Consider the following 72,089-nt stretch of genomic DNA (forward strand, 5'->3'; position numbering starts at 1 on the left):
GTCACGCCACCCACGAGCTTGCTCCACGACGATACCACCCCCGCCAACCATGGCTCTGGCAGAGATAACTCCTTTTTTCGCCTCGCCAATAATGTGCCCCGGCAAGCCCCTGTCTGCGCTCGCTCGTGCCGCCGCTCGCCCTGTCACCTTGCCTGCTGCGGCCTCGCTTGTAGCGCCTTCCTTCCTGTCACGCCAGTCAAGTCGCCGCCCACAATCCACCGCTTGACGCGACTAGACTATGCTCGCCTTCACGAAATCTAAATCCCGGCAAAGTCGCGCCTGCACCGACCTTGTCTCCAATGCCCAATGACCAAAGACCCTGTCTCCAAGGCTCTGTTCCACCACCCATCGCCGCTCAATCACCGCCAGGGCAGCGCACTCCATCCTTTTCTTTCCGGTATTCGTGCTGCTGAAACTCTCTTCCGCGCAGCTATAAAAAGGAGTACTAGAGCCCCCACTGGAGTTTCCTTTGCTATCGCTGTTTCACTGCCCCATACTCTGCTCGCACTTGAGCACTGCCGCTTGAGCTCTTTAGAAGTTCCCCTCTCCGCTCAAACCCGCTTCTCCCCAACCCACCAGCCGCCTGTTCCTCCGCGCTATGCCAGAGCTTTCTTGTTGTCCACAACAAGCACCGCCGCGGCCGAAGCATCATTGAACATCGCCGCCGCCCAAGCCTTAGTGCTTTAGTCTTTCCGCCCAAGTCTGTTTTCCTTCCCGACCCCAAGAGTTCACCAGTAGACCTGAAGGTAAGCTGCCGACTCCTTCCCAGTTCGCCCGACCCCTTTTTCCGTCTCGCCCAACCCTGTCTATTCGCCGACCCTTATCCACCTCACCCAAGGGCTCGGCTCTATCTCTTTCCTTAACCCAAGGGTATCTATGTAAAATATCGGGGCCTTCTCTGTGTTGAGTCTAAGGACCCCGGTACAGTTATTCCTTAAGCTTAAGGTCAGATCATAAGTTTATCCCCATCCGACCCTTTTATCCTATCTCCACCAACTGAAGTTGAACTCCCCCACCTTTCCTGTAGCTTTGCTACCAATGTCTGAGCTAAAACTTGCAAGTATGGTTGAAATAACTGTCTAAGAGCTAACTCCTGCATTTGCATTCGTGTAGAGTTACATCTCGCCGACGGCACCTACAAATTGCATCCGGCGCCTGAAGACGGAGCAGTAGCTGAGCCGCCGATCACAGAAGCCGAAGCAGAACCCGCTGAGGACCAGTTCACCTCCACCCCGCTTGAAGGCAAGCCCCGGAGCATGAACCCAACTTTCTAAACTTGCACATGCCTTCCTTCTTATGTATGTGCATTTACGTATAGGAGTTGTTTGCAACCATAGATGCATGACTTAATTCCTTTGGTCTGAACACTAGTCTGTTGGGTCGAGCAGTTGCAATGCTTAATAGGACTCGGTAAAATTTGAGTGATTTCCTGTCACTCGCGAGTTATAGAAGTTGGTTGTTTCTCTTTTTGGTTACAACTATAAGGACGATGGATGGGGCAGGGTTTTGGTGAACTCTTTTGGTGGTCGGCTGATCGCCCCGTCTATTTATTGAATCTGTTAAGGCCCGGCAGTGGTGGTGTTCGTGATCAAGTGTTTGAAAGTACTAATCTCATACCCATTAGGAAGCCTAGTACCTGATTGAACCTGGACGTGAGTGGTCGATCCACTGTCTCTAGAACGAAGTTCCCCTACGGCCGCATGTGGTGGCAAGTGTGGTCACGGAACGGCAGAGGCCGAGTCTGTGGAACCTTGCACCAAGGGAAGTGGGCCCGACATGGGTCAGGGAATTGATGGGGAAGGCTGACACAGGAAGCGACCCTCAGTGGTGCGTGGATGTCGTGAGGTTAGGTCCACCATGCATGGTTAAAGAACTCGAATCGATTCGTCTGCCTCTCACAGTTTGAGACTGCTTGATCGCTATGCTACACTGAGTAAAGAAGGAGTCTGATGATGACATGGTCTTGATGTTGAGCTTATATACATAATGTTGGATCTATGCTTGCTTAGTGTAAGTTGCCAATGTAGACTGGTTAATGAACTTAGAATCTGAGCTAAAACCTTGAAAGTAAGGACCTAACATAGTCGCTTTTGGCAAACAAAACCCCTCAGCCAAAGAGCCTCGCATGTCTAGAAGTGGTGGAGTAGCTTTCCCACCGGTCGGTTAAGTCTTGTTGAGCTTAGAAGCTCAACCTTGTTTGTGGCATCTCTTTTCAGGTGAAGTTGAAACTTCCGAGCTTGCTGCAGTTGGCACTTGGCCGCCCCAGCTTCCTCCTGGGTGGACGGTTGAGTGGGATCCTTCCTCGGACGGCAGGGAATGGGATCACTAATGTCCTGTTGGCCTCACCAGGGATATCCGACCCTGACGCTAGCTTCCGCTATGTTTTTGTCTTCCGTTGTTTCTTTCGAATCTTGTAAAACTCTGATTTCAAACCAATGTGTAATGAATTGTTAAACAAATTGTGGATCTATTGTATTCTCTGGAACCACTCACCTTCGTGTGAGCTATGCTAACTCGGTCCTGTTAAGTGGTTAAATCGGATGAAATCCGACGGATCATCGAGTTAACTTGATTAAGGCATGAGATTCGCGTGTTAAGCGACTTAACCGTGCTTTAGTTGAGTTAATCCAAGGTGTTCCGCCACACATACCCTCCCCCGGCTATCCTTGGAACGTCGTTCCCATGGTGCATCATGTGGGTGCAAGTGCGGTCACAGTACGGCAAGAGGCCGGGACTATGAAGCATTGCATGCCAAAGGAAGTTGGCCCTGACACGTGCCTAAGGGATCAACGGGGACGGCTGACAAATGAAGGGACCCTTCATGGTGCGCGGATGCCGTGAGATTAGGTTTGCCATGCATGGTTAATAAATTCGAATTGATTCATTTGCCTCACAGTTTGGGACTGCTTGATCGCTATTCTGCATTGAGTAAAGATGGAACATGATGATAATTTAATCTTGATGCTTGTTCTTTAATTGTTTGGAAACAATGCTTGCTTAGTACAAGCTGCTAATCTAGACTAGTTAATGAACTTAGAACTTAAGCTAAAATATTGAAAGTAAGGACCAACATTAGGCATTTGGCAAAAATAAACCCACATCCAAAAGCCTTGCATGTCTAGGAGTCGGTGGTGTAGTTATCATCTGTCGAGTCAGTCTTGCTGAGTGTTAGTTGCTCAGCCTTGCTGTGGCTATATTTTCAGGAAGTGCTGAGCATGAGGAAATGGTTGCCAGCCTAACTTGGCCGACCCAGCTCCCTCCGGGTTGGCCGGTTGAGTGGGTACCCACCGCAGACAGCGTGGATCGTTAAATGGATATCATGGTCGGCTTCGCCATGGTATTATGTATCATCGTATAGCTTCTGTTGTTTTTCCTTCTCTGTTGAACCTTGCAAACTTGTTTGAATTTCAAAACTTTGATGTAATAAATTGTTGAACTATGTTAATGTGATGGGAATGTTGTAATCTCTGTGCTACTCACCTTCGTGTGAGCAATGCTTCTCGATCTTGAGTAAGTGGTTTATCGGATGAAATCCGACGGACGACCAAGTTGACTTCCTTAAAGTGCATGATCGTGTGTCAGGCGACTTAAGTGCATTTTAGTCAGGTTAATTTGGGTGGTTCCACCACAAGTACACACTCCTAACCTTGGCTTGTGGTATCCCAAAGGCTCCACTTTTGGCTATTTGGATTCGAATTATGCCGGTTGCAAAGTAGATAGAAAGAGTACATCCGGAACTTGTCAATTCCTTGGTAGGTCCTTGGTATCTTGGAGTTCCAAGAAACAAAAATCTGTTGTCTTATCCACCACCGAGGCCGGGTATGTTGCAGCCGGTGCTTGTTTGCTCAACTACTATGGATGAGGCTCACCTTGAGAGACTTTGGTTGTGAGTTTAGCAAAATACCTCTCTTGTGTGACAATGAGAGTGCCATTAAACTAGCAAACAACCCCATGAATCACTCTAGAACAAAGAACATTGATATAAAATACCATTTCCTAAGAGACCATGAAGGCAAAGGTGTAGGGATACGAGGTAGGCTACACTAGCGCAAATCAAAAATTTCTACCGCGTATAACCAGGAAGAACTGCCGTATAAGGATCACGGGATTACCACTCGACGCACTACTGGTGCGGAAGATGTAGATATGCGTCGATGCAGTGAAGACAATCACGTAGTCGTACGTAGTCGTACGTAGTCGATCAACGTCACGTCCAGCAGCTCCTCAGCAGATCGTCCACGTGCAGCAAGATCGCCTCCGGTGCCGCGGCTCATCGTCGGCTCGTCGTGGCTCGTCGGCGGCTCGTCGATGGCTCGTCCAAGTGCTGCAGGCGCAACACCTCCAAGGTATCCACACGTGCAGGGAGGAAGCGTCGCAAGCCGGACTGCTAGATCCGCGAGTTGCAACAGGCGAGGGCGTGGGAGGCGCGGCAGGTGTGTTTCGCCAAAAAGGTGTGAACCCTAGGGCGCCCCCACCCCTCTATTTATAGAGGTTCCTGACGGGCCTCTGGATCCGAGGCCCATTAGTACTTCTAAACCTAATCCAACTCGGATCAGATCCGAATTGGGCTTCCAGCCCCTTAAGTGTGTGACCCTATGGGTTCGGATACGTATAGACATGGCCCGAGTACTCCTACTCGGCCCAATAGTCGGTAGCGGCCTCTAGCAAGACGTGCCAACTCCTATACGCACACGAAGATCATATCAGACGAACCATCACAACATAATATACATGCTATTCCCTTTGCCTCACGATATTTGGTCTAGCTTCAAGCCGACCGCTCTTTCTCGATCCTGTGATTCGGAATCCCTTTGTAGGTTAACTCTTAACCGTACGTAGCATGGCCATGCATTTTCGGATCCGATCACTCGAGGGGCCCAGAGATATCACTCTCAATCAGAGAGGGGCAAATCCCATCTTGATTGACCATGTCTCATAGCATGCTTCTTGACAAACCCGAAAGCTACCTTTATAACTACCCTGTTACGGCGTAGCGTTTGATAGCCCCTAAGTAGGTCGATCCACATCTAGAATACATGCGACAATCTCAGGTCTAAGGACAAAGCGTATATGTTGTTTAAAGAGAGAACTACTTCTCGTGTTGGGTCAGTCCTAGCACATGTCTCCACATGTGTCCACATTATTAGTTCAACATCTCCATGTCCATGACTTGTGAAACATAGTCATCAACTAATACATGTGCTAGTCTAATATTCATGTGTGTCCTCACATGAACTCCGACTAGGGACAACTTTAGAATAACCATACAAGTAAAGAGTTTCACATACAATTCACATAATTGCAAATCAATTCAAGTAGCCTTCAATGGATATTCAATGAACACAACATACAAATCATGGATACAAATGGAATATCATCATCTCTATGATTGCCTCTAGGGCATACCTCCAACAAAAGGAGATATCGCTCTTAGCCATGTGAGCACCGAAAAACAACTAGCCGATATCTTCACAAAGCCTCTTGATGAGCAAAGGTTTTGTGTGCTTTGAGAAGTGAACTAAATATTTTGGATTCTCATAACATAGCTTAAAATCATGTGCATGTTTGAGTGACTTAGGATAGAATGCTTTCAAATGAAAAATCTTTTTCAAAATTGAAGTGTGTTTTTACTTTGAAAAATATTTGGAGTTAACTTAGCTCTATTACTTGGATAATTGTTCTCATTGATTGTGTTTTGGTTGATCTCAAGTGATAGAGTACTCATGCTCATATATATATTACTGTCATATTTCTCCAAACCTATCCCAAATCAAATTCCACTCAAATCTAATGGCTATTAGCCGAGGGAGCGGAATCTCCGAAAATTTCCAAAAGTGTGGAATCTCCGGAACTATTTCCAAAAAATTTTGGAAGTTGCGGAATCTCTGGAACTTTTTTCGAAAAATTTCGTAACTTAACGGCCATTTACTTTTTACCTTGAGAAGTTATCAGTTCATCCTCTTCAGTTACATCACTAGCTTCTCTCTCCTCTCTCCTTCATTCCCCCTCCCCCCCCCCGCGGGCGATTTGGAGTTTCCACCGCCAAAAACCCGTGAAATCATCGAGGAAGACTCAATTCATGAGGGGGAATCACGTGGTGGTGTTGGAATTGAAGTTTGATGGCCCTCCTATTTTCTCTCCAAAGGTATCTAATGTTCATCTCGATCGATCTATCAATGTAGGTTGTTCCTTGGGGTTTCATCCAGATAGAACTCTTCCCTAGCATGAGTAGGTCTAGGATCTTCATTTTCATATCAATCCCATGACGGATTCATTGTGTATGAGATGTTAGGGTTTTGGCCTGTGAGTTATGGAATATTCCAGATAGGAGTTCCAGAAACTCCGCAAGTTGTGGAAATCTCTGAACATTTTTCCAGAATCTGAGGAGGAGGAGGAGGAAGTGTATGAGCAAGAGGATTCTGAGGAGGAACAACAGTTTGTGGTTGCTCAACAGAGGAAGGGAGGGGTGAAGGACCGGAACGGGCGACCAGAGGGGGGTGAATGGGAGTCGATTCAAATTTCTTTAATAAACCTTGGCAAAAGTCCCAAACCAATTCACAAACCTCACTTTTAGCAATATCAAGCCCCCTTAGCTATGCAAGACCTAATGGACCTAGGAATGATGCTCAGAACCAAATTAGAGGATGGCGGAAGCAAGAAAGAACCCAAACAATTGTCGGAAGAAGAGATTCGAAAAAAAAACACAAAAGTACGGAAACTTCGCAAAACTCTTCGGAAAATTCCGCAACTTCTAGAGAATCCGCACAAACCTTCGGAGAATCCGCATCTCCGGAATTTCCGAAGAATTCTTCGAAATATTCCGCACCTACGAAATTTTGCAGAAAAACCTTTGGAAAATACCGCACCTCCGGAAATTTCCGAAATATTCTTCAGAATATTCTGCAGGTCCAAAAACAGCCTTCGTGAGGAGGTTGCAAAAATCCGAAACTCAATCAAACGACCTTCAAAAATCACGAAATTTGAACAATATACTCACAACAACATACCAAAGCAATTCCAAAAGGCTCAATTCAAAAAACCAAAGACTTGATCACCAGATTCAAAGGATTTGGAGAAAAAAGCTCAAAAATACTTCATGAACTCAAACTTGAAAATGAGCCAAACAGGGTTCAAATCAAACAAGATCATAGTCATAGCTGCACATACATGTGGGGAATCTTTGCCCAAAAGATCTTCCCAAGAAGATCAAGATTTCACCCTCAATTTTGCGGATTTGTCCAAGAACACAAGAGAGGGGATTTTCGGAAAATCTCAAAATCCGAGGTGCTCATGCATGGATTTGCTAGGGGGTCATCCTAGATATTCTTGCATATGTCCTAGCACCGATTTGCTTCAAGAAAAACATCCCAAATCGTTGCTAATCGTGAAGAAAAAAAATCCCCAAAAATACCTCAAAAAACCAAAAATAATAAATTTCAGATTCAAAGAGGATGGAACAAGATGGCACGAAATTGATCTTTGGACTACTTCACCATGTCCGGTTACAAGCCAATCCTAAGCACAAACAAAGCTTGAATAACAAAAAGATCAACACAAAGATCCCTCACCTCTCTCCCCTCACACCTCTACCAAAAGCTCTCACAAACAAATAAGAATGCCACCACCAAAACAACCAAAGCGATAGCTGCCCCAACCATCCATCTCTCATATATATAGACACTTGGCTATTGCCCAGGTTGCTCTTACATAAAGCATACAACTCCAAACCCCCTAGGGGCAAAACCGTCCAATGTTTTCTTCGTTCATCGGACGGACCCGGTGCCTTCATGACTTAGCTTCGCCTCGATGCAAGCTTCGCGATGGTGCCACGCATCCTCCTACTTGACGCTTTCTAGCCACACCGGACTCATCCCCCAGTTTTGAGGCCAAAACGGTCAAACCCTCTTGCACACCCCGCAAGCGTGACTCATCTCCGGTTTTGAGGCCAAACCGGTCAAACCCTCTTGCACACCCCGCAAGGCGTGACTCAACGATGTTGACGCGTGTCCGGCCTCCGCCAAGCCTTTGACACCTCCAAGTCTTTCACTCCCTGCTCCCGAGCCACCTACTCGACTTGCCTCTATCCTGGACCGACGTTGTCTCCATCACCGTCCGTGTACTCTTACTCTTTCATGCACCATGGGGATCGCCCATGACTCCACCTGAAGTCCTCGGGTGCCTCAGTCCCAAGCCTACTCGTGTCCACCCTTCACAGCCCTAGTACATCAGCATGAACCTTTCGCTTGACCTTCACCTCATGTCATCGACCACCATGTCACATCCTACACCTGCACATCACAGGCCAAGAGACACAACACACAACATATGGTTTACACAAACACCACAACACAATGCACACAACACAGCATATCCGGTTAGCCGTTAGCATAATCATGCACATATGAAATATGAACTCGATCTGTAAAGCCTCAAATCATCTAGTTAATCACTCATCACAAATAGACCAAGGCATATCTCAACTTGGTCTCTCAATCTCCCCCTTAATAAGTGCATTAACAAAAGATGATTTGAAAGCAAAAGAGAACACATTCAAGTGCCCAAAAGCCAAGTAAAAGCAAACACAAGGCCACTTGAAATAAGAAGGGATTATGCAAGCTCCAAACAAAAAACTCACGGTTCCCAAAAAAAGGGCAAAGGCTTAACACAACCGAAGAGTCAAGCAAAAGACACAAGAGCTCCATGCATCCCAAAAACCTTCAAACACATTTCAACATTTGCCAAACGCTCATCACTATCAAATCAAGGTTCATACTAACTTGATTTCTCAATCTCCTCATTGATGAGTGTGTTGGTAACATTCAAGCACAAAGAAATGGTTTGAGAGGCAAAAGCCGAAAATCTCATCCAAGTGATCAAAAGTCAAGTAAAAACCAAGATCAAAGTCACTTGAAATGAGAAGAGCCACAAAAGCCAAGATGTGAACCAATTAGGCAAAACTCTCATCTAGGTGATCAAAAGCCACATAAAGGCAAAGATCAAAGTCACTTAGCATAAGGAGCATCACAAAGGCGAAATCAACTTGGAAGAATCTCAGTCCCCAAATACATGGGAAACGGCTCGACACAACCGAGACAAATAACACATGATCCCAATAAGAGGCAAAAAGGGCTCAACACCAATCATGTGAAGGTCCGAAACACATGATCACTCAAGAAGAGGCAGAAAGGGCTCAACACCAATCATGTGATGATCGAAAGCTCAAACCAAACGTCGGATCCTCAAGAAGATATAAAAGCTCAACACAACCGACAAAAGAGCAAAAGAGAGGACAAAACTCACAAGCTCCCCCTGACACATGCACTCCCCCTGAAAACATGCAACATTGGAATGCATGCACAAGAGCAAAAGAATGCATGCTCCCCCTTAAATGCAAAACTCCCCATTAAATGCAAGACTCCCCTTAAATGCAAACACATAGATTCACATGAGAGCACAAAATGCATGCCATGAGATGTATAACCTACCAAACTTCTCAAATATATCACAAAGCACTTAAAAAGGCTACAAGTGAGATAATGCATAAGCAGGTAGATCATAAAGAGCAATTGCATCGCCATCAAGAGGATATTATGATATAAGCAAAAAAATGAAGCAAGTTGTCAAGTTTTGCAAGTTATAAAAGTATCACCACATGAGCAAGCACCTAGTCATGAATCACTCAAGAAAGAAGTAAATTAGGCCATCAAAGCTCATACAAGGAAGATACATTCTCAACAAGAGATCATTGCAAACACCCACATATGCATCACAAGTCATGTTAAGGCTTGTTGAAATCATGTGCCTACTTCTTTTGGTAGATAGCATGTAACAACTAAGCAAGCAAGGATATCAACATTAAGCACAATAACTTGATCAATTACTAAATTTTTTTTATCATCATTTTTCATCGTTCACTTTAAACAAGTTACATGAAGTGCCTTTGCGACACAAAGAAGCCATGCTGCCCCAAGGAATGTATCATAGGCTAAACATTTGCAATGATACCTCAATCTTTGATCCAATTGAAAAGAATATGAATTCCAAGCAAAAGCTAAACATGGAACTAGCATTCAAGCAAGAGCAATGCATAAATAGGTAGCTAGTCATGGGTGATAAGCATTTCAGAATTCATTATTCAAGAGTAACATTTGATTCAGAAAGCATTTAGCTCAACATGGTTATATGACAATATTATTAAGAGCATATGCTGCACATTGCTACATAATCACCAACCAATGCACTAGCTCACAAATAGCATAAGGAAATGCTAAGGATATATAGGAGAAGCTCATCTAGTGCAAAGTGTACAAGGTGCAATATGGAACCAATGCAATGTGATGCTAAAAGAGACAGTGTTTCACTCAAATCAAGAAAGCTCATGAGGGGTCAAACCAATCTAGGAAAAGCTCCGTGGCAAAAGAAGAACCGCCAAGGATCCCAATTGAATACCATAGAAAAGATACCAATTGAAGGATCAAAAATTGATATCACTTGAAGAAAATGAAATCCAATTGAAAGATCAAATGTGATACAAATTAAAAGATCAAAAGCAGATATCAAAAACCAAAGCAAGTCCTTGGTCCAAACTCCCCCTCGAATGAAGCCGAACTCCCCCTCAACCAAAGACACCTAGCAAAGAAAAGCTAGAAAAAGAAGGGGCAAAGAAAATCTCTAACTCCAATCAAAAAGAAGAGAAAATGCAACCCAAAAACAAGGCAAGCCCAAAAGCAAGATCAAGCTCAATTCATGTCACACAATGCAATGATGATACCAATGAGAGAAATTAAAGCATTGCAACATGATTCTACATTTATGAATAAAAGATTGGGAAAGTAAACATGTCAGCAAGGTGCAAAGGAATATACAAAGATACTAACCTAAAATGATACCAAATGAACAATATGCCATACCCAATACAAAGACTAAGCTAAATCATGGCATGATGTTCATGTGGATCATCCACTAAGATATATTACAAAGCTAGCATGACAATATATACATGAAGATCACACATGCTAACATGAAAAGGTGGCTAGCCTACCATGGTATATTCACAACATGATACAAGTATAAAACATGCAAAAGAGTCCACAAGTGAGTAGTATACAAGAAAGGAAAAAACTCACTATACAAGTGTACATCCAAACAGTGTGGAGAATCATCAAGTCTTGATCACCTCAAGCAAAAGATCAAGTCCCTTTGAGCTCATGTCCTCCACCCGCATCCCCGTACCTACACATGATGGGATAAAGAAGACCGAGTCTTGGATCCCAAAGGGTTAGCAAGCATATACTTGGGAATCCAAAACTTAGTCTCACGGGTAAAAGATGCACTCAACTTATTATATGGGTTAGCATGATGCAAATGATGGTTCAAATGTGTTGATTTTGAAACACCCTTGAAACATATCTCAAAAGAGTGACTCGAGAAGAAGAACCAGTGTTACCAGTAGCAAAAAGGCAATGATGCCTTGAGATCTTAAGAGAAGAACCAACACAAGCACCATGAGAACCATATCGTGGACCAACATAAGAAAAACTGAAAGCATGGCCACAAGCATGACCTAACTCACTAGAAAAATAGTCATAAATCCCGTCAATGAAATGTGGCTTCTTACGAGGCTCACAAGTGTTCAAGCCATGAGCAGGGCTATGAACAACCAAAGGCCTGGCAGCACAAGTTCACCGCATTTGTCTTGCACGACGATAACAAAAACTCTCTTGATGCCAATCTTTCTCATAATAAGAGCAATGGTACAAAGGCCTTTTTGTAGGCACGGTCCGAGAGGACGAATCATCATTCTCATTCAAGTGAGAAGTCCCTTGGGACTTAGAGCAAGAAGCATCAACAACACCATTTGACTTGGTGCCCACATTAGATTCACATGTGCCATGGGAAAGGCTACATGGCTTTCTAAAAGCTTTGGCACGCACACATCGCTCGTGCTTGACACGGCGAAAGCAAAACTCAATGGTAGGCCCATCTTTCTTACAAAATGTGCAATGGAACTTTGGTTTGGGAGTATGAGTTCCAAAAATGCGAGAAGCACCTGTTGGGATACGAGGTAGGCTACACTAGCGCAAATCAAAATTTCTACCGCGTATAACCAGGAAGAACTGCCGTATAAGGATCACGGGATTACCACTCGACGCACTACTGGTGCGGAAGATGTAGATATGCGTCGATGCAGTGAAGACGATCACGTAGTCGTTCGTAGTCGATCAACGTAGTCGTACGTAGTCGATGACGTCCAGCAGCTCCTCAGCAGCTCGTCCACGTGCAGCAAGATCGCCTCCGGTACCGCGGCTCATCGTCGGCTCGTTGTGGCTCGTCGGCGGCTCGTCCAAGTGCTGCAGGCGCAACACCTCCAAGGTATCCACACGTGCAGGGAGGAAGCGTCGCAAGCCGGATTGCTAGATCCGCGAGTTGCAACAGGCGAGGGCGTGGGAGGCACGGTAGGTGTGTTTCGCCAAAAAGGTGTAAACCCTAGGGCGCCCCCACCCCTCTATTTATAGAGGTTCCTGATGGGCCTCTGGATCCGAGGCCCATTAGTACTTCTAAACCTAATCCAACTCGGATCAGATCCGAATTGGGCTTCCAGCCCCTTAAGTGTGTGACCCTATGGGTTCGGATACGTATAGACATGGCCCGAGTACTCCTACTCGGCCCAATAGTCGGTAGCGGCCTCTAGCAAGACGTGCCAACTCCTATACGCACACGAAGATCATATCAGACGAACCATCACAACATAATATACATGCTATTCCCTTTGCCTCACGATATTTGGTCTAGCTTCAAGCCGACCGCTCTTTCTCGATCCTGTGATTCGGAATCCCTTTGTAGGTTAACTCTTAACCGTACGTAGCATGGCCATGCATTTTCGGATCCGATCACTCGAGGGGCCCAGAGATATCACTCTCAATCAGAGAGGGGCAAATCCCATCTTGATTGACCATGTCTCATAGCATGCTTCTTGACAAACCCGAAAGCTACCTTTATAACTACCCTGTTACGGCGTAGCGTTTGATAGCCCCTAAGTAGGTCGATCCACATCTAGAATACATGCGACAATCTCAGGTCTAAGGATAAAGCGTATATGTTGTTTAAAGAGAGAACTACTTCTCGTGTTGGGTCAGTCCTAACACATGTCTCCACATGTGTCCACATTATTAGTTCAACATCTCCATGTCCATGACTTGTGAAACATAGTCATCAACTAATACATGTGCTAGTCTAATATTCATGTGTGTCCTCACATGAACTCCGACTAGGGACAACTTTAGAATAACCATACAAGTAAAGAGTTTCACATACAATTCACATAATTGCAAATCAATTCAAGTAGCCTTTAATGGATATTCAATGAACACAATATACAAAATCATGAATACAAATGGAATATCATCATCTCTATGATTGCCTCTAGGGCATACCTCCAACAGCACCCTTGCCACTTGAATTGTCTTGGGCAATACCGGAAGAAGCAACAAGCTTAGGAGTAGCTATAAAAGAGCTATCCAAAGCGCTAGCACAAGTAGTACCGTCCAAAGACTCACGCTCAACAGAAGAAGCCAACTCTAGTTCAGAAGAAGCAATTTTGGAAACACCAACATTGGAGTGACAAGAATTGCGAGAATCAAAAGACTTAGCACAAAGACTCTTGCATCTTGTGGCCAAAACCTCATTTTTCATGTTTGAGGCGATCACAAGTACCACATGAAGCATTTCTCAAATTATCCATCTCCTTTTCAATGCACTTAGCATATATGGTACGCAAGAGTTCATTTTCTTTTTCAAGGTTGGCACTCATCTCATTGTGCTCAACCAACTGGGTGCTCATATCATCACGCATTTGCTTCAAAGCTAAAACTTCACTTTCCAATTCAATGCATGATGTACAAATAAGACCGCATGAAGAAACATCATCATTCACATCAAGCAAAGCATCATGATTATCACAAGAAGTAAGGCAAGCATCATCATCAAGAACCAAAGAGCACATGCTACAAGGCACAGAATTCATTTCACAAATTTTAGCCCTAGCATGCTCAAGTTATTCAACACATGTGGTGTGAGTTAATTTTAATTCATTAATTTCAGCAGGCAAAGATTCACATGAAACACATGGTAAAGAAGCATTCAACTTCAACAAAGAAATTTCATCTCTAGCTTTGTCAAGATCATTATTTAAAGCAACACATGAATCACATGGTAGAGAGGCATTAGATTTCAACATTTAATTTTTAGATTTTAAAGTATCATAATCAATTGAGAGCTCATCAAGTAATCTTCTACGAGATTCAAGTTACTTGTCACCGAGATAAACATCTCTTTTTAGTTTTGTTGGCGCTAAAAATCGGTCGATGGCCTTCAGCATTGGACACACGACCCGGGAGAATCTGCTTAGCTCCTGTTCGTGTGGTCACCCTCGTGCGGTTCGCGCGGCGTGCCAGTCAATATGACGTGTTGATTGACAAGGAAAGAAATGTATTAAATTTCAAGGGTTTCGATCGGCTAAAATTCTGATCGGTCTCGAAAAGCGTATCAGCGAATCGACCGATTTGCTATGAAGATGACCGGCTATAGAACAGCCAACAATCACGCAGCAATTGTAAAGAATCTACTGGAGCAGACTAGACAACGCTATGAAGCAATACATGAAATAGATTTAATCGGCTGTATAATGATAAAAATAACAGTGATAAAGCCGACAACTCAAGTCTCAAGCTGGATAACTGGTGATAAAACTAAGACAATAGATAAACCTATAGTTCAAGTTAATACCGATAACTTGTGAATAAATCTAAACGAAACGACAGCGATGCGCCCGAAGTTAAAGCTTAGATATTACTCGATAAACAGAACTTACAGAATCGGCTGGAGATCATGTCGATGCAGCCCTGCCAACCCGTACGAACTCGTGAAAGAAAAAATGTATTGGCGAAGTCGCCGACTTGAAAGTAAAGTAAGATGAAAAAGTAGATTGATTGTATTGATTGATGTGTTGTTTTACAAATCTCTAAAGATGGTTATTTATAGCCTGTTACAACTGATTTCCTAACCGACTAGGATCTATCTCTAATTTTAAACGAAAACGAATATTTACAAACACAACTCGTATCGGAGTTGGTTATCATACTCCCACGGGCCAATCTTTCTCTATCTTCTTTTTCTAGCCCACCTTAAGCCCATATTGGCCCAAATGCTCTAGCCTTCCAATCGGCCAACCTCCGCCAAGTCTGTTTGCCAATTGCTCGAAACACTGTAGCGCCAATCGGCCGATTCCCAACTGTAGCACCAATTGGCCGATTCCCAATCGTAACCTTTAAATCCGCCGCATCGGCCAATCCTTCTCTCTCTTGACGCCGATCAAAACTTGTCAAAATCTGGTGTCAACACATGCCCCCCAGTTTTAGAGTAAAACATGACTTTTACTTCAAAAAATTTTTTAACCTCTTTTTCGAAACAAACGCGGAAAAAATCTCCTTCTGTTTCACGATCTTCTACCTGATGATTAAAAATCTTTTTGTCCTCGGGTTTCTCAAAAGTGGCTGTCATTGGCTCCAGAGCCAATTGCGCCATCTGCTCCTCCATCTTTGTCGTATCGTCTCGATCAGCGGGAGCCATAAACTCCATCAGCAAGATAAACACCATGCTGACGTCAGCTACCGATTCCTGATTGTCGCCTTCCTCATTGTTGTTTATTTTGGGGCGCTAGACTCGAGACCTGTCATCTTTCTTATCGACCATTTGCCTCTGCTCTTCTTGTTGCTGTTCCTATTGGCGCAGACGTTGGATCCTTCGTTTTTGGGATTTGGTAAATCCATCAGGGCACCACCTGGGGTTCACCGGTTTGGCGCGCTTCCAGTCTGGTTCTCGCCTTAGGAGGTTTTCATCTGACACCTTAGCGTTGGCCATTTCTTCGAGCCGATCGTGTGCGCTGGCTCTGCCCCCCAGTCGCTTGCGCTGGTCAATCCTGTCCCCTGGCCGATCATACTATTCAAGTCTGCCCCTTGGCTGATCATACCGGTCAACTCTGCCCCCTAGCCAACCACGCACTAAAAGGTGTTGATCCTCTTGTTTGCACCAGTTTCTGCTGATCGGTTCTGATCCTCTGTCTCTGGAGCGTGACCTCTTGAATGGGCGATCGCCGCGATATGGACCGCTGTACTCAGGACAATTATCGGCTGATGGTAACCTGAGATTATTTTCCCAACAGTGGATGAAGAACGGGCATCGCCAATGATCTTCATGTCAGCGTATCATCTCTTCGTGGTGTCTCGAACTTTCCTGCTGCCGCTGATATTTATTGAGCAAGAATTGGGAGGTGACGGGTCTACGCGATCGCTCCGATCCTTCCCCCTTGTCTTCAACCCGTCTTTTTCCTTTGACATCGTCCATCGTAGCCTGATTTCTGGGGTCCACGGCACCGCTATTCTTAGCTGATTCTAAAGTCAGCACCTTGGTTTGGAGTGCGTTCCTTCCCGTGTCAACCATGTTAGTAGGGAAAGGATGCTGATCAATCTTCATTGGCTTCGCTAGCTTTGTTGAGACTTCGAACTTGAGTCTGCCTTGCTCGATGGATGATTGTATTTGCTGTCGGAAGATTTTGCATTCGTTTGTATCGTGAGACGTGACATTGTGCCATTTGCAATACTTCATCTTCTTGAGCTGTTCGGCCGATGGGATAGTGTGGTAAGGTGAAAGCTTGATCTGCCCCTCTTGGAGAAGTAAGTCGAAAATTTTATCAGCCTTTGATGTGTCAAAACCGAACGCTTCTTGCTCTTTCTTCCTGAAAGGGCATGATATCGGATAGGGACAATGAGAACAGACGCACTCACAGAGCGTCTTGTGTGGCGGCCTTCCCACACTGGATGATGAATCTATTTACGTGCTCCACGGTTGAGGTGTCGTCCAGCCCCGAAAACTTGGTGAAGTCAGGAACCTTATACCAATGGGGAAACGGCAGTAGATCGTAGGCAGGTGGGTATGGCATCTTGTACGTATAGGTTTGTACCTTCGGCTTCAACCCGAATTGGTCTTGAATTACCTCCACTATCCTTGCTATCCAATCCACTTGCTGCTGATGAACAACTGGTTGAGGGATCGACACATGTTGATGGATTGGCGGTGGGATGGACGGGTGATGGATCAAAGCATGTGGTGGATTTTGTGGTAGCGTGGCCGGCTGAGCAGTTGACAGTTGGTGGTGTAGCGATTTAGCCGTCCCATCGTACAGCATCATCGGCGTCATGCTTCTAAGTGTTTCCATAGTGTCTGCCCCCCTGCCGATTTCTGACGAGGCTAGTTGATATTGTGGGACCGTCGGCCGAATAGCCGATTGGAATGGTGCTTGGATCGGAGAGCCTCCATAACCAGCTGATTGGTTCAGAGCAGCCGCCGTTGCTGGGCCCCCCAAGGCACTGAGTTTGAGGGTAGTGATTGCACGGAGGAACTCTGGGCAGGCTGAGGCGGCGCTTGTGATTGAAAGCATGGCGCACCGTTGTATCCTGGAGGCATTGAAGGCAATGAAGTGTTGCATCCTCCATGTTGTGTTGGTATCGGCTGAGGAGCTGAGTGAGATGTACCTGGTAAGCTTCTGACTGGAGCTACAATAGGCGGGGCATATGCTGGCCCCTGATATCCCTGAGCTACTCCGCTGACCAAGGAACTGATGACGGCATTGTAAACTGTGTTGGTCATCACTGAGGATTGGTCAATGAAAGCCTAATAAACGGACTGTTGAATCATATCAGACATCTTGCCCGAGTCCTCAGTGACGGTGATCTGGCGGGGAATTGGAAGAGGAGCTTTCTTGACGGTCTCCCCGCTTCTGGTACGACTGAAAGATTGCAGGCATGTCTTCTTGTAGTCTTCTAGGTGTCTTGCCAGTTCTTCTTTCTAGTCGTCCTTGAGATCTGCCTCCGTGACCTCGATGACATTGTCTTCAGAGATTTCGGCGGCCTTTGACATGTTGGATATTAAGGTGGTCCCACCGGGCGTGCCAAAAGTGTGTTGGCGCTAAAAATCGGCCGATGGCCTTCAGCATCGGACACACGACCCGAGAGAATATGCTTAGCTCCTGTTCGGGTGGTCGCCCTCGTGCGGTTCGCACAGTGTGCCAATCAATCTGACCTGTTGATTGGCAAGGAAAGAAACGTATCAAATTTCAAGGGTTTCGATCAGCTAAAATTCCGATCGGTCTCGAAAAGGGTATCAGCGAATCGGCCAATTTTCTATGAAGATGACCGGCTATAGAACAGCCGACAATCACGCAGCAATTGTAAAGAATCTACCAGAGGAGACTAGACAATGTATGAAGCAACACTTGAAATAGATCTAATCGGCAATATAATGATAAAAATAACAGTGATAAAGCCGACAGCTCAAATCTCAAGCTGGATAACTGGTGATAAAACTAAAATAATAGATAAACCTATAGTTCTAGTTAATATCAATAACTTGTGAATAAATCTAAACGAAACGACAGCGATGCGCCCGAAGTTAAAGCTTAGATATTACTCGATAAACGGAACCTACAGAATCAGCCGGAGATCGTGTCGATGCAGTCCTGCCAACCCGTACGAACTCGTGGAAGAAAAAGATGTATTGGCGAAGTCGCTGACTTGAAAGTAAAGTAAGATGAAAAAGTAGATTGTTTGTATTGATTGATGTGTTGTTTTACAAATCTCTAAAGATGGCTATTTATAGCCTGTTACAACTGATTTCCTAACCGACAAGGATCTATCTCTAATTTTAAACGAAAACGAATATTTACAAACACAACTCGTATCAGAGTTGGTTATCATACTCCCACGAGCCAATCTTTCTCTATCTTCTTTTTCTGGCACACCTTAAGCCCATATTGGCCCAAATGCTCCAGCCTTCCAATCGGCCAACCTCCGCCAACTCCATCTGCCAATCGCTCAAAACACTGTAGTATCAATCGGCCGATTCCCAACTGTAGCACCAATCGGCCGATTCCCAATCGTAATCTTTAAATCCACCGCATCGGCCAATCCTTCTCTCTCTTGACGCCGATCAAAACGTGTCAAAATCTGGCGTCAACAAGTTTTTCATTTTCAATATGCAAAACATCACAAGATGTGCATGGTATAAGTAAGCTAGACTTGCATGAAGTTGAACCATTCACATTATCAAATCTAGACATGTCCAAATTTTTCTTAAGCTCAGCAATCGTCTCGCCATGAGCACAAAGGCGAGTGAACAACCCAATTATACCTTAGGAGAGTTTACCTCTACTCATCTTGGGAAGCTTGCGTCAGAGACCATCTTCTTGAGGCATCTCATCCATCAAAAGGCGCATCAATGCCATCGCTTCATCATCCTTGTTTAGCTCATCCCGCTTCTTTCTCCACTTGTGGTCGTCCTTGGATGCAACCACACCACCTAGGGACAAAGAACCAATACAACAAGAGCTTGGTGCCATAACACAAAGCACCGGTTAGGATTAGCCAAAAATAAGTTCAAATCGCGAAAACCAAATCCACAAGCAAAAGCGCTCTTTATCTTATCGCCTCGTGGATCACAAAGCCGATTAAGATTGTGTGATCCTTAACCAAGCTCTAATACCAATTGAAGCACCAAAATGGGCAACCAAAGGGGGGTGAATGGGAGCCGATTCAAATTTCTTCAATAAACCTCGGCGAAAATCCCAAACTAATTCACAAACCTCTCTTTTAGCAATATCACATCCCCTTAGCTATGCAAGAGTTAATGGACCTAGAAATGGTCCTAGGAACCAAATTAGAGCTGGCAGAAGCAAGAAAGAACCCAAAAAATTATTAGAAGAAGAGATTTGAAAACCAACACAAAAGTATGGAAACTCCGCAAAACTCTTTGGAAAATTCCGCAACTTCTAGAGAATCCGCACCTCCGAAATTTCCGGAAAATTCTTTGGAATATTCCGCACTTGAAAAACCTTCAAAAAATTCCACGCCTCCGGAAATTTCCGAAATATTCTTCAGAATATTCCGTAGGTCCAAACACAGCCTTTGTGAGGAGGTTGGAAAAATACGAAACTCAATCAAACGACCTCCAAAAATCACGAAATTTGAACCATAGACTCACAACAACGTACCAAAGCAATTCCCAAAGGATCAATTCAAAAAACCCAAGACTTGATCACCAGATTCAAAGGATTTGGAGAAGAACACAAAGAGCTCAAAAACACTTCATGAACTCAAACTTGAAAATGAGCCAAACGGGGTTCAAATCCAACAAGATCATAGTCATAGCTGCACATACATGTGGGGAATCTTTACCCAAAAGATCTTCCCAAGAAAATCAAGATTTCACCCTCAATTTTGCGGATTTGTCAAAGAACACAAGAGAGGGGATTTTTGGAAAATCTCAAAATCCGAGGTGCTCATGCATGGATTTGGTAGGGGATCATCCTAGATGTTCTTGCACATGTCCTAGAACCGATTTGCTTCAAGAAAAACACCCCAAATCGTTGCCAATCGTAAAGAAAAATCTCCAAAAATACCTCGAAAAAACCGAAAAAAATAAATTTTAGATTCAAAGAGGATGGAATAAGATGGCACGAAATTGATCTTTGGACTACTTCACCATGTCCGGTTACAAGCTAATCCTAAGCACAAACAAAGCTTGGATAACAAAAAGATCAACACAAAGATCCCTCACCTCTCTTCCCTCACATCTCTACCAAAAGCTCTCACAAACAAATGAGAATGCCACCACCAAAACAACCAAAGGGATAGTTGCCCTAACCATCTATCTCTCATATATATAGACATTTGGCTATTTTCCAAGTTGCCCTTACATGAAGTATACAACTCCAAACCCCCTAGGGGCAAAACCGTCCAACTTTTTCTTCGTTCATTGGACAGACCCGGCGCCTTCACAACTTAGCTTCGCCTCGACACAAGATTCGTGATGGTGCCACGCATCCTCTGACTCGACATTGTCCAGCCGCACCGGACTCATCCCTCGGTTTTGAGGCCAAACCGGTAAAACCCTCCTGCACACCCCGTAGGCGTGACTCATCCCCGGTTTTGAGGCCAAACCAGTCAAACGCTCTTGCACGCCCCGCAAGGTGTGACTCACCGATGTCGACGCGTGTCCGACCTCTGCCAAGCCTTTGACACCTCCAAGTCAGCGGTTAGCCGATCCTCATGTTTTTAGCGTCACGTCCGCGAATCAGTTCGACGTGGACTTCATTAACTCAGGAAAGAGAAGATTGACGCCCTGCTCCTCACCTCACCGTCCGAGCACCGCTCCACATCGTACATGAAGATCAGACTAGCCACCACCAGAGGGCCTGGATCCAGGAGCAGACTCGTGTGCTCCTAGCTCCGTCAACCTCCTCCCCAGCGTACTGCTTAGAGGGCGAGCTGCTCGTTTTGCCTGTTTCGATGCGATGCGAGAAGGAAGATATGAACAGTGAAGAAGCTAGTTAACTCAACCATACTTGTACCTATTCATTCAAGACCTCCCATAATCCCTATGAAAATAATGGTAAATCCAAAAATTCTAAAACTTGTTTAGTAGTTTTTCTATGCACTTATCTCCAATCCAAAATTATCAACTACCATGTTAGAGTTAAATTCATGTTGTCTCGAATTGGTTTTTGCTGCTATATAGACAAATGTATCGCAACCACTTAGTCTTTTGTTGCTATATAGACAAACGTATCACAACACACATGTGGATTAAGGCAACACACCAAATTTGTGGTAATACTATTTACGACTTGCAACCATTTTGAATTTAGTGGCAATAAGCCTTGCATATTGCAACGAAAAAAGCTTTATAACAATGCAAAACAACTGTGGCAAATTTTTCAGCAACTTGCAACCATTTTTCAACTGGTGGCAACAACATCAATCTTTTGCAATGGAAAGACAAATGGCAATAACACCTATCTATTGCAACATATTTTCTATTGTTGCCATGGGCTCTGTGGCAATAGACCAAAAATCTAGTAGTGAACGACGGATGGGAAGACCAGGGATGGTCCTTCGCTCGAGTCACCTCTGGAGATGGTGTTCGCCATAGCTTATGTTTCCGCTGCGTAGATATTTTACCTTTTTTGATTTAGTACCGGCATGTGCCAAAGAGATGTACTCGATGATTATGATATTTATACTTTGTTGCTACTCTATATTTCTGTGTTGGTATGGATTTGTACTATCTGAGATAGAGATTCGCACATGATAGCCTTCCTGGGACTATCACCGAGGTGCGTAGGCTTGAATTCTCAGAAATTAGAATTCGGTTCATTTCATAGATATCAGTCTGGCTGTGATTGACCTCTTCATTTGGTTGATCGTTAGTGCCACCTTCAGCAATCAAGCCCATTAAGTATTCCTCGTCTAATCAGACCTGCTCATCCTCTGATCGTGCCATTGTAACTAATATAATATAAAAGGAATTATTCTAAGAATGACTAGAACTTATACAATCTTCAAACAATAAATGACAAACAAAAGAATGAAACACTTATACAATTGCTAATATTTACACATTTTGTAACAATAAATTACTACATTTATACAATTTGTTACAATATAAATGATGAATATAATATAAAATAAATTATTCTAAGAAATAGTAGGATTTATTCTAAGAATGACTAGAACTTATACAATTTTTTTTAGAATAAATGGCTACCAACAATATTTACAATGAATTGCTAGAAAATGACAACAACAAGAATGAAACACTTATACAATAATTGACTACAAAAATATTTATAGTGAATTGCACATTTCTATAATTGATTGAACTATTTGATGAATTTTGTAACAGTAAATGACAACATCATAAAATTACTTGGTAATTTTGAAAAGTATCAATGTAATTTTCACTTATTTTATACATTTTTAAGAATTAATAGGATTTTCAATAATTTCTAGCTACTTCATCAATTTTGTAACAGTAAATGACAACATCATAAAATTACTTGGTAATTTCTAGAAGTATCAAAGTAATTTTCACTCATTTTTATACATTTCTAAGAATTAACGGGATAACTAAGAATTAACAGGATATTCTATAATTTCTAGCTACTTCAAGAATTTTGTAATAGTAAATGACAACATCATAAAATTACTTGGTAATTTCTAAAAGTATAAAAGTAATTTTCACTTATTTTATATATTTCTAAGAATTAACAGGATTTTCTATAATTTCTAGCTACTTCAAGAATTTTTCTATAATTTCTAGCTAACTAAATATTTTTTCCTACAATTTCTAGCTAATTTCATATACTACAAAAATAAAAAAAAAGATGACATCAGCGGCGAAGATGACGTCAGCGATCGTCTGTGAACTTGAGTTAGCGGCGAAGACACGAGCCCACGACCGGCCACGTGCGGTCGCATGGAGGAGGTGCAGCGACCAACAGCGGGCAACGAGAGGGTGCGGCGACGGTCGACGGGGGCGACGAGGGGGGGCGGCCGGTGGTCGACGGCGGCAACGAGGAGGGTCGACAACGGTGATGAGAAGGGCCGGTGGTGGGCGACGAGAGGACAACAGTGGTCGACGGGGGCGACGAGGGGGCGCGCCCGAAGGTCGACGACTGCGACGAAGGGGCGGTGGCAGTCAACGGTGGGCGACAAGGGGGCGTGGCCGGCGATCGACGGCATGAGGAGGGGTGGCAACGAGGAGGGGCAGTGGCGATGAGGGGGCGCGGCAGTCGATAGGAGCGATGGTGGCGACGGGGGCAACGCTGGCGGTGAGGCGCACAGCGGTTGTGAAGGCGCGTGGCACAGAGTGGGGCGGCAGCAGAATCGGACGTCAAAGATCGTGCTAAGTGTTGGGGACGAAGATCCCGCTACTTTAACCCCCCTAGTACCAGGCATGAACCCCACCCGGTACTAATGCCTTTTAGTATCGGGTGGTGGCAACACCCAGTACTAACGGCCACCCCTTTAGTACCGGGTGTAGTTACCACCCGGTACTAAAGCGGGTACACGCGCACGAAAAGAAAACCACCCCTTTAGTACCGGGCCGGTACTAAAGGGGTTGCATCCTACCATTTCAGATCCCTTCTAAACATCTTTTTCTTTTTCTTTCTTTTACAATTGCTATTGTATTAATTTATTATGTAGTAAATCAAATAACATTCATAAAAATTGCAAAAATAATTTGTTATCTTGATATTGATTAGATATACACTATAAAAATATGAGATGCATTTAAATATCAAACATAGTAAAATTATTAATTTTGTTAATAGGTTATAATTGTCATAATACTTATGTTAACTTTAAAATCCAAAAAAATAGATATTTTGACCATGCAAAAATTTAGAAGAATAGTATATGTAGTGTTATTAATATTTTACCACGACTTAATCATGTACTTATTTAATTGTACGTAAATTTATTGTTTAATATTTAATGGTGCTAAAAAATTGAAATATTTAATATTTTAACCATGCAAAAATTAGTTTTTGTTTAATAGGGTGAGATTTTTGCAAATAGTATTGTCGATAAACCCAACGAATACATGATATATCATTACAATGTGTTATTACATTAATTTGTTCCTTTGTTGATAACCACAAAACACAACATAATGGTTCTAGTACATTACACAACATCATCTAATGGAACGTTAATAACCTTCCTCTTGACGAACATCTCTTGGTTGTGATCGCAGCGTAAGTATGGAGCATCCTCTTTAGCTAACAGGATGCTTGGGTCAACCTCAATTAAAAATGTAGCAAGATCATCGAACTAATCATAATCTTCTGAAATGTCAGTCTTGTCCTCAACTCCAACGATTTTTCTTTTCCCTAGAAGTACTATGTGGTGCTTTGGCTGGCCATCTGACTTATTAGCACCCTTCCTTATTGGTTTTCTTGACATGCCCTTCATGTAAAAAACTTGAGTGACATCATTGGCTAGGAAGAATGGTTCATCTCTGTATCCAATCTTGTTGAGGTCCACTATTGTCATCCCATAGTTGTCTGATGTTACGCCTCCTCCAGTAAGTTTCACCCATTGGCACCAAAATAGAGGGATTTTCAAAGGTCCATAGTCCAGTTCCCATATCTTCTCAATGACACCATAGTATATGTCTTTTTTTCTATTGTTGTCTATTGCATCTATACGGACACCACTATTTTGGTTTGTACTCTTTTGGTCTTAGACCCTCGTGTAAAATGTGTATCTATTTATCTCATATCCTTGGAATGTCGATACTGAGACAGATGGACCCCTAGCCAACCATGTTAATTGTTCTTCAATCGTGTCATCACCCATCGGTCATCGCCACATCCAAGAGTCAAAAGTGTCAATGTGATGACGTATAATCCAGGCCTCAGTCTTCCCTTGGTTTGAGGACCGTACAATAGCCTTGTGCTGCTCCATATATGGAGCGATCAGGGATGATTGTTGTAGGACCGTAAAGTGTGCTTTACAAAATGTATCCTCATCGATGTCCATCCAAGCTTTCCTTCCTAGTGTGCCCTTTCCCTTCATTCTCCCCTCATGGCATGATACAGGGACTCCAATCGAACTCAATTCATCAATAAAGTTAATCCAAAACTCAATGACCTACTATGTTCCATATCCCTTTGAGGTGCTTGCTTCTGGATGGGCATGATTACGAACATACTTCTTCAGAACTGCCATAAACCTCTCGAAAGGGAACATATTGCGTAGAAATATAGGACCAAGAATAAAAATCTCTTCAACAAAGTGGACTAGAAGGTGGGTCATGATATTAAAGAAGAAAGGAGAAAAACCATCTCAAAGCTGACAAAACATTGCACTATATCATTTTGCAGTATTAGTAGATTGTTTGGATGGATTGTCTTCTAAGAAATCATGTTGAGGAATGCACATAGCTTCACGATTGCCATTCTCATTCTCTGGTAGAATACCCCTCAGTGCAACAGGCAACAATTGTGTCATCAGGATGTGGCAATCATGGGCCTTTAGATTTATGAATTTCTTCTATTTAAAATTTATAATTCCCTGTATATTCGAGGAGTAGCCCGATGGGACCTTGATACTATTCAAGCACTCAAACATGTTCCTTCTCTTCCTTGCTGAGAGTGTAGCTGGCAGGATGCAAGTAATGCCCATCATCTCTCTTTTCCAGATGTAGGTCATCTTGTTGTTTCATATGTTTCAGGTCCTGACGTGCTTCAATTGTATCATTTGCCTTTCCATATGTACCCAGGAAGTCAAGCACATTCACGCAAAGATTTTTCATCAGGTACATCACATCAATTGCATTACGGACCTCAAGGACTTCCTAATAAGGTAGCTCCCAAAATATAGACTTCTTCCACATGGGTGCATGTCCGTCCTCGTCGTTCAGAACAGGTTGGCTACCAGAGCCCTTGCCAAAGACTATCCTCACATCCTTTATTATAGAAAATACACGTTTACCATTATGGTCAACGGGCTTAGTACATTTTTCTTCCTCCGCTTCAAAATGCTTCCCTTTCTTTCTTAACGGGTGCTTAGCAGGAATAAATCGACGATGGTTCGTATACACAACCTTCCTACAGTATTTCAAATATATTCTGCAAGTATCATCTAAACAGTGCGTAAAGACTCGATATCCCTTGTTTGACTGTACGGATAGATTACCAAGCGTCGGCCAATCATTGATGGTTACGAACAACAATGCTCATAGATTAAAAGTCTCCTTTTTTTCCTCATCCCACACACGTACACCTGTTTACTTCCACAATAGTAAAAGTTCATCAACCAATGGTCTTAGTTAAACATCTATGTCATTGCCAGGTTGTTTGGACCTTGGATAATTACCAGCATCATAATGAACTTCCGCTTCATGCACATTTAGGGCGGAAGGTTGAACATACATAAGGTCACAGGCCAAGTGCTATGATCACAACTGAACTCACCGAATGGATTGAATCAATCTGTATTTAAACCAAACCATATGTTCATTGCATTCTTTTCAAACTTAGGAAATTCTCTATCAACTGTTCTCCACTGGGACCCATCAACGGGGTGTCTGATCATTTCATCTTGCTTACATTGTTTGTGCCAACGCATCAATTTTGAATGTGCCTTGTTTCTGAACAAACGCTTCAACCGTGGTACTACAGGGAAATACCACATTACCTTCATAGGAACTTTCTTCTTGCTGGCCTGCCCCTCAACATCGTCAGGGTTATCTCACCTGATCTTATAATATAGCGCTTCGCACACAGGACAAGCCTCCAATTTCTCGTATTCCTCACCGCGATAGAGAATACAGTCATTAGGACATGCATGTATCTTTTATACCTCCAAACCCAGAGGGCAAACAAGCTTTTTTGCTTCATACGTTGAGGATGACAATTTGTTCCACTCGGGAAGCATGTTATTTATGGTTTTCATTAACTCATCAAAACCTTTGTCAGAAACTCCATTTTTTACCTTCCATTGCAGCACTTCCAGTGTGGTACCCAACTTTTTGTGCCCCTATTTGCAATCTGGGTACAACAATTTCTTATGATCATCTAACATGCGCTCAAAATTTTTTGACTCCTTCACATTCTCGCAGTCTTCCTTTGCATCTCACAACACCTGACCTAGATCATCGATAGGACCTTCTGCCTTGCCATGTCTTCTTCAGCCTCACCCATTGGAGCGTCTACAAAGGCACCTCCTTGAATCCAGTCAGGAACGTTGTCTTCTTCTTCATCATCATCATCTTCCATCATAACTCGTCTTTCCCCGTGCTTAGTCCAAACAAAATAGTTAGGCATGAATCCAGAACTGTATATGTGGGTGTGAATAGTCTTTCTGGATGAGTAGTCCTTCTCATTTTTGCAATTTCTGCATGGACAATAAATAAAACTAGATGGTAGTTTGTTGAATTCTGCCAGATCAAGAAAACCACGCAAGCCATTAATGTACTCCATGGAGCATTTGTCTGCGTTGTACATCCATCACCGATTCATCTACAAAGTATTACCAAACCAAAGATATTTTGATCATCCATACAGTTATACATCAAACATAACAAACATGATACAAATACTATTAAACTCAAATGTTGCTGAAAGTTTAGATAGAAATACACAAATTTAAATTTCAGACCCAAACAACATGATACACTATGACAAACTCAAATATTGCTGACAAACCATCCACCGAGTACTATCTAGGAGGACTTTAAGTATCCTTGGGCGGCGAAGATGAAGGTTTCGCTGACCCAACCTCATCCTGTGGTTTATTTGTGTTTCCTGCAATGGTAGTACTAAGTGGACCTGAAACACCCGGGACTAGCGGTGGAGCATAACGACCACCAAAAGGAGGTTCCTGACTCGCCGCAACAGCATTTTCATGACATCTTTGCAACTAACAAAGCATTACTTTCTCCCACGTGCTCATTTTCTTTGGCTTATCATGAGGGCCAACTATGGTTTTCCCCTTGCTGCGAGAGGAACGACGATCGCCCCCACCATCGCCATTACCTCCAGCAGCAGAAGCTATCTCTATGTACCATAATTTATTTAGCTCATATTTGCAAATGACTAAACTATGAACAAATTATATATTTTCCCCATAATTTACTTAGCTGAAACATAACATATAAATGAAAATTTTCCCCATTGTAGTTTATTCTAAAAATGACTAATTACGTACCTATAGTTCATTTTATTATCTCTATGTACCACAATTTATCTCGCTCACATTTTCCATAATTTATTTAGCTCATATTTGAAAAGTACTAAACTATGAAATTATTTCTCTAACCTGATATCAATTTCTTTGACTAATACGAAACATAGCATCCAAAAAATTGTAGCTTATTTTAAAAATCACAAATATGAGCTCTAAATAACACATGCATATAAATGAAAATTTTCTCCATTGTACCTTATTCTAAAAATCACAAATTACTCTAGCTCTAAATCATAAAATTTAGTATAATAACCATGTATCAAGGGAGGATGAAGTTTCTAACCTGTAGCACACTTGAATGAGTGAAATCCCCACGAAATGGTCTTCAATCCGGCAGCACCTCCTCTATGGCGCCATAGATAGGATGAAGCCCAAGCTGTGGTGAATGGCTCAGGCAGGAGGAAGAAGAAGGCGGATTTATAGGAAGGAAGTTAGTATCGGGTGGAGGCTCACCTGGTACTAAAGGTTGCATATTAGTATCGGGTGGAGCCTCCACCCGGTACTAAAGGTTCGGTGGAACAGGAGTACTAGTTGGAGGCTCTAACTGGTACTAATGTGCAACCTTTAGTATTGATTGCTGCCCCCAACCGGTACTAAATGGGATCACAGGTGACTCCCGAGGAACTAGCCGTTAGGTCCGATACTAATACTCATATTAGTATCGGGTTCAGTTACAACCGGTATCTAGTAGTGGAGACACTAGCCCTCAAGTGCCCAAAAGAGTATAGGATGTGCCCGTTGAAAACCAATTCATCGTGGTAGAGTACGTAGGTCTATCCATCGATTAGCCCGTGCCTGTCCTATTTTGAGACTGAAACCTTAGGATTCTGATTCTTCTGTTAGAATACTAAATCTTAGAATATGTAATGCGTCTTTTTTCAATCAGAATACAGACACAGACGCTCACAAACGCACATACACTTATCCTTATGAATACACGCACGCAACCCTACCCCTATGAGCACCTTCGACAGATTGAGCTAGATTGACGAAGTCACCACTAGCGTCTCACTATTGAGGGGCACGCCACCTACCACTGAAAGAATAGTACCGGTTAAATTTTGGAATAAAGTCAGAAAAATGCAAACACCAGTGCAGAGCCGTGGACTCGAACCCTGCTAGCTATAAGTTCCCGTTGTTATCTCCTATTTTTATGTAAGCATATTTGCACGTGTTTAAAACAATGATTTCAGCAAAAAAAAACTACTTCCTTAGGTTCCTTAGATTATGTAAGCTATTTTTATGATTCGAACCATACCTGCAGTTCTGTAGGTTATGCGCACATGTTTGCACAAAATCAACTGCTTCGTTAGATTACCTCAAGTACCTACATAATTAGAGATTTTGCATGTCTCTATTTCTATTCGGTCAACACTTGTTGCAGTCTAGCTGCGTGCCTTTGCCCCGCCTAATGACTCCCAACAAGTTGGGCGACGAATTAGAAATATTCAGATGACGTTCTTCTCTCAGCCGACGCGAGTATACGACAATCCAAGGAGGTTCGGCAGACCAAACAGAAGTTTCCGTCAGTAACTATTCCCCTTTTGCCTCATTTCCATCCAACCATCTCATCCCATTTTTGGGGGGGAGTTCCCAAGTTCCAGCAAATTAGGGCGTCTCCAACGGGCTGACGATGTCGCCAGTGTAGGTTATATTTTATTCGATCTGGAGGTGACGCAAGAAATACGAGAGGCTAAACTTTAGCAGGGTTACATCAAACGTTCATATACTAATTAGAGGATTAAATATGAGCTAATTACAAAACTAATTTGCATAGATTGAGTCTAATTCGCGAGACGAATCTATTAAGGCTAATTAATCCATCATTAGCAAATGGTTATTGTAGCATCATATTGTCAAATTATGGACTAATTAGGTTTAATAGATTCGTCTTGCGAATTAGACTCCATCTGTACAATTAGTTTTATAATTAGACTATATTTAATACTCATAATTAGTATCAAACATCCGACGTGACATGTGTTAGTGTATCCAACGGTAGGGTGGAGTGGAGCGATAGTCTCGAACGTGTTCCGAGAGTGCATGGGGGACCTACCCTCTCTCTACCACACGTTGCTCCATGCATTGACAAGATCTGTGCTTAAGTTTTTGCCATTTTAATTTATTCAATAGCACCATTGGAGATGGCCTTAGTGGCGTCTATTTGATCAACTAGCTACCCGTGAACACGGATCAGAGAGATCTAATAGATTATCTTTACCTAATTGGAAAAGTTAGGATTTGGATGGATAAAATACCATGGAGAGAGAGGGAGAGGGAGAGGAAGAGAACCTGAAAAGGAGATAGCAAGTTCAGAGCAGCACGAGAGCGGATCAACGCAACGCCGTTGGGACAAGAGAAGCCAAAGCAATGCAGAGCACCGGCGCACCCGTCCGTCTCCTTCGAGAGGGAAGGAGAACAGGAGAAGGAACACCCAAGGGGGGCCCGCGCGCGAGAGAGAAATGGGTTAGAAAGAAATGAAAATTGCATTCACATCCAATATTTAGATGGGAACATTTTACTCTAGGAATACGCATACCGTTTAGAGGACAGTTTGATATGCTTTTGCAAACCGAGACAGTCCAGTGCGAAACCATTTCATAAGCAGAGTAGAAATGAATCGAAAGCCGGGTAAAAGAAATTTTCTTCACTAGTGATACTATTTTGGAAGAAACCCTGCCATCCAACTCTAAATCTACTTCAGGTCCTCCTACATATTATATCCTAATAATGTATTAAAGTCAACAGCAAACTTCCATAACTTGTATATTTGTGGTTTCTTTTTCACCTCATCACCTTCCTTCATCCTCCTCCCCTTCCACTTCATCCGAACATGCTAAATCGCTAATTTTTGTAAGGAAATAATAATTGTAATTTTAAGACCAATTATAGAAACAAAGAAAAATGTAAAATTCGATGTAATAGTTTGAGTAGCTCATAAAGTTTGAAAATGCAGCTCACAAATTCAAGCTGAGAAAAGTTAGCTTAAAAACTTTAACACATATTTTATCACTAATTGTCCTACATGGATCTTATCGTGAAAATCTTTGGATCTTATCATATGCCACTTGACGCCAAATGATTTCCTGCTGCTAAATCTGCTAAGACTCGACATCAATGTACCTCATGTTGAAGGCACGAGATCATCAAAACAAAAATGCAAATGGTGTTTTCAAATCGCAAATCTGCATCGAACGGCATTTGACAGAATTATGTTCAACTAAAGGTAAATATCGATGCATTTTTTTCACTATGTGATCTTTGCTTACAAAGTACCATGCCAATAAACTACAAGGACAATGCCCTTTCCTAGAGGACCTAAATTATTTTGTATATTTGATTTTTCTGCATACTATTTTTATTTATCTTGCTGATGTTGCCTTATTTAATAATTGCTTTACAACTACTACTCTACATACACAAAAAAATTTATGTTAGAAATCAACAAGACGAGATAAGTTCAAGTTAAATAATATGAAAGCACATAATGATCGGTTTCAAAAATAATTTATGATTAAAGTGTGAAAAAATTGAAATTGAATGAAACAATGACAAAACAAAATTAATGGAATAGGTTGCTCGGGCAAAAGAGGAGGTGCACAGTCTTTATATGGCTTATTAAAAACTCCTAAAAGTTCAATGAGAAAATGTGCCTAAGAAAAAAAATACTACACCTAAAAGCCATCCGTGCATTGAACCAGCTCCCTGTTAGCGTCCATCTCGTATGTTCATTTCGCTTTGCATAGATCTTAAACATTGAAAGAAAGATAATTTATTTATAAACAGGAAATCTGAAACCAACACACTGCAATTTTTGTTTGACAAAATAGGCATTTTCATCCCTCAACTTTGTTTCGAGAGCCAAATTCATCCTTTAACTTTCAAATCAGCCAAACAGTCCCTCAAGTCTTGTTTTTGTTCAAACTCATCCCTCAACATTTGAATCAGTCAATCTAATCCCTCAAGTTTTATTTTTCTTAAACTCACCCCTCAATTTTTATTTTTCTATTCATTTCACTCATGCTCAGCACCACATTTTCATATGCAGTTGCTTCAGATATATACAATTCACTTATTCATTTTTAATCATCTTGTCTATCAATTATCATAATCGGTGCTTATATCTATTGTGAATCTGGTGCTTAACTCAACCTTTTATACGCAATAGGTACTAGCGAGTTACTACTTTTTGCCAAACTGTCTAATACACTCATTTGTTTAGGTCAATCATTCTTTGAAAATATCCTAGCAGCTGGACTTCTAGACCAATTATTTTGTGGCAAACTTAATTTGAATGTTTACCTAGACTTACTATCTAGCTCCAGAAAAAGTAGAAGATGATCTTTATAGCAAATATAAGCATAAAGTATACGGAGATAACTAATACATTCAAATATAACAATTCTAAGCTCTCGAGGGACGGACGTGACTTAAAAAATAAATTTGAGGGACTAGATTGGTCAATTTAAAAGTTGGTCAATTTAAAAATTAAGGTTGAGAGACTAGATTGATCGACTTAAAAGTTGGGGAAAGAATTTTACCCTCGAGGGAAAGTTGATAGATGGAAATGGCTATTTTGCCAAGTATTTCTTTCAGTTTATGTTTAGTTTAGTTGCGTTTTTCAAATTGGAAAAATATAGGCCGCAAAAAATGGAAAAATATATGAACAAGGTACAGGCCCAACATCCCAGGAGGAGCTTTCCTGACTCAGGCCGCGGTCCAGTGAAGCCCAACAAGATCGCAACGCTCAGCGCATAAACCCTCGCATCCGCACGCTTCCAACGCAGCGCGCACGACTCGAATTCCGCGAAGACAGGGGAAGAAATGGCATCTCTGGTCCGCACCGCCGCCGCCGCCGCCGCCGTCGTCGTGAGGTCGGCGGCCCGCGCCTCACCCCTCACAGGCCGCGTCCTCGGTGCTCCACTGCCTTCCCTGGCGTCGACTTCCGCTGCCCGGTCCGCCCGGATCCTCCGCAGGTATAGCAAGCTGGCTCACTGGCGACCTATTATGGGTGGGTTCGGTTGGGATTCGGTGCGCGCGTGTGCTCACGTCGGCCGCTGGTTCGGTGCAGGTCGGCGGCCGCGGCGTCGGCGGGGCTGGAGACGCTCATGCCGCTGCACAGCGCGGTGGCGGCGGCGAGGCTTAGGTCCTGTATCGCCGTCGACTCCTCCTGCTGGAGCTCGCTCTCTCAAGGTAACCCTTGTTCTAGCTGCTACCATTTCAGGGGATAGTACCATGTTGTCGAGCCTTCTTGGATCTGTTGTCGATTGCTGCATTCTCTACAACAATTTCGTGTGATTGTGCATTTTTGAGATTTTGGGGTTAGCAGGTTGATGATTGCTGCACGCTCTGCAACAGTTTCGTGTCAATGTGGATATTGTGGTTTTGGGGTTTCGGTTCGATTGAAGGGGAAAAAATGGCCTAAAGCTGACCTAATTTAACACAACTATGCATTCTCGAGAAATGCTGTAACATTTTTCCAGCATGGCTACATCATCACTTCTCGAATCAATTTCAAAGTGGACCAAGTAATTCACGAGCTGAGCTCATTACACAGTACTTACTTTGTTTGTACTGCTGGTACACCATATAAACCAAGATGAACAGGATAGTTGGTAAGGAGGGCATCTTTGAATAGTGGTCTGTCCTGAGAAACTCCTTTTAACCTTTTTTTATTATACTGAAATACACGTTAATGTTCCTTCCTCTTTTTGGTTTATTAACAATTACTTTTATGAGTCAATTGTGACCATGGAACTGTAAGGTAGTCTTGAAGTGCCTTGGTTCATTAGTGTCCAATTGTCCTTCCACAAATTTAGTTTTACATCGATGTCCATTTGTCCGTTATATTAGCAGTAAGCTAGTAGGTTTTTTTTTCCCTTCGTTCCATGATCTTAGGGAGCCTTTTTGGCCTAAAATTATTGACCTATTTCAAACTCTGGATGATCTGGATGTGTATGGTTATGAAAGAAGTTGTCTTAGCTGGCCCTACATCAGAGTCATCATTGAATAATTTGCTTTTTTTTGTTTGAGATCATGTTTGTGGTAGCCATTGCCTTATTAGTGTGTGTTGATTCCGACTTATTGGCTCTCAGTGCAAAACGGCACGTTAAATTTGGAAACTTGTGAACTTCCATACCCGCCAAAAAAAAGAACATCCATAGTAGTTTAGGAAACTTTTGTTTCTTGAACAATGTAACAAAATTTGATCCAGAAGGATCTTTATTGTGATGAATAGTGAATTTGTTCAACATGCCTTTCAGAGTTCCACTAGTGTGAAGAACTTAAAATGCTAGCAGTTCATAGCAAAACTAGTTCCGAACCTTGTATTGTTTCATTTTATATTTGCTTGATGCTTGTCTTGCTTGTTACTATAATTCATACTGTATGATTCATTGGGGTCTTTTTAATTCAAGTAAAAAGTTTGGTTGGCATGCCTGTTGCAATGGCATCACGGCAGCATCCAAGTGGTAACTACAAAGAATACAATCTTTCTAGGATTAGTCATTGCAATCATGTTGATTGATCTCCTGCTTCCATTAGTTGCTCGCTTTATTTGTAAAATTTTAATAAGATCTGATTTTATCTATATAGACTTGCAATTTACATGTGGACAATGGGATTGTGGTCCTGTAGACTCCTTGGAATAAAAGTGATACAAATGTCATCCTGGTTAGGCAGCAAGATATAGTGCTTCCAAAACATAGTCCCATAAATAATAGGAGAGGAGTTTTAGTTTTGCTGCCTGAGGTGCTATTGTTCTTAACCTCTCAATGCATTTTGTGTTTTACAATATAGCAATTTTACATGTAGATACTATGATGGTAGCTCTGTAGATTCATCTGGACATATGTAAAACATTTTTTTTCCTTCAGGCAGCATTTTTTTGAAGCAGTCATAGTAGTACTGTTAAAACATTGTCCCCATAAATAACTGGAGGTTAGGTGGTGTCCCTCTTTGTTTCTCAGTAATCTGTATCATATGCTGCTGCTTTCAGAGGTGCATTTGTCTTTAACAAGATGGGCTAATCTAGATTTGGCTGTTATCTTAGAATTGAATTTGGCATTCTTATGATTCTTTAAATAGTTGAGTGATATGCTGTTATCGAAAAACTTGTTTATCGAAAAACTTGTTTGTGAACTTTTTTTTTCATCAGATGTTTTCAGCAACACATATTTCTTTCACATAGTTGTGCTGGCTGCTCAGCCGCGAAATACTGAATCAATCAGTTTTAACTACCAGGTCTTACTACTATGAGATCCTTCACGCTTGTTGATTAAATTAAGCTAATGAAGAAAATTAGTTCTCTATTCTTTTTCTATTGAAAAAAGATGGGGTTTCTATATTTTAACTGTGGTTATTATAGGTTTAAACAAGCGCATCTGATCATGGCTAGGAGCTGAGCAGCAGAGAAGTGAGGACACTGAGTTAAAAAAAAAAGTGCATTTTTTTTGCAGATATTTGTAGACATGTAACAATGTACTTTGATGGTTGCTCTATGCGTGTACTCATGTCAACAGAATGGAGCATGCAAAATGGTTCCTTGTGACTTGCTTGGCTCTTATTTCCAGTTTGATCATGATCCATGCCAAAACCTTGTACTATAATAATGAAAATACTTCAAATTTTCTTTTAGGTGTGCAAAATTACTCCATTTGAAGTAATGGCAGCATATGGTATTAACATCTTATATTCGAGACCTGACTTGCTCTTATATTTGGTGATATAGGATATGCTTTGCCTTTGTGACAGAGAGCTGCACCTGAAGAAACAAATGAACATTAGGAATTACAAACAAGGGCTGTAATAACGTGATGCTTGCAAACTAATTTCTCCTTTGAAGTTCATTGAATTTTGTAACTTGAACCATCCAAGATGTGGAACTAGCATTTGTTGATGTTAGAATTTTATTCATATGCCCATGAATTATCTGCAGCCCCCTTTTAAAACAGTCGGTTCATTATTGACATTGACTGTTTACATTTTTTTTTACATTTCCAAATCACGTGTTTTTCTAGGTGAACTTATATAAGCATCACTTGATATGACTTCAATTCTGTGCCTTCCTTCTCGTCATGTAGTTGCACTTTGATTTTAATTTTTAGTTTTTAGGTGAAATGCACTTGAAATCTATTTTCAGTGTAATGAGATTCTGACGTGTGTTTGGGTGTGCCAGTGACACCTATTCGGCTGAATCCTACCTTCGAACTTTGAGTGATGAAGCATGTCATTCTTAGACTTCTTTCAGTTGAATGTTTGAACTGAGCTAGGATTTGAGATGTTCAAACTTCTTTATTTATTCTCATTCTGCTAAATACTATGAGAATGTCTGTTTTCTTGACTAATTCCTCTTTTGCATGCCAAATGAAATTATCTGAATGTGAGCTTGCATGATGTGTTCAACATCATTCCTAGCCATTTTTTTTGGCATGTGGAAAAGCAAAACTATCATAGGATTAATTGAATTTTGCATGTAGCAGTCCATAGCAGACTAGCTACTCTGCTGAATGTGAAAGTATCAGATTTGGGCTTTCATTTTCTTTGCCAACTCAAAATTATTTTGGTTCGAGGGATGGCTTGGAGCTGCTCCATTCCCTACAATGTTTGGTCGAAGAACGAGTACAATGGAATGTCTCCTGAGAGGAATATTCCTCTCAGATTTAGGAACGAACCATCCCAAAAATCCTGATGGACGTGGACGCAGTCGCACTCATCCCGCATCAACGGCATTACCCTCGTGTCTCTATCGCCCGCATCTCGACGCCCCTCCGCCACGCTCGAAGCTGAATCTGACGGCCAGCGCCGAGCACGGCGGGTTGCACGGTGCGTTGGGTATTGTATCCCTAGCCAATCAATATCATTATGTGGTCTAGTTTGGGTGGTTTAAGCGTTTGGATTTGTCCCTAGCCTTGCGGATTCGCCAGCACCACCGCTGTATTGACGAGGTAAACCTTAAATTAACAATTTGACAGACTCTGCAGAACAGTCCCAGCAAATCAATCATAAATGAAATTCTGAATTGCATGTGAAGATGCACTTTAACAATCTAGAAAACTTACAAAATTATCTATAACTTTGCAGGCAAACCAAAAGTTATTTCTGCCTTTGAGTTCACCTAATTAGGTAGTTAGGCGCTGAATATAATTACGAGACTGAAAAACAACCGTCCGGAAACTATGATTAATCCTAATCCTAAATCCGATTGAGGTGTTTGTGCAAGTGGAAAGCTCTACAAATCATTTACAACTCTATAAGGCCCCGTTTGGATCCCTTCATTTGAAGGAATTGGAATCTACTTAATGGAGTAGGCTAATTTATCTTGGAACGTGGCATTCCACAACTTTCCAAAGTTTAGATATAAGCCTATCTTAAATTCATGGGGTGGGAGATGGAAATTGATTCTATAGATTATGATTATTAGAATGGAATTCAATTCTTATAGCACACTCTTGAACTCGCTTCCCTATATAGAAGTGCAGCACATAAGTATCTCTCCCATATCGCCAACAATAATATACAAATATATTCCACATACAATTATATTAGCTTAATTAATTTGTGTCTAAATTATGATTATTAGAATGGAATTCAATTCCAACGATCCAAACGGGACCTAAATGTTTTATTCGTTGTGCAAGGGGAAAAGCTCTACAGATCATTTACAACCCTATAAAGGTTTTATATGTTTTATGGCCATTAAGATTCCCTAAACTCGTGAAGAATAGAAACTGCACACTGTCAACACAGCAGCGCGAGAACGAAATTGGGTCTTTATTAGATCACGTCATTAACGATTGATTCTTCGCACTAAAACTCATGAAAACCTTGATGTCATTGGATTCCCTGGACAAAGAAGCTAGCTCAATTTTCCGACAAGCTCATCTCCATCGTCGCTGCCTGAGTGCCTGACATGAGCACAAGTTGCACTGCAGTCTGTAACTAACACTATATTAGCCCATATTACTAGCTTGATTAAATTATAGGACCTATCGATGGTTGTACTCCCTCCATTTCAGACTAGTTGTTATTCTTTCATTCAAATTTTTCATCAAAATGCTTGTCACTGTCACATCCCGCTGAACCCATATGCATGCGTGCATACTCCTAAATAGCATTTTGATAGCATTAGACGCAAACCAAGTCCGAACTTTCATACAGATTCAGTAATCAGTTAATAGAACTACCCAAAGTCCCAAAGGATAAAAAGCTGGAGGATCCATGCGAACACTATTATCTGTTTAGCAGAGCGCAATTTAGTTGTTGACTTCGATAATGCAGTGATGCCGTAGAGTACTTGCAAGTTGCAACTAACTATATATATAGCTATCTGATTGATCATGGCGCTGTGACTGGGCAGCGAATGATCGACGGACGGCAGGCAGTGTTTCTTCGCATGGTGAGGAGCTGGTATAGCAGGTCCCGACGAAGGTATTGAACAGTTCTCTGCGTACAACAACATAAGACCACAGATAAGTGCATATTGATGGCATAGCCATCTTTATAAGACAAAAAGGGTTGGGTTGTGGTTGCAGTGCTTTATTTTGAAAAGTAATCTTAGTGGAAGATATCCAATTCTTCTACTCTCGGACAATACAAGTTGTTCTCTAGTTGAAGATGTAAAGCTTAACTCCTACAGAGAACTAATATTACCTCCCCTGCTTTCTGGTGAAGATCCTTGCCGTCGAATTATCTGGCATAGAACAGCGTGTACATGCCCGTGTTCCACTTGCTGCAGATTAGTCAAATATTACAGCATACTTCATTGGGTAAGCAATGGTAAGCATATATCGTGAATGGCAATGTGCACATGACTTGCTAGAATGCGCGTGTTCCTCCAAAATTCCCAAGAATGTCTGTGACCCAGCTGTTGGGGTTAGGCTCCTGGTCTCCATAGCCATGTGAGTTACAGTACTGCGATCGGCAGACAAGGAGAGCGTTAAGGAGCAGCTGTTCCACCTTAGAGTGCTTGCTCCTTATCACAAGCTCATTGCCGCCACGGTGACTCAAGAGCGGGTCAAGGATTCCATCAAAAAAAAAAAAAAGGAGCGGGTCAAGGATGCTGAGCTGCTTCTCCACGAAGTCCCACACGTAGCACGACCATGCACCCTCCAGCTCTACTGGTGCAATAACCTGCAAGCCGTGCATCCTTATGAAAAAAACGCAAAAGCTTAAATTGTATGAAGAGTCATAAGTGAATTACGACGAAATTGAGAATCAGAAATCGAGTCCGACCATCCTGCAGAGCTCCACATCATATGTGACGTGTGGACCGGAAAACATCGATGCTACTTCTGGTGATAACTCGCAGATATTGCCCCCATGCTGCAGGGCTAATAACTGTCATATATGCGCGACAAAATGAGCCAGCTAAATGAGTATGGATGACAACAATAACATCATACAATAATTTAGATTGAATTCTGTAACAAATTAAGAACTTACAGTCCAATCTGCCGGAAGGAAATGACGCCATCTTGGGTCTCTAATACCACTGTTCTGATAAATCTGTTCATCCAGCTGGCTGTACAGACGCATCACTAGATTGCACACGTCTGCTTTTAGGTCTCCACCACGAAGCATCTGGGCCTTTATTCTCGTGCCAGCTACTCTCATGGATGTAGGTTCCTCGTGAATGACCCATGTCCTGATTATTCAGAGGATAGGCAAGTTAATATACATAAGGCACAGTTAGGAGATAACTAATACAAGACACTGTGTGACCAAACTCACCAATTGAGCTGTTCTTTGGCATTGCTGCATGCCCCTAGCCACTTGAAGCATGCTTCTGCATCTTTCCGGGGTGGTTGTGGGTGGATCAGCTTCATGTCAAAGGGTGAGCGTCCGAAATGGTCACTTGTCATTATTTTCGTACTCTTGCTGCTAGGAGCTGCACACCACCCTTCAGACTCAAAAGTAGCAGTGTCAATGACAAAGAGATCTTTGGGATTGTCTGAATTTCTTTGGCATGATGTCCCCTGAGCCACCCGGCTGTCTTCCTGCTTCAACATGCAGCAAACCATAAGTTTCTTTCTTCCATATCAGTTTTTCTAGCTAGTAGAACTAATTTGATGGAAACAGGAGGGCTTTAGCCCTGCTGGTTATATATTACTTGAATAGGAGAAAGGAAAAGAGTTACAAAGAGCAAAGAACAAAGAGCAAAGAGCAAAGATCAGACCAGTTCGAATCTAAGAAACAAAAAAGGATAAAAAGAAAATCATGAAGATTACAACATAAGCTCTAGCCATTCCATCATTGATTGTTTGGAGGCCTCTTTAACTCTATGTAGGAGTAATGAATAAGTAGACTTAAACCTCAAGATGGCCCCTTGCATATTCGGCTGTATACCTCTGAAAATTAGATCATTTCTGGTCATCCATATGCACCAGCTCATAATAATGATTATTTCCATGAAGAAAGGAACCTGAAGCTGCGTTTTGAATGAGGTCAAAATGGAATAAGGGTCTAGTTGTAAGTCGGCAAAAATGCCTAAGTGGATCCAACATTCTTGAGCAAAGGGGCATTCAAGCAGAAGGTGAAACAGAGTCTCAGTTTTGTTGTGGGAGCACAGGACACAATTGTAAGAGGGCATAGCCATATGTTTGCGCCGCATGATATCTCGTGTACTAAGTCTATCTTTCAAAACCAACCAAAAGAAGACTTTGTGTTTCTTTTGACACCGGGATTTCCATAGCCAATCAAAAACTGGGTGGGTGTTTCTATGCCCAATGAGAGCCTTATATGCCTTTGATGAAGAGAAATGAGCATTACCCCAGATGTAAGTCCAAGAATCTGAGTCAGACGAGAGCTCAAGGCTTTCCAGGTCTTCAGCCAGATTAACCAATTGATCATAGGCTTGTGGTGTCAAGGGCAGAAAGAAGAGGTGCTGTAAGTCTGTGATCAAATAAGCTTTCTTCAGAGATAGACATTTGTCCCGAGTAAAGGAGAATAGGTGAGGATACACTTGTGCTGGCACCTTATTATTCCATAAATCATGCCATAAAAGACATGTGCTGCCGTCCTTCACAGACACTGAGGCTAAACCTTTGAATTTGTCTAAGAGCTTGATGATATCCCGCCACCAAAAGGATCCTTTAGAAGCAGCGCCCGGCAGTTTACCATTCCCATAGTATTTTTCCCATAAAAGATGAACCCACGGGATATCTTCTTTATTGTAAAATTTATGCAAGAATTTGAGTAACAGGGCCTCATTCTGTGTCTGTAGATTCAGTACCCCTAGTCCACCTTCCTTTTTTGGTAAAATTACCATGTCCCATGCAGCTTTAGGTGGTTTCCTGTTATTGATATCTGAGCCTCTCCAAAAGCAGTGTTTCCTATATTTATCCACTTGTTTATAGACTGATTTAGGTAGCAGCAGGGTACTCATATGAAACATCGGCAAGGCAGAGAAAATTGAGTTGGTTAGCTGTAATCTCCCTGCTTCAGAGAGAAGATTTGAGGTAGACAGTAATCTTCTTTCGCATCGACTCACCATAGGGAGGAACTCCTCAAATTTTGGCTTTGTCTAATTAGTTGTCACTAACAGTTAATCCCTCGATACATGTTGTGATCTAGCTGGATAGATCCATATGAACTCTGTCAAAATATAATGATCAAGGATTAACAATTAGGCTAACTTGGCTAACCTAAAGAGGATGAAGCTGCCTGGATCACATCATGGTCTGATGCACATTTGGTTCCTTTTCTAGCAGGAAATTCCAGTCGACTTCGTTTCTTGGATGGAACTTCATATTGACTTCCTGGCTGCAGATTTGTACGTATCTCCTTGTTGTTTGACTTCGACACTACCCTGCAAGTAACAATTCACACATCCAGAGTATCAAGCCTCAAACAGAACAGAACTTACTTTTGAAGACTTCCAATGGGAACAACGGAAGAGTGTAGTGTACCGGGGAGCAGAGTTGGCAGGATTGAAGCCTACAGTGCCTGTGTGATTACCCTCAGCAGCATCTGTTGCTGAAGAAACTCTAGCAATTAAGACTCAGTGATTCGATAAAGTTAACACAAAACTAACCTTCTAAAGTAAGGTAGAGCATTGCAGGGGAGAATCATCTCACCTGTGTCAACATTGCATCGAATAGGGTTGAGGATATTAGAGTCAACAAGCCTTCTAGGCGTCAAATGCAGGTCCGAAGGACCATCTTCACGTTGGCATGATGCATTGGTCCCTGATTAATTTTAATAGGAAACATAAGAACTAATGGAAATACACTAGGATGGATTAATTTGATTCCTACTAAGAAGTGGAAGAACTACTGCCTCCTTTTTTGTATAAGAAAAATACTTGGACTCACCAGGCAAAAACTGCTCAGAAAATGGTTGATGTTGTGCTCCTTTATTACCGCCTGCACTGACTGCATGGGCTGTCATTCAGTAGTTTATGAGCATTCCACTACGGTTGTTCATGTTGATAAAAAGCTTGAAACATTCGAATTCATCCATAATCTCATCCATATTTGTATTCTCATGCTGCGCTGACTGCAGTATTAGAATACTGTATAATTTGAATTATTCATTTCATTGCTCGAAGCTACCAGAAGACTCATGTCTTAAAGCAAGTTGGAGTTGCATATTAGAAACCAGAATCCAAATTAAACAGATTTACTTCAGTGTCTTTGATGTTTAGAAATGAGATTGTCCCAGTTATGATTATCTCAGGCATACAATTACACTTATTGAATACTGCTTTCAGCAAGAGCATCTAATAATAAAGTCATCTCTTTAAATGGTTCTATGAATATTTGTTCATTTGCCTTTTATAGTATCTATTCACCTTCTTGATGGTTGTAATTTAACACAATACATGGTTACACCTGCTTACGATCCTACATCTCCATATGTAAATGTGTTCATGCAGGCATGGCCATTTTCAGGTATACTTATATACTTTTATCACGAGTTCACAACTACTGATGAATTAATCATGAATTCACATCATATAGTTTTGACAATCCTTGTTACTATATTCAGAAAGAAAACCAAGAATTTGGATAGTACAAATTTTATTACAAAATCGTCTCGGACTGGAAACAATCACAAATCCAACTTGAGAAGCACTAGTAAGAATCTCAATTAATTTGGCAGGATATGGTGGTTTTTACAAATCTTAATAATTCTTTGTAGCTATTTTATATTACCTTTTCCATTCATCCATAACCTTTTTGTTCATTCTTTCCTCTGCAAGAATCCTATTTATTATGTACTCCATTTTGAGTTACGTAAGCAAGTTTAACATCAGTGTTTTGATGGGAACTTTAATATCAGTTGCTGTTGGAGCTAGCACTTGGCATTAAACAACCAACCATGGAATTATCTGAGCTAATGAACTCCATGCTCATATATTGTTTGGCGGAGAATTAAAGCTTACATAGCATGGTCTATACGTACATTAAATTGGAACAAAATGGAACTACATTTAACCATGTCAGAATTTTGTGTACTGCAGTATTTTAGATCAATGCTAGTTCAAATGTAATGAATGTGAAGTGTCTCTAGCTGTTGGTTCTCAATGAAAACATCAAGAAAGGATCCTACTATGTGCAGATTAAAATTTTAAATAACTTCCAGGAAAACCTAAACCATGAGAAACAAAATTCACAGGTTTCCTTAGTACTTTAGACATTGATCCCAGTTTGGCAACAAAATTACTCATGAACAGCTGGGAAAAATCAGTGCAACTTAAAACTTAAAAGTTTAAACCTTCAATCAATAGGTAAATAATACTGTCCCAAACTAGCACCAAAAACAAGGATTTGGGTTTGATTATCCATCTTTTATTAATATAAAAGTGTATAATTCAGAATCACTCACTTCCTTGCTAATATTTGAGTTGACGCATGGCTGAAGTCCCTGGGAGCTGCTGCCAGAATCAATGGTTTGTACCGGTCTAGCCACAATGAACTGCAAGCGCAACAAACTCAAATTAATCTAGCTAGTCAGAATTCAATGTTTGGGCATAGCTCATGGATGACGACGCACCTTGAGCTTGCCAAACTGCTTGAGGCCACCCTCACGCCATTCGGGCTTCCGGTCCAGCTCGATCAGCTGATGCAGAGTCTCGGTGCTGAAGGCGGCCACGCGGGGCCGGACCTCACGCCGGTGCGGCTCCCCGCATCCGGCCGCCGCCAAATCCAATCGATCCGAGTACAAAATCTGCAGAACGAACGCGCGCGATTTCAGATAAAGAAAATGCGAGCGCGACAGGACAAAGCTGCACTAAATCGCGAGGATTTCGATCCCAAATAGCATAGTACCTGAAGGAAAAGGAGGCAGCCAGAGAGCAAGATCTTGGGGCACCCGTCGGCGACCTGTTGCAGGACGCGGACGGCGCAGTGGCGGAGCTCCTGCAGGACGTAGTCCGCCCAGTTGAAGAGGCGCACCTCCGACGGCGACGGGTTGCCGAGCGCGTGGAAGATGTCCACGTTCACCTTCTCGCGACGGCCCGCCGGCGGCGGCGCGAGGAAGTGCCCCGCCACGAAGAGGACGAAGGCGACCCCGAAGGAGTCTCTCTCCGACTGCGTCATCGGCCCCTCCGACGGCCGCGCCTTCCTCTGGCCTAGGACAGCCTCGACGACCGGCAGCGTCGGCTGCATGTTGCCCAGCGCGCGGCGGACGGCGGCCGTGTCCGCGTCCGTGGGGTCGCGCCCGACCGGCCGCTCGCCGACGGGGACGCCCAGGACCTCGTGCACGTCGCGCGCCGTGACGGGGAGCTCCGCGCCCGCGCCGTCCGCCAGGAACACGGGCCCCCCGGACACACCCGGCGCCAGCGCCAGCGCCGCGGTGACCAGCTGGTTGACGAGCCACGCGTAGAAATGGCGGTCCAGCTTGCCGTAGCGGGTGAGGTGGAGCAGGCCCCCGAATCCGATGGATCGGATCAGGTCCTGCTCCTCCGGGGAGAGCGCGTCGACGACGCGGCGAACCGCCATCGCGGAGAACTGGTAGTGCACCTTGATGACGTCCCCGTTATCGTCGTCGTCGTCCGGCGTCGACATGCCGAGGCTTCCACGTAAAGACATGCTAGCTAACGAGCTTGGAGGAAATGGGGAGACGGCGGTGGTTTTAGAGGACGAACTCAGAGATTGGAGGACTCATGGACATGCAAAACTGGGGATATTTAAGTTTTTGCCATCATAAGGGATGGTCACTTTTGCAAATGACCTAACAATTTTGCCACTGGTGAGAGAAGGATTTTAACATCTTTACCAAATTCGCCTACGGTTGCATGACACGTTGGGTCGACAGCTTATCCAGCCCACATGAAATGTCACTTCTGCCCCCACCTTATCCTTTACCTCCCCCGCACCAGACCAAGCCCTTTGACCCAGCCGATGCCTCCTTCTCTTCCCCGCCGCCATCTCCTCCCCCTCTCGACGAATGGCGGCGCCACCAATCTCTCTTGCCAAATGTCCCTATGTTAGGTGGATCCGTCGAGCTCCAGGAGTAGCACCTCTAGGGTGAATGAGTCGTTCAGTGCGGTTGGCAAGGAAACCGGGTTCCCCTTGATCCAGTGCGGGGACTGTAGGTTGGCGCGGATGATTGAGCTCCGGGCAATGACTGAGAAGAACAACAGTAGGGTGTTTTTCAAGTGTCCAAGGAACATAAAGGGGGTGAGTTCTTTTATGCATTTGAGTTGTTGGATTTGCACTGAGTTGTTGATTTATGCATTTAGGTTTGACCTTTTGAGCATTTTGCACTATGTAGGCGCCTGATAGGTGCACCTTATCAGGCACCAAGTACTATTGGCAAAGGGAGTACTTTGAGAAGCTTGTCGAGATCAGGATGATCACAATGCATAAGGGGCCACAATAAGAATAGAGCTCAGAAGAGCCACAATATGAATGTTGCTATCTATCTCAATTGTATCAATCTCAACTACGCTGCCTGGAGATCTCAACTTACCAAAGGAGTCATCCCACTTACCAAACAACTTAGTTGCTGCTCTCTATCTACCATACCAGACAGTCTGGTAAGGGATGGTAATCTTGTACTTGTTCTCCAGCTCCTCCAAATATTTTGCACCCATATTATTCTTCCTCTTTAGAAATGGAATTGCCCTCTTAGCAACCCATGCTTGAGATGCCATCCTTCCCACCACTCTGCTCCTGCTTGCACAATTGTGTGTAGTAGTGTTTATTTGGACCTGCAATATATAAAATAGCATTAAGATAGGTAGTTGAGACATAACATGATATGATGCAACAACTAAATAAATAAGACAACACATCAATTAATACCCTGACACTGCTATCTGGTTGAGTTCTAACTCTAATTTTCCATGGACACCTTATTGCACTACAACATCCCCTGAATCTTGATTTATCTGACTTCTCAGTATGCAGCTCAAACTCCTCCACAATGGCATGCTGCTTCATTGCCATCCTGAAATCCACCATACAGGGTAAACTGTTCCCACTGGCATATCAGGATTGTCCCTATCCCAATCAATAAGTGGCTCAGTAGGATCATTGTCATCAACTGGAATTGCTGCATCTGTCATATTTGCTTGCATTTCAGCTGTAGGGACTGGAATTGTAGTATCCGCTTTAGCTTCTGTTGCCTTATCTGCATCTTTGAACTCAAATGCTTCATACACTGCTTCCTCATTAACCACAACATTAGCATCTCTATCAAGTTCAGATACAATGATTAGTGCATCCCAGTCAACTTCTTCAGCTTGAGGTTCTTGGTTTGCAGAGCTACAGGTGTTCCCAACTGCTTTAGATTGTTCTACAATGCTAGCATTTGTGACACCAGATGTAGCATGAGCACTTGATTGTTCAGCTACTATTGAAGTTGTACATTTCTCATAGCCATATTTGTCAACCACTTCACAACTAAGACATACCGTCTTCACATCCCACCTAGCATTCACCATCTCCACAAATTGGTCATTTCTACTGACTTTCCACTCAGTATCACTTTCTTGATCCAGTCCCCAAACAACAAACTTTTGACAAGGTCCCAAAAAAATCCTGCCAGTCATTTCCTCCACAAAGTTGTCTAGATTGTACACAGTGCTACCATCAATCCATAGAACATGGTTCTGTGCATCTATATCGAGATTTTCATACTCCAAAATGGTTGTATACTGAGATGAATTAACAACAAGTCTAAATGCATTGCTAGGGTCAATCCTGGTAGAACAACAAAAATAGAGACATTTTGGAGTTAGGATATCTCCAACTCCACCACACATTATCAAGAACTTCACCTGGATGCATAAAAAAAGAACAGGGACAACAACTTACCAAGGGGGGCATTCAGGCGGGTCCATTCTTGCCACTCTACGGATCTACTACATCAACAACCTATGCATTAAAACCTAAACCACATCAGATCGATTCAAGTCTGCCATGCATCAAATTGAATGGAACCCTAGCCTACCACAACGTCTAGCTCAACCTAGACGTCGAGCCTGTACAGAACGAAGGAATTGGGCTGATTCCTTTTGCGTACCTCGGATTCATCGCGGAGCACCACAGAGCAGCCGGAGGGATTGGTGGCACCATCATTCATTGAGAGGGGGAGGAGATGGCGGTAGGGAAGAGAGGAAGGAGGCAGCGACTGGGTCAAATGGCCTGGTCGGGTGTGGGGGAGGTAAAGGATAAGGCGGGGGCAGAAGCGACATTTTGCGTGGGCTGGACACGCTGGCGACCCGATGTGTCATGCCACGTAGGCAAATTTGGCAAAGATGCACTACAAGGATTTGACCCTTTTTAGCACCACTTGTTTTCACAAATTGGTTGCAATATTTGGTTCTATGGCAACCAGCGGCATAATTGGTGATATATGGGCCCTATGGTCACCAAAATTGTGTGTTGCATTAGTCATAAGCTCTGTTGCAAGAGGGAGGTGCTAATTCTATGGTGGAAAAGGTGGTTGCGAGTATGGGTTTCTATTGCCACGACTATTGTTGAGTTGTGATAATATTAATTTTGTGTTGTGATAGCTAGGCGTTGTTGCCACCATTGTAAAGTTGGTTGCAAGTAGCTGCGCATATGGCCATGGTGTAATTACATTGTCTCAATCTTGACATGCGTTGCAATAGCTATTGCTATATTGCATCCAAAAAAAGATTAGTTGCAAGTAGTTGTGAATATGGTCACGATGAAACTATATTGCTTTAATTTGGCCCTGCGTTGCAAAAGATCTTATTATATTGCATCGAAAAAGTCATTCGTTGCATCCGTTGAGGTTTTGTTGCCACCAAAATCATATGTGGCTATATTTGAGTATATTTGGTTGTATTGCCACTAAAATTTGTTTGTGGGCATTGTGTATCATATACATGGGCCTAACGTAAAGGGGTATGACTGGCCAGTCCACTAGGGTATTGTGTATCATATACATGGGCCTCAACCCTCTTGCCATGGGCTATTCCTCCTGCCATCTACCTCTGGAGCAGATCACCTCGCTCGCATGGACCCCCAAGAGCAGAGCTTCCTCTCCTCGCATCCCAATCCACTGTGATTTTTTCTTGATGTGGCACCAATTTCTCTTTTCTTATTCTTCATGCGTAAAAGTAAACCATGGGCCAGGACGCCAAGCTTGATTTAATTAGTTGGGTTGCTAGTAACCTGTTTAGCCGTGCTTGTGCAGGAAATTAAGTTTTTCTTTCCTTAAAAACATAACAATTGCGGAGGGAACGATGTAGTGAAAGGAATAGTTTCCTGAATTTCTCTCTCTACAAATGTAGTACATGATAGGCTCACATGATTTTGAATGTTGCTTTAGATGTACTAGACAATGAAAGCAGGAGGCATCAAATGAGAATAGCAGAAAGTGTCCTCACTTTGATTTTTTCAGTTTTGTAAATCAAATATTAGGAAACCAGCCATCATTCAAAATAAGGAGTGAAAAAAATGACTCTTAGATTACTGATACTCATATCTAGTTGTTTAGTCCTTTGCGAGATGGCTAACTAGTTTTGGTTCTTTCTTAGCATTTGTTGAATTAGTTGCCTTGTAATTTACGAAATGGCTAACTAGTCTTGTGTAGTGCACATAATGAATGGGACTTCAAATAAGAATTGTAATTGTTTTTATTAGTTTAATTGATATTTATGCCCGCTAACCCACTGCCCATTCACAAATTGGACAATTCCTTCCTCATGTAAGGCAGCAGGCCAGCAGCAAGTAGGCAACGTATGACAACAGCCCTGCATGCAGTAGATGTTGGAGGTATGCCCTAAAGGCAATCATAGAGATGATGATATTCCATTTGTATCCATGATTTGTATATTGTGTTCATTGAATATCTATTAAAGGCTACTTGAATTGATTGGCAATTATGTGAATTGTATGTGAAACTCTTTACTTGTATAGTTATTCTAAAGTTGTCCCTAGTCGGAGTTCATGTGAGGACACACATGAATTTTAGACTAGCACATGTATTAGTTGATGACTATGTTTCACAAGTCATGGACATGGAGATGTTGAACTAATAATGTGGACACATGTGGAGACATGTGCTAGGACTGACCCAACACGAGAAGTAGTTCTCTCTTTAAGCAACATATACGCTTTGTCCTTAGACCTAAAATTATCGCATGTATTCAAGATGTGGATCGACCTACTTAGGGGCTATCAAACGCTACGCCGTAACAGGGTAGTTATAAAGGTAGATTTTGGGTTTGTCAAGAAGCATGCTATGAGACATGGTCAATCAAGATGGGATTTGCCCCTCTCTGATTGAGAGTGATATCTCTGAGCCCCTCGAGTGATCGGATCCGAAAATGCATGGCCATGCTATGTACGGTTAAGAGTTAACCAACAAAGGGATTCCGAATCATAGGATCGAGAAAGAGCGGTCGGCTTGAAGCTAGACCAAATATCGTGAGGCAAAGGGAATAGCATGTATATTATGTTGTGATGGTTTGTCTGATATGATCTTCGTGTGCGTATAGGAGTTGGCACGTCTTGCTAGAGGCCGCTACCGACTATTGGGCCGAGTAGGAGTACTCGGGCCATGTCTATACGTATCCGAACCCATAGGGTCACACAATTAAGGGGCTGGAAGCCCAATTCGGATCTGATCCGAGTTGGATTAGGTTTAGAAGTACTAATGGGCCTCGGACCCAGAGGCATGTCAGGAACCTCTATAAATAGAGGGGTGGGGGCGCCCTAGCGTTTACACCTTTTGGTGAAACACATCTGCCGCGCCTCCCACGCCCTCTTCTGTTGCAACTCGCGGATCTAGCAGTCCGGCTTGCGACGCTTCCTCCCTGCACGTGTGGATACCTTGGAGGTGTTGCGCTTGCAGCACTTGGACGAGCCACGACGAGCCCCGACGAGCCGACGACGAGCCGCGGCACGAGGGCGATCTTGCTGAACGTGGACGAGCTGCTGAGGAGCTGCTGGACGTTGACGTGATCGACTACGTACGACTACGTTGATCGTCTTCACTGCATCGACGCAAATCTATATCTTCCGCACAAGTAGTGCATCGAGTGGTAATCCCGTGATCCTTATACGGCAGTTCTTCCTGGTTTTACGCGGTAGAAATTTTGATTTGCGCTAGTGTAGCCTACCTCGTATCTCAACAGTGGTATCAGAGCTGTAGCTGTTTAGTTTTGGATTCGAGATGTGTGCATATGGAGATATGCGAGTTTTCAGTTTGATCTATGTCCTGGTTTCGTGCTCTTGCTGCAATGGTAGTGTAACGACATACTCCTACCGGTCGGTTTCCGCCATCGGAGTTAAGTGATATACTAAATTCCAGTTGCAGTGAGCGAAGATCAATATGATTGGTCGAATCGAAATTCAGGGTCATACGCTAGGCGCATTAGATGTGCAATAGTAGATGGGATCTACCACCGGGGTCGGGATTTTTGCCATATGCGTATGCTTCGGTAAATCAGCCGTAACTTTTCGGTACGATCTCGGATCGGGGCAAATTTTATATGAAAATTGATCTACAAAAAAAGTTACACATGAAATTCAACCACTTTGCCGTTTTTGGTAAAAGTAGATTTTCCCAAATTCGGCTTGGAAGATGGAGTTTCGGGCATCCGAAGTTTGGAACGTTAGGACGCTTAACTCTGTTTTGCAGGATGTATGTATCTTGTGATCAGTATGACCCTTTGTGTATGTGATGCATGTGTGTAACTCATTCGTGACCTGCGTGTCGCGCGTACGGCAACACGGTAGGAGCCATATGTGTTGTCACTTTATTGTATTTAATGGTCTGCGTACCAATCTGTGATGATCCAAGCAACTATGTAATCTTCATTACGAGCTTCTTTACTAGCTATTAGGCGTAATGGCATGTTCTAGTTCTTGGAGGACTCATCAGTAGGAGGATGGCGCACATGGAACATGGAGATGGAGATCACCATGGTGAACAGGTTCTATGGAGATGGAGATCACCATATAAAAATGGGCCATACTGTGTCACAACTGTGTGAATGCTATTCTGTTTATGTTTTACTTTCTGCATGCTTTAAGTTAGTATGCCCTCCCAACTAAAACTTGCGTCGTCCCATATCTTGTACAATTAGTGGTGGGTCTATGAAATTAGGGTACCACTAGTTTTCCTTGACTAGACGGGTTTGTGTCGGACACTTACACGCTTAAGGGTTGGTTTGCTTAACAAGGTTATCTTAACGGTTAAGGACCTTGGGGCATAAAGGTTGGGCGCCGAGACATAGAGATGTCATCCAACAATAGGAGTCATATGTGATATGATTAGCAAAAGTTGTTTACCGATCTACCTTATTTGCTAGCGGTGATGCTAAAGCTCACTAGTAGACTTGTTAGTTGTGGATCCTGAATCACTAAGTTTCAATAGAGGGATATTGATTTTAGTGGGAGTAGATTCTGTTAAAATAGTTTAATGTGATTTGCTCTATCATGGATACGTTTGTCTTAGTGTATTTTGAATTACTTTTGTTGTAGATTAAATGGCACCTAGCAGCACTACACCGTTTGCTTTGCGTTCGGTCCTTGAGAAGGACAAGTTGAATGGAACAAATTACTCGGATTGGATCCGTAACCTGAGAATTGTTCTCAGGGCTGAGAAAAAGGAAGATGTTCTAGACAACCCACTACCAGAAGAACCTCCTGATGATGCACCCGCTGCTGCTAAGAATGCTTACAAGAAAGCATGTGATGCTAACCTCGAAGTAAGCTGCCTTATGCTTGCTTGCATGGAACCCGAGCTGCAGATGCAGTTCGAAACAAACCATGAGGCGCACGATATGATCGTGGCGCTTAGAGTTTCCAAACACAGGCCAGGACTGAAAGGTTCAATGTGTCTAAGGCCTTTGTGGAGAGCAAGCTAGCAGAAGGCGCAGCAGTAGGACCACACGTAATCAAGATGGTTGGTTACACTCAATGGTTGGAGAAGCTAGGCTTCCCACTGGGCCAAGAGTTGGCCACTGATTTCATTCTTTCGTCTCTTCCGCCTAGCTATGGGAACTTCATCTCGAACTACCATATGCATAGGACGGAGAAGGGTCTGAATGAGCTGTGTGGCATGCTTAAAATAGCAGAGGCTGACATCAAGAAAAGCGCTAGTACCAGCCATGTGATGGCTATACAGAACAAGCCTAACTTTAAGAAGAAGGGCAATTCTTGGAAGAAGAAGGGCAAGGCTGGAACGTCCAAGCCAAACCTAGCGCCCAAGGTTAAAGCTGGACCTGGACCTGCTCCAGACAAAGAGTGCTTTTACTGTCATAAACTTGGTCACTGGAAGAGAAACTGCAAGCAGTACCTAGCTTCGTTGAAGAATGGCGGAAGTAAGAGTACTTCTACCTCAGGTACGCTTGTTGTTAATGTTATCGACAACATTTTTCTCACTGATACAATTATTAATTCTTGGGTATTTGATACCGGATCGGTTGCTCATATTTGCAATTCGATGTAGGGAATGATAAGAAGTAGAAGCGTGGAAAGAGGAGAAGTTGATTTCCGCGTGGGCAATAATGCAAGAGTTGCTGCGTTGACCGTTGGGATGATGCAACTCCACCTCCCGTCAGGATTTATTATGGAGTTGAATAATTTTTATTTCGTTCCTAGTTTAAGTCGAAACATTTTGTCTCCTTCATGCTTGATGAAGGATGGTTATTCATTTCGGATCCGATCACTCGAGGGCCCCAGAGATATCACTCTCAATCAGAGAGGGGCAAATCCCATCTTGATTGACCATTTCTCATAGCATGCTTCTTGACAAGCCCGAAAGCTACCTTTATAACTACCCTGTTACGGTGTTTGGAACATGTCTCTAAGCGCCACGATCATATCGTGCGCCTCATGGTTTGTTTCGAACTGCATCTGCAGCTCGGGTTCCATGCAAGCAAGCATAAGACAGCTTACTTCGAGGTTAGCATCACATGCTTTCTTGTAAGCATTCTTAGCAGCAGCGGGTGCATCATCAGCAGGTTCTTCTGGTAGTGGGTTGTCTAGAATATCTTCCTTTTTCTCAGCCCTGAGAACAATTCTCAAGTTACGGTTCCAATTCGAGTAATTTGTTCCATTCAACTTGTCTGTAACACCTGGTGTTTTAGTCATCAAAAGCAATTCAGAAGAGTTAAAGGAAAATTATGAAAAACAAGAGAAGAAATTGGCTAAAAGTCAAATTCGAGTCAAATTTGACCGAAATCTGAATTTTGAATTTGAAATTCAGAAAAATTGGACAAAAATATGGAATGGAAGGATAAGAGTGTTTAGAACTTGGGGAGCAAGATTGGAGACCAAAAACCTGGTCCTAAACATCTCAAGAAAGCCAAAGGAAAAATCAAAACAAGTGTGTACTTTTCACTGTTTGATAATAGAATTTTCAAAAAAACAGCACAAGTATCCCTTTTGGAAATTAATTTCTGCCAGATTTTTCAAATAAGTGGACCAAAGCAACTACACAGCAATGAAGTATGAACTTTGGAAAAGTATATTCGGGTGTTGTTGATCAGGAACAGTAAAGGGATCAAATTCAAATTTTAGCTCAAAGTCAGCACTTTGCCACGGTGGACTGAATTGCTGAAACTGTCTAAGTCTGAAACAGCAATAAGTAGATGAGTTGGAGCAAATTTCAGAAGAATGTAGAGCAAAAGGTGTAAGTGTTTATGAGCAAAATGGAATCTTTGAAAGTTGTAGAACATGAATGGGTAGTAGTTGGACTAAAAGGAATGAGTTTGGGCCACTAAAATTAAATTAACAGAAGTGCAAATGACCATGTTGAAGGTCTGACGAACTGAATGAGGTGTTCAAAGGGATTCAGTTAACTGAGGGAAAGGAATTTGAAAATTGCCAACAATTGGATGTTTCTCTCGGGTAGGAGTTTAAATATGAATTAAAGAGTTCAAGTTTACCTCCAACTTTGCTTAAGGGGCTCTTGGACCCTTGGATGCAAAAGCGGCTCTTGGACCCTTGGATGCAAAATCGACCGTGGCTAAGCTCTGAACTTCGGGTGTCAGAGAAACAAAGAAGGGGGGGGGGGCGACAGAAGCAGGGCACGGCGTGTTGTCGTCGGCATCTTCGGTCATCCGCCAGCGCAGCAGCTAGGCCACCTCTGTGCCACACAGGTCTATGGCTAGGCCACGGTGTCATCCATGCGCGCGGTAAGTCCCTTGAATATCTACCATTCCCGCCGCCGCTTCTTACTGCCTAGTTTTTCACCGCCGCCGTGAATCCTCTGTCACGCTGTTGACGCCGGATTTCGTCATCAGAAGAATCGGCGTCAAAGAGAAAAGAAATCGAAGGAATACAGATGGGAATCGGTCAAAAGGTGCTACAGTGTGGAATCGGTCAAGTGGCTTTTACTTCGCTTCAGGTTCCCAATCGGCAGCCCTTTGCTGATAAGAAATCGGCCGATCAGGAAGGAGGACTAAAATGGGCCTGTATGGGCTTGGTTAGGTGGAAAGATAAGGTGGAGTTCAGCCCACAAAGCGTGGGGTAGTTAGTTTAGCACGGGTTGTGCTTATAGATATTTGTTTTCTGTTTGAATTAGAGATAGAGTCCTAGTCGGTTAAGAAGATTATTTGTACGGGGCTATAAATAGCTACCTTTGTAAATCTGTAAAACACAACAATCAATCAATACAACAAGTTACTTTATTCTTCGTACTACTTTCAAGCAGGCGAATTCGCCATCGTTTTTTTCTTCTTACGAGTTCGTGCGGGTTGGCAGGGCTGCATCATCTTGATCTCCGGCCGATTCTGTAAGTTCCGCTTATCGAGTAATATCTAAGCTTTAACTTCCGGCGTATCGCTGTTGTTTCGTTTAGACTTATTCACCAGTTATCGATATCAACTAGATTCATAGGTTTTTACCTGTTTTTCTAGCTTTTATCACCAGTTATCCTGCTAGGAATCGGTAGTATCGGCTTCTATTACTTTCCGTTGTTAGATCCGTTCGTTGCCGATTAGATCTTTTCCTAGTGCTATTTTCATAAGCTTTGTGCCGATTGCTTTAGTATCTTTCTGTCTACAAGGCTATAAGGATCGCGCTATCTTGTAGCCGATTTCTTCATCACAGCAAATCGGCCGATTTGCCGATTAGCTATCTCGATCGGAAACTTAGCCGATCGCGGCTACCGAATCTGACACGTGTTCTTCCTTGCCAATCAACAGGTCAGATTGGCTGGCACGCCGCGCGAACCGCACCAGGGCATTCACCCGAACAGGAGCTAAGCAGATTCTCCCGGGTCGTGTGTCGCCCGCTGGACCGATTTCTAGCGCCAACACACTTTTGGCACGCCCGGTGGGACCATTACAACCGCTGTCATGTCGAAAGCTGCTGAAGTTTCCGAAGATAACGTCATCGAAGTGACGGAAGCAGATCTAAAGGACGACCAGAGAGAAGATCTGAATCAGTATTTAGAGCAAGTCCGGAAAACTTGCTTGAAATCCTTCAGTCGTTCCAGGAGCGGGGAAACTGTTAAAAAGTCTCCTTTCTCTACTCCCCGCCAGATTACAATTTCAGAAGATTCGGACAAAATGTCCGATATGATTCAACAATCTCTTCATCACGCCTTCATCAACCAGTCCCAGGTACTTTCAAACATGGTGCACAATGCTGTTGTCAACTCCTTCGCCGGAGGGATACCACAGGGGTACAGGGGGCCTACGTATTTTCAGCCGATTCCACCAAATCAGGCTTATCAGGCTTCACAGCCGATCCCACCCTCCGTCGGAGGATCTGGTGCTTCCACGTCATCAACTCCTTTGGGATACGGCTCCATCCAGCCGTCAACTGCACCACTCCCTCCAGTCATCCCCTTACCTTGGGGGGCACCCTTAAACACGGCCGGTTTGAATCAATCGGTCAGCCAAGGAAATCCTCCATTCCAGATACCTCCCCAAACGGCCACTCGGCCGATCATACCACCATACCAGCCTATCGCTCCGGAGGTCAACAAGACGTCAGAGCTCATGCTATATGATGAAACGAGTGGTGCCTACAAGCAGCCGTCCTTTACTACACCACCGGCTTATACTCAGATACCACCGTTTCACCAATCCCCTTTCATTCAACCTCCGATCTATCAACATGTGCCGATTCCGCCGCCAGTTATTCCCCAGCAACAACCAGATTGGGCGGCGCAAATCGCGGAAGTGATGCAAGAGCAATTCGGCTTGAAGCCGAAGGTTCAAACTTATACCTACAGGACACCATACCCGTCTACATATGACTTGTTGCCGTTTCCTCATCGGTACAAAGTTCCGGATTTCACTAAATTTTCCGGAATGGATGATACTTCTACCGTAGAACATGTGAATAGATTCATCATCCAATGCGGCGAAGCAGCTACGCAAGATGCCCTGCGGGTACGGTTGTTCTCATCATCTTTGTCTGGATCGGCTTTCCAATGGTTCACCACTCTACCACCAAACTCGATTATCACATGGGCCGATCTAGAAAAGCAATTTCACAAGTACTTCTATGCTGGAGTCCACGAAATGAAGCTGTCTGATCTGACTAGCATCCGGCAACGAAGTGATGAGCCGATACCTTCATACATACAGAGGTTTCGGGAAATCAGGAACAAATGCTACTCCTTAGCTCTAACGGATGCGCAGTTGGCCGATATAGCTTTCCAAGGCCTACTTCCACATATTAAGGAAAAATATGCTTCACAGGAGTTCGAGAGCCTGAGCCAGATTGTCCACCGATTGTCCGGGCAGGAGGTGCGTCCATTTGATCCAAGGAGGAATTTCCAGAAGAAAGTAGCATTCCTGGAAGAGGTAGAAGGTGAAGAAGACGCCGAAATCGGACTTGCAGAGTGGATTAAAGGAAAAAAGCCAATATCATGCCCATTCGGCAAAAAAGAGCCGGAAGCATTCGGTTTCGATACTACTAAAGCTGACAAAATATTTGACCTTCTACTCCAGGAAGGACAGATTAAACTCTCACCTTACCACACAATCCCCTCTGCCGAACAGTTGAGGAAGATGAAATATTGCAAATGGCACAATGCCACGTCGCATGATACCAATGAATGCAAAATCTTCAGACAACAAATACAGTCGGCCATTGAACAGGGCAGACTCAAGTTTGAAGTGCCGGCAAAACCGGCCAAACCAATGAAGATTGATCAGCATCCATTTCCTACCAACATGGTGGATACGGGTAAGAATCCTCTCCAAACAAAAGTGCTGACGTCCGAATCGGCAAAAAGGAGCGGCTCAGTCGACCCCAGAAATCAAGTTACGCCCGAAGACGTCAAAGGGAAACGTCGAATGGAGGATGATGATGGTGAGCCAGAGGGACCACGCATTACTTCCCAGTTCTTGCTCCAAAAATACCAACGCCAGCATGAACGATCGAGATCCCGAGAGGAAGCAATGCGTCGGCATGAGGAACATTGGAGATGCCCGTTCTTCATCCACTGTTGGGAAAACAACCTCAGACTTCCATCAGCCGATACTTGCCCAGAGTGCAACGGCCCCTATCGAAACAACCGGCCGTTCACAAGGTCTCGCTCTAGAGACGGAAGGCCAGAACCGATCAGCAGGAATCGGCAAAGTTCAGATGGTCAACGCCCTTCCATGCGTGATCGGCTGGGGGGCAGAAGCGACCGATATGATCGGTCAGAAGGAAGAAGCCATAATAGGCAGGGGGGCAGGACTGATCACCGCGATCAATCAAGTAGCAAAGCCAGCGTTCACAGCCGGCTCGAAGACATGGCCGATGCGCGGGTAACAGACGAGAACCCGTTAGGACGCGAACCAGAATGGGAACGCGCCGGGAAAGAAGGAAGGCCAATAAACCCCAGATGGTGCCCCGATGGCTTAACCAAATCACAAAAACGGAGAATTCAACGCCTCCGCCAATGGGAACAGCAAGAAGAAGAGGGCACGACGGACAAAAAGCAAGAAAGGCCTCGGGTGTGGCGCCCCAAAAGAAACGACAAAGGCAACGACGAGTCGGCGGGCGACGAATCGGCAGCTGAAATCGGTATGGTTTTCATATTGCCGATGGAGTTCATGACCCCCGCCGATCAACAGGAGGTGTCGGCGATAGAGGAACAAACAGCAAGGTTGGCTTTAGAACCGATGATGGCCACATTCGAAAAGCCCGAAGATGACGAACGGCAACATATGAAGGCATTGTTCCTTAAAGGGCATGTTGATGGTCGCCCCCTCACTAAATTGATGGTCGACGGAGGGGCTGCCGTCAACATCATGCCATATGCCGTACTCCGAAAGCTGGGAAAAAGCGACGACGACCTGACCAGGACGGACATGATGCTCAAGGACTTCGAAGGCAAGGTGTCAAACGCTCGCGGTGCCCTCTGCGTCGACCTCACCATCGGCAGTAAGACCCTTCCTACCACATTTTTCGTCATTAATGGCAAAGGGTCCTATAATATGCTTCTTGGTCGAGACTGGATACACGCAAACTGCTGCATCCCATCAACTATGCATCAATGCCTTGTACAATGGATCGGCGATAACATCGAAGTGGTCAAAGCCGACTCCGCGTACAGCGTCGCAGCAGCCGACGCACAACAATGGAGCTGCGAAACCGTCAGGTGCATATCAGGTAGGGTATGGGAAACCGATTTCCTGAAGGTCACCGATTTTGGCCTACAGCCGATCCGAGCAGTCGGCTCCGAAGAAGCGCAATAAATGGATCAGGTCGCCAGAGAAGACGGGAAGCTGGGACACGGATTCACGTCGGCCGATTCATTGGAGATGGTAGATTTAGGTGACGGGACCAAACCAAGGCCGACTTTCATTAGTGCAAATTTAGATCCAGAGTACAAGTGTAAATTGACAAATTTATTAAGAGAATTCAAGGATTGTTTTGCGTGGGAGTATCACGAGATGCCCGGATTAGATCGATCCATTGTTGAACATCGGCTACCCATAAAACCAGGGTATCGGCCGTACCAACAACCCGCACGACGATGCAATCCTAAAATTTTACCGGACATAAAAGCCGAAATAACTCGGTTAATTGAAGCAAAATTTATTCGGCAATGTCGTTACGCCGAGTGGATTTCTAATATCGTACCGGTGTATAAGAAAAACGGGAAGTTGCGCGTTTGCGTCGATTTCAGAAATCTTAATCAGGCCACACCGATGGATGGCTACCCCATGCCTACGGCCGATGTACTGATCGACGCTGCCGCAGGGCACAAAATTATTAGCTTCATGGATGGGAACGCCGGATACAATCAAATACTTATGGCCGAAGAGGATATACCCAAAACGGCTTTCAGATGTCCAGGCCATCTTGGTCTATTCGAGTGGGTGGTGATGACTTTCGGTTTGAAAAATGCTGGTGCTACATATCAGAGGGCCATGAATTATATTTTTCACAAACTCATCGGCCTCCTGGTGGAGATCTACATCGACGACGTTGTAGTCAAGTCCAAAAGCCACGAGGAACACCTAGCCGATTTGCGAAGGGTCCTAGAGTGCACCAAAAAACATGGTCTTAAGATGAATCCCAACAAATGCGCTTTCGGCGTCTCCGCCGGATAGTTCTTAGGATTCATGGTGCACGAACGAGGCATTGAAGTCAATCAGAAGACCATAGCGGCTATCAACAAAATCGTCGCCCCACAAAACAAAACTGAGCTACAGTCTCTAATCGGCAAGGTAAACTTCATCAGAAGATTCATATCTAATCTATCGGGACGGATTCAGGCGTTCACACCACTTCTGAAGTTGAAGCCAGACCAGGAATTTATATGGGGAGAAGAACAACGCAGGGCATTAGAAGACATCAAACGATACCTGGTCTCACCCCCGGTCCTGGTCCCTCCTCAAACGGGTAAGCCGTTTAAACTATATTTATCAGCCGATGACAAAGCTATTGGGTCGGCTCTAGTCCAAGAGTTTGAAGGCAAAGAACGGGTAATTTATTACGTTAGTAGAAGACTCCTGGATGCCGAAACAAGATATCCTCCAGTAGAGCGTTTGTGTTTGTGTCTTTTCTTCTCGTGCACCAAACTCAGACACTATCTACTGTCGGCAGAATGCATAGTCGTATGCAAAGATGATGTAGTGAAATACATGCTGTCACTGCCGATATTGAAAGGGAGAATCGGCAAATGGATTTTGGCTTTATCAGAATACGACCTACGATACGAATCGGCAAAAGCCGTCAAGGGTCAAGTCATGGCCGATTTCGTTGCCCAACACTGTGGGCCAGAGATCGCCTTCGTAGAACCAGCGCCTTGGCAGTTGTTTTTCGATGGGTCATCATGCGGAGCCGGATCGGGAATCGGCATCGTCCTCATATCGCCTCGGGGGGCAAGATATGATTTTTCTCTGCCGATAGAAACCGCCGCAACAAACAATCAAGCAGAATACAGAGCTGTATTAAAAGGCTTACGATTATTGAGAGAGATCAAGGCCGATTCTGTCGAGGTCTTCGGAGATTCGATGCTAATTGTGGATCAACTAACCGGAAGAGCTGAGTGCAAAGATGACATATTGCGACTCCATCACGAAGATTGCCTACAACTGTTGAAAGAATTCAGATCGGCAGTAATCGAACACGTCCCAAGAGACCGCAACGAAGAAGCAAACAAACTCGCTCAACATGCATCTGGGTATCGGCCAATTCTGGGCGCCATGGCCTTAGAGCTTGCAGCTGATGATTGGCGTAAGGAAATTGCCGATTACCTAAAAGATCCTTCCAAAAAGGTGGAGCGACGAGTGCGTTTTCATGCTACCAAATACGTGCTGCTCGAAGATGATCTGTTCTACCGAACGATCGATGGTGTTCTTCTTAAATGCCTTGGAATAGAAGAAGCCAAGACTCTAATGGGAGAAATCCATGAAGGGGTGTGCGGGGCTCATCAATCAGCACATAAGATGAAGTGGATGATCAGAAACAATGGGTACTATTGGCCTACGATCCTGGAAGATTGTTTCAAATATTATAAGGGTTGTCAGGAGTGTCAAAAGTTTGGAGATGTCCAGCGTGCACCCGCATCGGCCATGAATCTCATCATCAAACCGTGGCCGTTCAGAGGGTGGGGAATAGACCTTATCGGCCAAATTTATCCGCCATCAAGCAAGGGGCACAAATTTATTCTGGTCGCCACCGATTATTTCACCAAATGGGTGGAGGCAATCCCACTAAGGAATGTGACTTCGGCTATCATGGCCGATTTCGTAAGAGATCACATCGTCTACCGATTCGGTATCCCTCAAACTATAACGACCGATCAAGGAACAATGTTCACATCGGGAGAATTTGAGGAATTTACGACCGATATGGGCATCAAGTTGCTGAATTCGTCTCCGTATTACGCTCAAGCCAATGGTCAGGCAGAATCGTCCAACAAAGGAATAATCAAATTGATCAAAAGGAAGATTGAAGAATGCCCTAAGAAGTGGCACTTATGTTTGACCGAGGCCCTGTGGGCATACAGAATGGCCTGTCACGGAGCTACCAAGTTATCCCCCTACCAGTTGGTATACGGTCATGATGCGGTACTTCCATGGGAATCAAGGGCAGGATCAAGGCGCATTTCACTGCAAGACCAATTGTCGGCCGATGATTACTCGGCTCTGATGAAGGAAGAACTTGATGACTTGGCCGGCCAACGATTGAGAGCTCTAATAAGCATCGAAGAGAATAAAAAGAGAGTGGCCAGGTGGTATGATAAAAAGGTCAAAGTCAAACAGTTCTCCCCTGGAGATTTGGTGTGGAAGTTGGTACTACCGATCGGGTCGAAAGATCCTAAATTCGGCAAATGGTCTCCTACCTGGGAAGGGCCGTATAGAATCGGCAGATGCACTCCAGGGAATGCGTATATTTTGGAGACAACAGAAGGGGAAGAATTCACTAGGGCTCTGAATGGGAGATATTTAAAAAGGTATTACCCGAGTATATGGGTCGGGGCCTAAAGGGATAAACACAGTCAAATATGACCGACACAACTCGGTTTGGAGATTCACATGAGATCGACCAGAATGATCGATTACGTTCATAGATGGCCGATTACATTCATTCGGGCCGATTACATTCGGTACGGGCGACCGATTACATGGCCGACAAAACACTAAGTCGCCCTTAGAATAAAAAATACAACAACTAATTATTCTTGTTCTTACGCTCCCTCTCGGCTCTACCCAACTCTATCATGAGTCGAATGTAGTCTTCTTCTATGGCTTTCATGGAACTCTCTGCTTCGACTTGACGAGGGAGATCTGTGGGAAGGCGCGAGGCCTCCGCCGCCGCCAGAGCAACGGGCCGAGGAAGCATGCGGACCCTGTCGATGGAAGGCCGCGGGTTCGGAGGAAGCAGACGGGCCCTAGCGGTAGGAACCCGCGAGTTACCATTCCTTTCCAGAAAGTCCAAGATCGAGCAGGCCGTCGAGGTGATGTCACCCTCGGGAACATTATGGCAATGACCCCTCATAGCTAGAGATCGATCGCGGTGTTCGTTCACCACGGCATCCAAGACCACTCGGGCTTCTGCGGTAATATGGTCTTCGAGCTCCTCTTGATAAGCTACAATCAGAGCCTTGTCTTCCAGAGTCAAGGGGCCCTCAGAATGTATGCACTCGATGGCACGCACGAGTCCCGGACTAAGGCGCTGAGGCTGAAACAAAGAAGGAGTAAGACGGCACATTCTCTTCCTAAAGATCCAAGAGAGAAGGCGGAGCGTCACCTGGTTGACGGAAGAAGACGACGACGAGGCCATGACAATGTGGTTGCGCCGATGAGAGGGAGAGGAGAAATGAGATAGAAGCCAAATCGGTGTTATCGAAGAGGAAGCGCCGGGGTCGATATTTATGGGGGAACACAGTAAAATTTGATGATGAGGCCACGTCCCATCGGTAATAAGGAAGGCAGTAAATAGAAGGCACCACGAAAGGTCGGTCAAAGACGGCAGTAAATATTCGTACACAACGGTCAGTGTTTTACAGATTACCCAAAAGGGTATCGATAGCCGTGACGGCCCGACGCCGGATCTGATCGGCGGAGTCAAGAACCCGTTGGTCTTCTTCTGCCGATCCAGGGACTTCCGATGCGGTGCGGTGGAGTCTTAGAGCCTCCTGAGCAAAACGCTGCCTCTCCCGTGTCAAATCGGCAATAGCCGAAGGTAACTCCTGGAGTCTGCTCTCCTCGGCGCTGATGGCCTTGGTCACTTGTTCCATCTGTTTGGCAAGGTCCGCTCTCCGTCGTTTGAGGCGATCTATTTCACTAATGATCGCCGGACGTGAATCTTCCAAGACATGGATCCGCCGATTTGCTTCTTGAGCCTGGTGCTTGAAAGCATTTTCATCTTCACGAATCTTGGCCAGTTTCACGCGATCGGCCATGTGACGAAGGGCTCTAAAAACGGGAATCCTCATGGACTCAATAAAAGCCGCCGGTGCCAATGCCTCTTCCGCTTCCTCTGGTACGCGTCCGCTGACATCACTAAAAAGCTGCCGAATCGGCGAAGCGTCTTCTACCAATCGGCCGATATCCCCTTGAAGGAGGGATCGGATATTGATAAGCTTAGCCCGGACGTCATCAGGGACGGAGCTTAAGGCGACTTGGCGAGAAGAAGTCTCCTCATCATCAGAGAGAGCGACTGCGAAAGAGAAGAGACTGTTGTTGGGAGAGTCCTGTTCCTGAAGAAATAAAGAAAAAGGGGTAAATCGGCAGGGGGGCAGAATAAATCGGCTGGTAAAGCTGGTTCAAAAAACTCACCATCTTAAAACGGGTTTCCTCGTGCTGCGCTTGCAGAGCCGTTGTACCTTGGTCAGTGACCTGAGTCATGGGTTCATCCGATGAAGAAGACCCTACGACAATCGGCACGGTGCTCGGACCGGCTCCCTGGGAAGGAATCGGTTGTTGAGAAACGCTTGATGTGCCGATGGTCTGCGTCAAAGGATCGGTTAAAATGTATAATGCAAATACCCGAAGGAAGTCCATAAGACAAGTACTGTACCCCAACGGATGAAGGCAGGGGCATGTTGGCCTCCGGTCGAGTTGTTGCTGACTGTGGTATTTCCATAGAAGAGCCCTAAGAAGCACAACAAATTAACAAGAGTAATTACCGAATTGACGAGTCGGAAGAGATAAAGCTTGAACTCACTTGTAAAGCTTCCAGCAATAGTGAGGCGGCTGCCGATCCGGCTTGAGTAATGGCTTGAGTGTCATCACTTTGTGTGGCCGGGGGCGGTGCAGTTGAGACTTCTGCCGATACAGGTACAGGAGGGTCCATCGATTCCGTACGAGCCCGAACTCGGCGACTGGTTTTCTTGACGACCTTCTTCTGAACTCTCTTCGATCGGCCAGTAATTACATCGACCGATGGAGCGTCATAGCCGATGAGAGGGTAAGTGGTGTACGGATAACTTTCTATTAGCCGGCCACTGCGACTATGCGTGGGAGGGATTTGATTCCCAGCCTAAAGGAGAAATGAAATCATTAAGTGATTAATTATGGTGAAAAGAGTACGATCAGTAATCAGAAATACCTCGGCGTTGGGGTCAATGTTGGATGGATCCAGAAGGTTGCAGTACGCCGATGATGAATTGCAGAATAAGAATTGCTTCCATTCGGCCCACCAAAGCTTGAAAGGCTGGGTTGCAAACGGATATAATAGCCATTCATTCAAATTGATCGTACTGGAATCCGGAATTCGGTCTCGCAACCGACAATAGTCCAGGCCAGATTTGAGTGCTTCTCTGAACTTGATTTGGCCAGCGAAATATACCCGTATCGGCAGTTGACCCATGCCGAATTGCCGAGCAGCAGTAGATGGGTTGTAGAACTCATATGTGGGGGCATTTTTCCCCGAGAAGAAGTTGGCCGGTAAAAGTCCTGGTTTGATCAACTCTTCATAAAGACCTTCATCAAATCGGCCAGAAGTAGAGTCGAAGCAGGAGGGGAGCTCGAAGATTGGGATGTCTCGTTGGTATGGGAACCAGATAGTGGCGTCTTCATTGAATCCGTTGTAAAAGCACCGAAAGTATTCGGCTACTTTTGTGGCAGAATATGCACAACCTGGAAAAGCTGACGCTGCTTCGCCATAAGACATACATCGGCGACGCTCTGTAGGGTCTTCTGCCGATTCAATATTGGGAAATGACATGCGGTCCACTGGCTGCCGAGTGATCTTGCTCATATAGAGGTTCAGCCATAAATTGACGAACCACCAAGGCCCACCTGGGTTGCCGATTGGTTCCCCTTTGGAAAGTTTTGTGCCGATTTGGTGGAGCATGTGATACACGGCACCCAGAAGATGTTTCCCAAGAGGAATGCGGCTTCCCTTGGACAGTGCCTCGGCTAAAGATTGGGTGTTGGTTGTTGGGCCGGCGGCTCTTCCACAGAAGAAGTGTTTTTCGAGCCACATTAACAGGAAAGCGGTGTGCTCTCTGTTATCAACAGTGCCGGTCTTCTTGTTATCACTAAGAAAGCCCTTCCAGCCGCCGATTCCTCTTGTGTCCAGTCGATGCGACGGAACGTTCAGAAGTTGATAAGGCGTGTCAGTGGAGGATACATCTAAGCCAGTCAAGAGGACCACATCGGCTAGGGTGGGGGTCATAGGACCATGACCAAATAAAAATGCATTAAGAGCATCAGACCAGAAATAGGAAGCTGCCATCACTAGCGGCTCATTTTTCTCCATTTGCGACAGAGAAAGGTTGATGCATTGGCCGATTTTGAGCTCATCCCATGAAACGCTCTTTGATGCGGCCATCCGTTGGTACCATTCTCTCCAACCAGGGGTTTCATTCGGCCAGGATCTAAAAGTACTTGCCCATTGATTCAAGTTCATATCGGACCGTTTGAAAGGTATCCGGTCAGTTTCCAAATCTATAAGAACCGCCGGATCTGGGTTTCCCATGGGACCAAGGCAAACGAGGCCGGGACTATCCGTGAGGTGAATGGTAATTCTATCTCTAACCGCCTAAAAAAGGAAAAGAGGGCATAGGGATATAAGGAGTAGATCTAAAAATATTGCCGATAAGGAGAAGATTCGGTATTTACCTCCGGGATGAAGTTCTGAGTAATCGGCGTAGCCGCCGACGTTGGCGCAGATGATGGGGCTGTGAAAGGAATCGCCATCGGGATTTCTGATGAAGCCCTTGCGTCTGTTGAAGAAGTGACGACCGTCGCCACCTCCGCCAGAGGAATTGTTCCTGCGGCATCGCGTGCTGGGGAGTTGCTGGAAGGAGTCGCCATTGAAGAGGAAGGGGGAGAAGTGATTAGAGCTGAAGCTGGAAGGCTTCGATGACAAGATCGAAGAGAGAAGGAGGCACGCGCGCTGGAAAAGAGATGTGAGCTTGAAGATGAGTTGCGGTGAAATGATATTTATAGGGTGCCTGAAAGAAGGGTAAAAATGGAATTTTCACTGCGCCGGCGCGTCGAGTTTTTCGGGGTAGTGGCCGTCGTGGGCGCCCGTTTCAAAAAATTGCAATGATCAGCCGGGAGACCGCGAAACGGAAGGATATTTTCACTGCGGCCGTTTCGGAGGAGAGGTTGTAAAGAATTTCGGAGTAAAGGATTATGTTTTACTCCGAAACTGGGGGGCATGTGTTGACGCCGGATTTCGTCATCAGAAGAATCGGCGTCAAAGAGAAAAGAAATCGAAGGAATACAGATGGGAATCGGTCAAAAGGTGCTACAGTGTGGAATCGGTCAAGTGGCTTTTACTTCGCTTCAGGTTCCCAATCGGCAGCCCTTTGCTGATAAGAAATCGGCCGATCAGGAAGGAGGACTAAAATGGGCCTGTATGGGCTTGGTTAGGTGGAAAGATAAGGTGGAGTTCAGCCCACGAAGCGTGGGGTAGTTAGTTTAGCACGGGTTGTGCTTATAGATATTTGTTTTCTGTTTGAATTAGAGATAGAGTCCTAGTCGGTTAAGAAGATTATTTGTACGGGGCTATAAATAGCTACCTTTGTAAATCTGTAAAACACAACAATCAATCAATACAACAAGTTACTTTATTCTTCGTACTACTTTCAAGCAGGCGAATTCGCCATCGTTTTTTTCTTCTTACGAGTTCGTGCGGGTTGGCAGGGCTGCATCATCTTGATCTCCGGCCGATTCTGTAAGTTCCGCTTATCGAGTAATATCTAAGCTTTAACTTCCGGCGTATCGCTGTTGTTTCATTTAGACTTATTCACCAGTTATCGATATCAACTAGATTCATAGGTTTTTACCTGTTTTTCTAGCTTTTATCACCAGTTATCCTGCTAGGAATCGGTAGTATCGGCTTCTATTACTTTCCGTTGTTAGATCCGTTCGTTGCCGATTAGATCTTTTCCTAGTGCTATTTTCATAAGCTTTGTGCCGATTGCTTTAGTATCTTTCTGTCTACAAGGCTATAAGGATCGCGCTATCTTGTAGCCGATTTCTTCATCACAGCAAATCGGCCGATTTGCCGATTAGCTATCTCGATCGGAAACTTAGCCGATCGCGGCTACCGAATCTGACACGTGTTCTTCCTTGCCAATCAACAGGTCAGATTGGCTGGCACGCCGCGCGAACCGCACCAGGGCATTCACCCGAACAGGAGCTAAGCAGATTCTCCCGGGTCGTGTGTCGGCCGCTGGACCGATTTCTAGCGCCAACACACGCCGCCACCGCCGAGCAAAATTCCTCCACCACAACACAGCTCTCGTCGATTCCTTCCGTCCACACCTCCACTCGCACCCTACCAACGACCCTAGCAGCTTGTTGCCCAACCTCTCCGCCGGAGTGCCCGTAACCGTCGCCGTTCTCGTCCGCCACCGCCGCACCTCCTGCTCACGATGAGCACCTCCTTGCCGTTACTGTTTTTCTTTGTGGTAAGCCGTAGGTAGGCGCTTAGGGTGCCAGGAAGCTATAGAGGTAGTCGAAGGGGTGAGCTGCACCGTCGTCGTGCTTAGTCACGGCTGGCCGTTAGCTCCGCCACCCGCCACCGTGGAGAGGATGGCTCCGGCCACCTCCCGGGGAGCTACCGCCACGCACGGGTGCGCTAGGGCATGGGAATGCTTCCCCGGCCTAGCCCCGTCGCAGGTGGGGCGCCGGCCGGCGAGCCGCACCACCCCCTGCCGTGCTCGGGTTTTGGCGCGAGAAAGAAGAAGGAACTGGCGTCGGCAGGCCCACGCGTCAGAAGAACAGGGGAAGGAAGAAGGCCGGCCAGGCGGTGGTGTTAGGTGGGCCGGGGTCCCGTAGGCCCAGGTGCCGGTGCGGGCGGTCGATAAGGGAAAAGGCCGGGGGCCTGTAGGGTCCAGCAGGTCGATGGGCCAGTAGGGTAGGCCGGAAGTTGCACGAAAGGGGGAAAAGGAGCAGTGGGCTGTTGGGCTGGAACCAGGTTAAAGAAAGATAAGGAAAGAAGGAATGGGCCTAGTAGGCCCAGCAGAGGAGAGAAGGGTCGGCGGGTAGAAGGAATAGGAGAAGAGGTGGGTCCGAGCTGCGGGCCCAGCGTAAGAGAGAGGGGGTAGGAAAATGGTGCGTGAGAAAAGTAGGCCGGTGGTTTTTCGGGAAAAATATAGATTTCCTTTTACAGATTAATAGATTAAATCCGAATATCACCATTTAAATCACAGAAATTTCTAGGGGTGTCCAAAATTAGTGAAACCAATTTTATTAGGATTGTTTTATTTTCCTTTATGCATTAAAATTTTTATACACTAGGAAAAATAAAAAAAATTAGGTATTTATTTAATGCCTTTTCTTTAAGGTATTTAAATAAATACTTAACCTTTATTAAATGCATAAAATATGGAATAATATTTTCATAATCACAAATTATTGTTAACTCATAGGAAATTAGGTTTCAAGGCTAGAAAATCATTATAATATTTTCTAAAAGTAAAAGAAAAAGCCTAAGGTAAGGTTAGTAAAGGAAATAAAAATGGTGGGCTAATCTTTTTGCGTTTTTGTGTGTTGGCTTGCAACTTTATCATGATAAAATGTACAGCTACTTGTTGTCTTGCAACTTTATCATGAAGGAAAGTTGTATAGTCTTGTATTCAAAAAGTTGCATCACTAACCCCTGCATATGCTTTATCATAGACACCGAAGCACCGGAAGAGGATTTCTCGGAATTTTCAGAAGGATCTCTGGAGTTCGAAGAGATCATTGAGTTGATCCCCTGCGAAGCCGATCCATCGGGCAGTGCTAACATTTTTATAGAACAAGGCAAGCCCCGGTGCATTATACCTATTTATTTTGGAAGTATTATTTCATGTGTCCAATTATCGGTTATTTTCTATATGAATGCACTAAGTCTAGGAGTTGATTGAAACCCATTCTTGTGCATTATCATACCTTGTTTTAAGGACATCTTTGCCACTTGTTCAAACATTTAGTAAGTAACCCAAGTCTAGAAATGCTTAGTTGCCTCAGTAATTTGACTACCGAACCTTAAGGTAAAATGTTGGGTCATACATCTAATTATGAAAAGGTAACTTGGAAGTTGAAAGGCGGACAGAAGCTAAGGATGTAGTTCTGTCTGCTAGATTAATTTGGTTAAGGCCCGATCATTGTCTTAACCTTTGATCAAGTGAATGACACCCGATTACTTACTGGGTATGGGACGAGTAAAGCCTGGTAGGTTAGTAGACCCTCTGATCGGGAATACTTCGTACCCGTGCTTGACGTGCTGGAGATTGGTAGGGGCGTAGCCTGAAACTCACATGGAGATCAGGCCAGACATGGGGTCCCATGTGGGGGTGCGTCCCTGGGTCCGGGTAGTCTTATTCCCAATCCTTGGGTTTGCTAATCGAAAGGTCGTTACGTATGACCTGGACAGTCGTACATAGCTGGTGATCAGGGTACTCTCCTGCAGGATGTAAATTGATCCGGATCGCCGCAATTCTCGGTTATGAATGCACTTGATCACTGTTGAGCATCGTAGTATAATTCCATGAATGCAATATCTTTCCACTAATGATTTGGTGTGTGACTTAACACCTTATTGCTTGCAAATAATCATTTTTGTCATCATTTAGAATGGTTAGGTAATAACTTAATTGGAATAAAAGATAAAGCTAAGGTCTCACTTTTAGTAAGCTCTTTGGGCAAAAAGTGTGTCAACCAGTACACTGGAAAAGCTATCATATAGTTCCAGAAAAACTATTATATTGGTTAGTCGGGTAAGCCTTGCTGAGTACCCCGTACTAAGGGTTATCCCTTGTGGCTGTTTTCAGAGGCACCGCAGGAGTCCACTGAGGAGGAAGCCCCGAAAAATTAGGGAATTGTTACGAGTCTTGCAATACCCTCAGAAGAAAACTTAAATGCTCATCTCCCACCTGAATCCGTTTATGTTTAAATCCTAGAATCTTTCTCTGACCTGCACTGTTAAGTTTACTTCAAACTACATCCTGTAATAACTCGTACCTTATGTATGTATGTAAAAATGTAATATTTGTTGATGCTTTCCCATCGTGGAAACAATCCTGGTGTATGGCTATGAGACATGATGTGGATCATTCGAGGATTCCTAGGGACACTCGACGGACGACCGGACTTATACTGTTTTAAGTGCGTTTCGGATAATTGTTGTTCCGACAGCGATTAGGCGCATTTAAAGTTGAAGTTGGGCGGTTCCGCCATAAACTTGTCCTTCTCAAGGACCGAACGCAAAGCAAACGGTGTGTAGTGCTGCTAGGTGCCATTTAATCTACAACAAAAGTAATTCAAAATACACTAAGACAAACGTATCCATGATAGAGCAAATCACATTAAACTATTTTAACAGAATCTACTCCTACTAAAATCAATATCCCTCTATTGATACTTAGTGATTTAGGATCGACAACTAACAAGTCTACTAGTGAGCTTTAGCATCACCGCTAGCAAACAAGGTAGATCGGTAAGCAATTTTTGCTAATCATATCACATATGACTCCTGTTGTTGGGTGACATCTCCATGTCTCGGCGCCCAACCTTTATACCCCAAGGTCCTTAACTATTAAGATAACCTTGTTAAGCAAACCAACCCTTATGCGTGTAAGTGTCTGACACAAACCCGTCTAATCAAGGAAAACTAGTGGCACCCTAATTTCATAGACCCACCACTAATT

General features: G+C 43.9%; 1 protein-coding gene across 3 annotated transcripts; it reads left to right on the forward strand.

Moving 5' to 3' along the window:
- The first annotated feature begins 33,424 nt into the window (after positions 1-33,424).
- On the forward strand, positions 33,425-36,618 carry LOC101771642. Of its 3 annotated transcripts, XM_004968717.3 has the most exons (4): positions 33,425-33,625; positions 33,721-33,842; positions 36,016-36,063; positions 36,379-36,618. In XM_004968717.3, exons 1-3 carry the CDS (start codon positions 33,474-33,476, stop codon positions 36,033-36,035), a joined length of 294 nt encoding a protein of 97 aa, XP_004968774.1. In that variant the 5' UTR covers positions 33,425-33,473; the 3' UTR covers positions 36,036-36,063; positions 36,379-36,618. The 3 variants fall into 3 exon arrangements, with proteins under 3 accessions (XP_004968774.1, XP_004968773.1, XP_022682184.1); XM_004968716.3 differs by lacking the exon at positions 36,016-36,063; XM_022826449.1 differs by lacking the exon at positions 36,379-36,618 and having other exon boundaries at positions 36,016-36,298.
- The last annotated feature ends 35,471 nt before the right edge of the window (positions 36,619-72,089 follow it).

Source organism: Setaria italica, chromosome V, assembly GCF_000263155.2.
Source record: "Setaria italica strain Yugu1 chromosome V, Setaria_italica_v2.0, whole genome shotgun sequence".
NCBI classification, from domain to species: Eukaryota; Viridiplantae; Streptophyta; class Magnoliopsida; order Poales; family Poaceae; genus Setaria; species Setaria italica.

Bases quoted from the DNA above. Each gene is read 5' to 3' on its own strand.
- LOC101771642 (XM_004968717.3), top strand. From the start codon at position 33,474: ATGGCATCTCTGGTCCGCACCGCCGCCGCCGCCGCCGCCGTCGTCGTG. The intron at 33,626-33,720 runs GTATAGCAAGCT...GGTTCGGTGCAG, and splicing joins TCCGCCCGGATCCTCCGCAG to GTCGGCGGCCGCGGCGTCGG. The intron at 33,843-36,015 runs GTAACCCTTGTT...TGGTTATTATAG, and splicing joins CTGGAGCTCGCTCTCTCAAG to GTTTAAACAAGCGCATCTGA.